Source organism: Magnolia sinica, chromosome 3 (genome assembly GCF_029962835.1).
Source record: "Magnolia sinica isolate HGM2019 chromosome 3, MsV1, whole genome shotgun sequence".
Classification (NCBI taxonomy): Eukaryota; Viridiplantae; Streptophyta; class Magnoliopsida; order Magnoliales; family Magnoliaceae; genus Magnolia; species Magnolia sinica.
The window spans coordinates 105,917,723-105,979,952 of NC_080575.1; the positions used below are offsets into that span (position 1 = coordinate 105,917,723).

The 62,230-nt window shown below is 39.6% G+C and overlaps 1 protein-coding gene, 1 long non-coding RNA gene and 1 pseudogene across 2 annotated transcripts; all 3 read left to right on the forward strand.

Annotated features, from left to right (window-relative positions):
• Positions 1 to 7,121: 7,121 nt before the first annotated feature.
• On the forward strand, positions 7,122 to 10,706 carry LOC131240563 (MDIS1-interacting receptor like kinase 2-like). Its single transcript, XM_058238852.1, has 2 exons — positions 7,122 to 8,575; positions 10,085 to 10,706. The coding sequence occupies exons 1-2, from the start codon at positions 7,174 to 7,176 to the stop codon at positions 10,438 to 10,440; spliced, it is 1,758 nt and encodes a 585-aa protein (XP_058094835.1). The 5' UTR covers positions 7,122 to 7,173; the 3' UTR covers positions 10,441 to 10,706.
• Positions 10,707 to 25,766: 15,060 nt separating this feature from the next.
• LOC131240568 (uncharacterized) lies at positions 25,767 to 26,559 on the forward strand. The gene is made up of 3 exons (XR_009168811.1): positions 25,767 to 25,867; positions 26,181 to 26,252; positions 26,379 to 26,559. It is a non-coding gene; the product is annotated as an uncharacterized LOC131240568 (long non-coding RNA).
• A 24,279-nt stretch (positions 26,560 to 50,838) lies between these two features.
• Positions 50,839 to 60,637, forward strand: LOC131239033 (MDIS1-interacting receptor like kinase 2-like; annotated as a pseudogene).
• The last annotated feature ends 1,593 nt before the right edge of the window (positions 60,638 to 62,230 follow it).

Genomic DNA, 62,230 nt, shown 5'->3' on the forward strand with positions numbered 1-62,230 from the left:
AAATATCTCCATATGAAACATGGAGAGGTAGAAAACCTAACCTAGGATATCTTAAAGTGTGGGGGTGTCTTGCATATTGCAGAACCCTTGATCCAAAAAGAACTAAGTTAGGACCAAGAGCTATTAAGTGCGCCTTCGTAGGGTATGCACAAAATAGTAAAGCTTATAGACTTCTAGATATATAGTCTAATACAATAATAGAATTAAGAGACGTTGAGTTCTTTAAGAACTCACTATCCTTGGAGTTAAAGGATAATGATGTCCAAACTCTTAATAGAGAACTAGATAGCAAAGCTTCACAGATAGTGGGAACTCCAGTTGAACCTTGTAGGATTCAAAAGACAATAATAGAGAAGAGTCTAGGAGATGACTACATAGACTTACAACACATCATTTTCCATCTTGTAAAAGGAGATAAAGAAAATGTTATAAGAAAAATACCTATAGTGATGACTATAGAAGATGATCCTAAAACATATAAAGAAGTTGTATCCTCTAAAGACTCAACTTTCTGGAAAAAAGTTCTAAATGATGAAATGGAATCTATAATGTCAAATCAAACATGGGAACTAGTTAACTTACCTCCAGGTTTTAGACCTATAATTTATAAATGGGTATTTAGGAAGAAATATCACACTGATGGGACTATCCAAACCTTTAAAGCTCGATTAGTAGCTAAGGGTTTTATAGAAAAAGAAGTGATAAATTACTTTGACACATACTCTCTTGTAGCTAGGATAACATCCATTAGGATATTATTTGCGCTAGCTTCCATACATCATCGTCACATCCACCAAATGGATGTAAAGACTGCATTCCTGAATGGTGACCTCAATAAGGAGGTATATATGGAACAACGTGAAGGATTTGTTCTACCAGGAAATGAAAACAAAGTATGTTGATGACATGTTAATAATAAGTAATAAAATGGAAGGTGTGACTGAAATAAAGAGATTTCTATCTTCCGTATTCAAAATGAAGGATCTTGGATAAGTTGATACCATTCTAGGTATCAAAGTTAAAAAATATTGTGGGGGTGATGGTTTGTGTCAATCTCATTATATTGAGAAGATGCTACACAAGTTTAACCATCTAAATATAAAAGAAGCAAAAACCTCATTTGATCCAAGTATCAAGCTAAAAGAGAATAACGGAAGAACAGTTGCACAATTAGAATATGCGAGTGCTATATGGAGTCTTATGTATGCTATGCAATGTACTGGACCTGATATCGCATATGCTGTAAGTAAACTTAGTAGGTTTACTAGTAACCCCAGTACTGAACACTGTAATGCAATCAGTAGAGTCCTTGGTTACTTAAAAGCAACCAAAGACTTAAGACTATTTTATTCAGAGTTTTCTGCCGTATTGGAAAGATATACTGATGCGAGCTGGATATCAAGTGCAGGGGACAACAAGTCTATTACAAGGTGGGTATTCACCCTATAAGGTGCAGCTGTATCTTGAGGATCTAAGAAACAGACTTTCATAACACACTCGACTACGGAGTCTGAATTCATAGCCTTTGCTGCAACAGGCAAAGAGGCTGAGTGGCTAAGGGACATTCTATTAGAAATCCCTTTCTGTGTAAAGCCTATATCAGCTGTGTCACTACATTATGATAGTGAAGGCATATTGGCTAGAGCCTATAGCGGTACTTATAATGGTAAGTCTAAACATATCAGTCTTCAACATGATTATGTCAAATAATTGATTCGAGATGGAATCATTGTTATTTTCTATGTGAAATTAAGCAATAACCTAGCAGACCCTTTTACTAAACCTCTACCGAGAGAGATAGTAAATGCTACATTTAGAAGGATGGGGTTGAAACTCTTCAACCAAAGTTTCACTAGTAACGGTAACCCAACATAAAGTCAAAAAATCTCTAATTTTGGGTTTAATGAGTAAGAACAAATCATTGATATGTGGAAAGTTTTTCAGCACTAAAATATATAACCTCATCCATAATAGATAAGTGCTGAGCGTTATGATAGAGGGTTGAGTCTTAGAACTCTTAATGAAATCCACTCTAAAGGACAAGTATCTTATACTAACGGAGACACTGGAAGGATTTCACCTATATAAACGTAGAGATGGTGCCGTATCTCATGAGAGTTAGGAGTTTTATTTCGGAATCGTTCACAAATTAGGATAAGCACATCGCTATTAAATGTGTTGAGCAAGATTGTGGGAATTCTAATAAACACATAGTGAATATGTGTGTGGTTTCTCCGACTCTGTTATCTAGGAATAACTGGTTCAAAGCTATAGCCACCAGTCATTTCGACAGAGTTTTGAGATACGTACACTAAGGAAAGATTCAAATCGAAAGATATCTTTCTTTATGCATATAAGCTGATTATTCTGGCAGAAATGTTAAATCGAGAAAATATATTTAAAAAAAATCAAGTGAGGGATTGTTGCAAAATAAAATATAATAGAAAATATATTAAAAGTTTTGTAAAAAAACTTTTTGGGGAGTTTTTAAGAATAGTCCCACATGGGAAAGGAAAAAGAAGATTTTGTGGTTTAAATGAAAACAGTGGAGTATTATAATATTTACTTACCTAGTTCAAGGACTATGGACCTTACGTGTTCTAGTTCGTAGCACTGGAACACCCCCACACACGCGCTCGTGCTCGGGCTCGAGCACAGGCACGGTCTCAGTCTCAGTCTTGGTTTCAGTCTCAAGCTTGGTGCGAGAGCAGGGGCATGTGAGGCAATGTGGCTATAGAGGCGCTAGTGGCAAACACAGACCCACACCAGGCTCATCGTATCCTAGAAGCGGTTTGCCTGTAACCTATCAGCATACTCAATTCACTTGAGTAGGGGCAAATAACGCTTTAAGGACAGCATTTCAGACGTGCTTCAACCTGTCCTTATTCAAGCTAATTTTAATTTTCGGTCTCTATATTATACAGAAATTATATTAATATGTATAATTTCCAACATCTAATACTCATGTTGGCCAAACCATGTAAATTTAAAATTTTTAGGAAAGATCTAACACTCTTTCCTGTGGTGAAAAACCCTCTTCCCTATGGTGTGACTGATGTAAGTTTTGGATTTCTTTATAGTGTGGATCCGATGCATGTTTGTCCCGTAATGATTAGTTAGCTGGCACATGTCATCCTTTCCATGTGCCTATGCAATTTGGGTCATTGCAGTCCCAATTTCTCTCTTCATGTCATTGCACGCCACATCTTCTAACCTACTTAATAGTTTCAGGCTAAAAACGAAGCGCAACACAATATGCATGACCTGAGGCCAAGTACTGGCCATCCCTCCATGGGCTGACAGAGTCAAAGAATATTGCCAGCTCTAATTCAATGGTCTCTTTCAATGTGGGCCATGTAAAATAAAACCTTGTAATAGACTAGGCTTGATAAGCCCAAACAAACCAGCTTAAAATCTAGACTAAATACATCCATTGATGGGCCTACTACTTGAAAATTTGCAAAACCCAACAAAATGGAGACTTGACTCTGAGTCTCTGGAGTTGATTGTCATAACCATCTAGTCATGGATTGGAAAAAGGAGAGGTGCATTGATTACAATTGAGGAGATCCAATCACTGGTTTGGACTGCACATGGTGTGGGGTCCACTGGGGAGAGAATGAGACAGAAGGGAGATGAGAGAAATGTGCGAGAGGGAGAGAATGTATGAAATGACTTAAGCTTACAATTCTAGGTTTCTAAAAATTAAGAAAACAAGTCATCAAGCATGTATAATACCTTTAGAATATTATCCTAATTAGTGTTCCAAACGCCTTTTATTAATATAATGTATTATGTTATAATACTTTGTTTTTATTATTTGTAATTAACTACATTATGAGCTATCGAAACGTGCCTTAGAAGTCTTGAGATATGGGAGGTCCAGTCCAATCTGCTTTGGAAGTTTACACAACTCAAGGGAGAAATAAAAGTGGTCTTTACCTCTTTCCATCAAAGCTCATCTTAATTATTTCCATTGCATGACTTCACTAGAGCAATTTGAGTACCTCGCGCGTAGAAGCAAGCCATACTCATGCCACACCAGAGCTACTCCTCAGGTTGTCCTAAGAATACCTAGTTTCCATGTCGTAAAAACATGGCCTATTGATCATCAGGTGGGCCACACTTATTGAAATGAAATGAATAGTTATTAGAAAGTGTCCAATGGTTAAAATCATGTGTTCTCCTCTGATGATCATATTTGCATGATTTTAGATACATGGAACTCACACAATGATTATCCTGTGATAAGTGGAGGGCTTTTTTTTTTTTTCCTTCCGCTATGCCAGAGCCCTAATCTGATCATCAGGATCCTTCAGTTTTTTTAACCATTAGGTTGAGCCCCCCAAAAAATGGGCCTCACCTATCATGTAGATCTCTGAGCAGCATGAACAAAATTACAAAAAAGAAAGTAGCACCTAAAAAAGCTTTCGACAAAACTTGGCCGCAAAACATTAAAGAGACAACAAAGAGGCTCCTGAAGCACTCACAACAACCACACCCTCAGGACTCAATTAAAGGTTTTGGCTTTCAAGCCAAAGGATCCATGGATCAACCATGTGGGTCCCACCTTAAGAAGATCCAAATCTCAGGTGGACCATATCATTAGAAATAGTGATGAATGATCACAAAAAAGCTTTTTGTGGGCCAAAAAGGTTTTGGATCAAGCTGATCTCTATACTTCCCTTCATCCAGATCTTCATGACATTATTAACAAGTTAGATTTCAAATAAACATTATGAAAACTTTAACGGTGAGGCACTCAATCACCGCTGTTTTTGAGTGGTTCACCTGAGATTTGGATCTTGATAATTTTTGTAATCCCATCCTAAAATGGTATGAAGAAACAGATGGATTGCGTGGATATACAAAAAATCATCAACGTTGGTTGGGTACGCTGCTTGTAGCAAGCAGGCAACTTGTCCACCCTTTGACGCCCCATCATGATGTATGTGTTTTATCCATGCCGTTTATCCATTTTTTCAAGATTATTTTAGAGCTTGATTCAAAAAATGAGGCAGATCTAAATCTCAGGTGGACCACATTACAGGAAAACAGTAGTGATTTAATGTCCACCATTAAAAACCTTCTAAGGCCCGCTGTATTGTTTATTTGACATCCGACCTATTGATTAGGTCATACAGACCTGGATGAATGGAAAAAACAAATATCAGCTGGATCCAAAACTTTTGTGGCTCAAGAAGTTTTTAATGGTGGGCATTCAATCAACATTGTTTCCTGTGAAGCGGTCAACTTAATATTTGGATCTACCTCATTTGTAGGCTCATGCCGTAAAATGATCTGAAAAAAAAAAATGAATGGACAGCATGGATGAAACACATACATCATGGTGGGGCCCACAGAGCACCGACCAGTGGCCAGAAGCAGCATCAGTAGCCAATCCGCGTCCTTGGCACGCAGTCCGCGTCCATACAGAGGTCTGAAATATGGGCCCTGCGTATCTAATTTCAGCTATTATTCCTCATCTAAGTTAGGGTCCACAAATTGGGGGCGTTTAGATCGTGTGCACATGCATTTCTACAATCAGCGCCTGTATCAATTAACTCTCTCTTTTTCTTCTGTTTTTTTTTTTTTTGTTTGTAAGAGTAAGACAAGCTGTTCTTGTCCAGAGTAGGATCAACCTCCTTCTATAAATACCCATCCTCGTAAGTTCGTAACAGACCATAAGCAACAACAGCCATGGCCATACAGAAATCTCTCTCTCTTGCTTTTCTTCTTTTATTTTTAGAATTTCTTTCTTCCAATGCCTTTACAACAGCACCAGCATCCACACTTGGAGAAGCAGAGGCTCTCATGGAATGGAAAGCCAGCATCTTCTCACCACAAGCTCTCCATTCATGGTCACTTCCATCTGCTAATGCTAGTACCAACACAATCTCTCCATGCAAATGGTATGGGATCTCCTGCAACGGCCTTGGAAGCATAATAGAGATAAGCTTACCGAGTGCAGGCTTGCAAGGTAAGCTTGATAACTTGAGCTTCTCGTCATTTCCAAACCTCCTCCGTCTCAATCTCAGTGACAACACACTCACTGGAACCATCCCGGCTGATATTGGAATTCTTTCCAAACTCGTCTCCCTCGATATCTCCATGAATAATCTCTCTGGAGTTCTGCCTCCTTCAATGGCTAACCTTTCTCACCTTTCAGAGCTTGACATCTGGTCTAATGAAATAACTGGGCCTATTCCTCCATCTTTAAGTAACTTAACCAGGCTGACAATCGTCTACCTCTATAACAATCAAATTTCTGATTCAATTCCTGTACAATTAGGAAATCTCAAGAACTTGGTCGAGTTGGCATTGTCAAATAACAATCTAACAGGTCCAATCCCTCCTGCTTTAGGTAATTTGAGAAACCTTACACTTTTGTACCTCCACATCAATCAAATTTCTGGTTCAATTCCTACACAATTAGGAAATCTCAAGAATTTGGTCAAGTTGGCTTTGTCACAAAACAATCTAACAGGTCCAATCCCTCCTGCTTTAGGTAATTTGAGAAACCTTACACTTTTGTACCTCCACAGCAATCAAATTTCTGGTTCAATTCCTGCACAATTAGGAAATCTCAAGAATTTGGTTAAGTTGGACTTGTCTGATATGAATCTGACAGGTCCAATTCCTCCCACTTTAGGTAATTTGAGAAACCTTACACATTTGTACCTGTTCAGCAATCAAATTTCTGGTTCAATTCCTGCACAATTAGGGAATCTCAAGAATTTGGATGGGTTGGCATTGTACAATAACAATCTGACAGGTCAAATCCCTCCTGCTTTAGGTAATTTGAGAAACCTTACACTTTTGTACCTCTACAGCAATCAAATTTCTGGTTCAATTCCACCGGAAGTTGGGAATTTAATGAATCTAAACATTCTTGACCTGGCAGACAACCTTCTAACAGGTTCTATTCCTTCCACTTTTGGAAACTTGACCAAGCTTGAACACTTCATTGCATTAAACAACCATTTAAATGGCAAGATCCCAAAAAGCTTCAGAAATTGCTCTAGGTTAACTAGAGTTAGACTTGAAGGAAATCATCTCATTGCAAATGTATCAAAAGCCTTTGGTGTATACCCACATCTCGATTTCATGGACGTCAGCAACAACAGGTTGTTTGGTGAACTCTCACCGAACTGGGGAGAATGCAGAAACTTGATGATGCTACAATTCTACGGGAACATGATCACTGGTAGAATTCCTCGCGAGATTGGGCGGTTGGCGCGGCTACGAGTGCTTGGTCTTTCTTCAAATCGTCTGGTAGGAGAGATTCCAAAGGAATTGGGGAGGTTGACTTCATTGTTCAACTTGAATTTAAGTGATAACCAGCTTTCGAATAGGGTTCCTCAGGAAATTGGGAGACTGTCCAATTTGGAGAGTCTGGACCTATCAATGAACAACCTAGCTGGTCCAATACCACCTCAGTTGGGGAACTGCTTCAAACTACGATATCTGAAATTGAGTGAAAATTATTTGAATGGAAGCATTCCATTTCAGATAGGCAACCTGATACACCTACAGGGTGCACTAGACCTTAGTCATAATTCACTCAATGGAGAGATATCATCACAAATTGGGAACTTGCATATGCTGGAAATGTTAAACCTCTCCCACAACATGTTTTCTGGCTCAATTCCAAAATCTTTTGAAGGGATGCTCAGCTTACAATCCGTAGATTTTTCATACAATGATTTGGAAGGCCCTATTCCCAACAGCAAAGCCTTTCAGAAGGCTCTTGTAGAGGCATTCATAAAAAACAAAGGCTTATGTGGTGAAGTGCAAGGTTTGAGACCTTGCAATGCTCCTTCAACAAGCCATGGTGATGCAAGAAAAGGTCACCAAGTTGTAATCTTCATTGTTCTTCCTCTCTTGGCGGCCTTGTTACTTTTATATATAGTCGTCGGCGTTTCTTCCATTTATTACCAAAGACGAAGAAATAAAGAGAAAGAGGTTCTCGAAAGGAGCAACAGAAATCCATTTTCAATATGGAATTATGATGGGATTGATGCATTTGAACAGATCGTGGAAGCGACAGAGAGTTTCGACGACAAATATTGCATCGGAATTGGAGGGTATGGAAAAGTTTATAAAGCAAATCTACCATCAGGCCAAGTAGTAGCTGTGAAGAAACTTCACCCACTCGAAGGTGGGGATCAATCTGATCAAAGAAGTTTTAGAAATGAGATTCGAGCATTAACAGAAATCCGTCATCGCAACATTGTGAAGCTTTATGGTTTTTGTTCTCATGCTCAATTCTCATTTCTAGTCTATGAGTACATGGAAAGGGGAAGCTTGGCTAGCATCCTACGCAATGACAGAGGAGCTGCAGAGTTGGATTGGACTCTAAGGGTGAATATTATTAAAGGTGTGGCCCATGCATTATCTTACATGCACCGTGATTGCACCCAGCCAATTGTCCATCGAGACCTATCAAGCAAAAACGTTCTGCTGAATTCGGAATTTGAGGCCTGTGTCTCTGACTTCGGCACTGCAAGATTGTTGATACCTGATTCATCCAATTGGACTACGCTCGCAGGCACTTACGGATACATCGCTCCAGGTTAGCTGTTAATTCATTCTCCACGCTTTAAAAGTTTTATTAGAAATTGATCTTTATTTTTCTTAACCTTTCCTGTTTTCTTCTTTTTTTTTCTTTTTTTTCTTTTTTTTTCTTTTTCTTTTTTTTTTCTCTCTGTTGGCAATTACATACTAAGGTTTGTGTACAAGTTATCGTACTGTTGTCAAATATTGCAATCTAGGGAAACTAATCCAACAGCTGCAAGAGGCCTTGTAAAGAAACATACATGGGTTTGTATTTTTACAATCCTCAACCCCAAAACTAATATAACAATGCAAATGAAGATTAAAGTAAGAATAATGTTTTCTCTTAGTTGCACTTGTAGTCCATCGTTTTTACATTATGCATGCTGGAGATAATCTGGCTGCATGGTAAGTCTAACCATGATTTAAGTTACCCAACTAACTTAACCATATGTTATTAGCTATTAAATTTGTGGTGCTGACTATCTATTTTTCTTAACTGTACATTTGTTGGCCACTAGTTGGATGGATAAAATCCTCCGATAAGTGTAATTTTTGGGATCTGCCCCCATCTACAATATGGGCCATGTTTTCAGATGGTCTGGATTGATTTACATGGATACCAAGTGTAGATGGATGAGTTATCACTATTTAAGAAATTATTGAGAAAGCTCATTGCTTTTATCCCATACGAGTAGATGTGAAAATGATGTATATGGAAAGATGGCATCCTCTGCAATGTTCAGCCAAGAGATCCCTGAGAATGGTTGGCTTTCCTTTATTGTACAAGGGTTCAACAGCTCTATGATCGAAACCGTTGATATAATGTCCCGCACAGTGAATGCCACATGCAACAAAAGAAGTTCTAAGATTGGAAGAATCCTTGAAACAATGCCCATATCACCCAATCATTGCAGGTTGTACAACAGCTCTATGATCGAAACCGTTGATATAATGTCCCGCACAGTGAATGCCACATGCAACAAAAGAAGTTCTAAGATTGGAAGAATCCTTGAAACAATGCCCATATCACCCAATCCTTGCAGAAGAAATGTGTAGCTACAACAATACTTATAGACACATCAATGCACTCTGGTTTACACGTGCCAACTTCTCATGAACTTCGGACACCTGAGGCACACGTAAAGGTAGGCCCAACAATGCAAATCACCCAATACAATGATTAATCTGGTTCTTTATTGGGTGGGCCACTACCATGTGAAAACAATGGATAGTTTTCGGAGAAACAATGTATACATGTAGGATGACTGGTGAGTGGACAATCATAACTTTTTAGCAAGATCATCCAAAAGTTTGGCCCATCTTCAATACCTCATAGATATGCTACATACTTCTCAGTTGGCATATGCACAGTTGATCATAAAGATGTCTTGGGCTTAATAAGCACAAGAAATTAAAAGATATGAAACCTTGATTAAGAAACCCAGGTGACTTTGATATATGATTAAGAGTTTAGCTATTAATCATATATGAAAAGATCATGACTGAAGTATCTTCTTTCTTGCAGAGCTTGCATTTACAATGAGGGTGACTGAAAAATGCGACGTATATAGCTTTGGTGTTGTGGCACTTGAAGTGATGATGGGAAGGCATCCTGGGGAGCTCATCTCTTTGTCATCACCAAGTGGACATGATACACTGCTAAAGGATTTGTTGGACCAACGTCTCTCGGATCCAACGACTGAGATTGTGCAGGAAGTCTTATTTGTGGTGTCCATGGCACTTTCATGCATTCGGCCAGATCCAAACTCTCGGCCAACCATGCACTACGTGGCTCAAGAGATATCTATTGGTCGGCCTTCCTTCTCTCTTGGACCATTCCATGGACTTACATTACGTCAACTGATGGATCTCAAGGTATAGTAGGGTGGATGAAAATCATTGAGGTTGGGGGTGTGGTGTGTAGTGGCAAGGACATTATTATTATGTGTGTTTATTGTATGAAAATCATCCAATGTAGAGAAGGTGTTTTTCTTATTATGATATGCATGTAATTCAATGTGTGGAATCCATGTTTACGGAAAATTTAGATTTCCAGGTGAGGTCTATATCTTTCTTTGTGGTTACCACCCTGAATGTTTGTATATAATTTTTATTATATCAATAAAGTTATAGATGGTGTTCTCCAACCTTTCTCCAAAAAAAAAAAAGCAAAAAAAAAAAAAAGAGGTGCATGCATTTCTATAATTAGTGATCAAAACCCAAATGTAATATAAGTATGTTGAAAAATAAAAAATGTTTTCATGTGTGACGGTTATTTTCTAATTGAAAATCTTCTAAGCCAAAGAATTTATATTTTAGTAGTTATAATACTTTTTTGAAATACCAATTTTGTACCAACATATTATTAGGAAAAGAAGAATGATACATTTATCAATGAGAGAAGGTATCAATTGTGGTTTCTTTAATTGGAAGGGAAAAGAAGGAAAAAAAAAATAGAGAAATAAAGAATGACGACTTCACACTTTGGTAATGTGAGTTAAGATGATTATACTAACCTCAATGGAAAGTGTATACCAAATCTATGTTGGGGATTTGTACTGCGGAATCACACAGATCTAGATCTAGAATAACAATCTAGTAACGTCAAGTAATCACAAGAGAACACAAAGTTTTAGCATGGAAAACCTTTATGGGAAAAACCACAGCACAAAGCGATAGAAATCCACTATGAAAAATAAATTACAAGAGAGAGAACTTATCCGATTCGAACAATCTCGAATCTCACCCTTGCTACACCCTTTGATAACCCTAGAACCCTTTAAGAACCCTTGGAAAACTTTTAGAAAGCTTTAGAATACCCTATAATAGCCTTAGGGACCCCTATTTATAGTTTTGGAAACTCCACTTACGCACTTATTCTGGAAAAGTCCGGAAACCACCTCAAATTTACGCAGTACACGCATCTGTGTAACCTCGACTAGTTGAAGGAAGGCCTCGACTGGTCGAGCCATCCCCTCGACTGGTCGAGAATCCCTGACACCCAAAACATGTGCTCGCTGGACTTTGAGTCGAGCAATGCTCGACTAGTCGAGTGACTCACTCGACCGGTTGAGCCAGACTTTCGACCGGTCGAGCAGCGCCAAATTAAAGGCATCTGACAACAATCTCCACCATGTCTTCAATCTTCAACCGTGTATCTTACTGTCCTCTTTTCTTATCTCTGCATCATATTATAGCTTCAATCAACGCTTCTCGTGCATACTCCATCATTCTTTTACTACATCGCCAAGCCCAGAGAAGTTGCACAGAACTTGAACTTCCCTTTAAGAACAACCTTGGTGAGCATGTCTGCTAAATTCACATTAGTATGAATCTTCTCCAGTGTTACGCCTCCTTCCTCAAGCACCTGTTGGATAAAGTGGTGACAAACATCAATGTGTTTAGTACGTGAGTGATAAATAGAATTTTTAGCTGAATTGATAGCGCTCTTGCTATCACAGCTAACCAGCATGGTCTCCTGCTGAAGTCTCAACTAATTTATCATACCTCTGAGCCAAACACCTTTAAATGCTTCCGTCACTACCATATATTCTGCTTTGGTCCTGGAAAGAGCCACCATGGACTGAAGCTTTGACATCCAACTAATTGCTCCACCTGCTAGTACAAAAGAGTATCCTAAAGTAGACTTATAACGCCTTGACTTTTCAGGACCCGAGTATATGACCCGTGTCCCAAAAACCCGAGTGTTAACCTTAATTAAAGGATGGTCAACTTCAAGTGTACTTTTTTCCCTTATTAAAGTAAGCAAATGAGCGTAGAATGGACAAATCGATATAAAGGAAAATTTCATTACCATTCAAATATACAAGAAGTTACCCATAATGACTTATACAAATCGATGCCCTTATTCTTACAATTACAAAATGAAATAATATTACATGTGAAATAAAGTAAATTACAACAAATTTGGGGTATGAAATCCTATAGCAACCCTTAGCAATTACAATCATGCATCCCTGTCAAATATAGCTGCTCCTCGTCAATATAAACATGAATTTCACCTGTGCCACCTGTGCTACTTGTATAGTTATATATTTGATGAATGAGTGGCCAACATAGTGTGAATTTTCCTCAAGATTACACACCGTCGCATTAGGTAAGAGATAGTATAAAACATCCATACAACTAAAATAGAGTAAATGCAGTCTTATTAAATGCATGGATGCATGAATGCAATCATCAGCCCGGGGAAAACGTCCAGACGGCCTATGTCTCGGGTAAAACATCCAGACGGACATTGGGGTCATCACCCAGGGATAAGACTGGTCATCAGCGCAATATTCAGCGTAATCGCAGGGCATGATAATCCGAGTCATTATCGCAATCAAATGACTGGTTATAAGTGCAACGTTCAGCGTAATCGCAGGGCAAAATAAGCCAAGCCATCGTAATATATCATGCATGCATGATTTGCAAGCTTATTATTAGTCCAATTGCAATAAGCCAATTTAAATAAGCTCACGGTCACTACGGGTAGAGCATGGCCTAGCGTAGGCCGACGACTCGGGCATAGTATCCCATGACTACCATCATCGGCCCATGAGGCTACTATCTTAGGATATTTAATGGAAACCCCTGACTTGTGGCCAATCATATTATAGTATATGGGGTTTACCATTGTATGGTTGCACAGAATAAAACATCGAACCCATATAGAAAAAATATCAAACAAAACCACATAGGGCGAGTATCAAAATATGTCACATAGGGCCGATATCAAAACTATACGATAAAGACCATCCTTAAAAACCATTGGGCACAACAACCTTGGATGGTAGGCCCACATCAATAATCCATCTAGACCACCACTCAATAACCACCAAGTTGAAAGTCCATTACGATCACCACTAGTTAAGTTACATCTCAAGTATGGGTGTACATTCATATGTGGGAATTTCCTACTAATGTACCAGTTTAAGTTCCATAAGCAATCCATAAAAAGAAATCCACAAGCATGAACAATTACACAGGATAATCATAAAGCATGTAATATAGCAATTCAATTTCCACCAGCTAGCACAGGTGATTATAAAGGGAAATATCAATTATGAATTTAAATAAAAACTATAACTTAAACTAATGAGAAGATGGAAAGCTCAAGGGGAAGAATCATCACCTTATGCCTTGAACTGCCTTCGCCATCATTAGGAGGTACATGCACCCTTAGAGTCGAACCCTACAACAAATCAAGAATCTTATACAATTAGATTCAAGTTCTACACACTACCTAGGGTTCAAGATCATCACCTAGGGTTTGAATTATTTATCTTAGGGTTTTAATGTAGAATTTAAGGTTTTCATCCCAAGGTTTATTTCTAGGAGTAGGATTATGATGTATGTGCAACTTAAGTACAATATAATAATAATAATATGGTTAGTTACAATTTGGTGTAAATGATATAACTAATATTTGTGACCATGGTAATAATTAACATTTCAAGACAATGTTTTCAAGCGATGGATACCATGCTAATATCATTAATGGTAGTTTTATTCATAATAACTAATATTAACGTAACATGTTCATGGTAATCATTATGATGATAATTAATATTATGATCTACCATCATGATAATATTTAGGAACGGTAATTAAAATATAACTATTTACTAATTGTAATTTCTTTTACAATAACTAGTTCTTGGCATAAGTTATTCGTAAGTGGCTAACCATATGTAATGTTAGCAATCATAATGATAAGAGTGTGACAATGATAAATAATAATAAAAATGAGGCATACCTAATCTAGAAGGGAAAAAAAATGACTCATTGAGTCGACTCAATCAATTTGGATTCGGTTGAGAAAGGTTACTTGATGGCAATGCATGGCACTAGGATCGGGACTAGGAGCTCCAACATCATCGATCTGCTGGCTGAGTACGGTCCCCGAATAGCATGGGATTCAGGTAAGCCCTGACTCAGTGAGTTGACTTGGTTTGAACCCGAGTTGACTCGTTCGAGCACAACTTCCCCATATATCTCTCTCTCTCTCTCTCTCTCTCTCTCTCTCTCTCTCTCTCTCTCTCTCTCTCTCTCTCTCTCTCTCTCTCTCTCTCTCTCCCCTTCATTTCTCCTCCTTGCGTCTCCCTTTTTTTCTTTCTTCTCCTCTTCTTGCTGCTGGAGGCATCTAGCAATGGCCAGCAACCTGGCCTGACTCAACCCTGGTCGAGCAGAGTCGACTCAGCGACTGCACGAAAGCAAGCAACCAGTCAGACTTGACTTGGTTCAAGTTGGTGCCACACACACCAACTAACTCCTCCTCTTTTTCCTTTCGCCAACACATATGGTAGACCTGGAGAAGGTCCAACTCGATTGACTCGGCTCGGACTCGACCCACATCCCATTCCCGACCTGGTAGCGAGTCGGAACCTCACCCCGACTCGAAAGTGTGGAGCTGCAAGAGGCGATCAGCAACTCCACTTCTTACTTCTCTTCTTTGTTTTCTCTCTTCTCCCCCTCTGGATCTCTCTCTTCTATCTTTCTTTTCCAAAGCCCAGGGGTGCTGGTTGCGCTCCGACTTAGCCCAAGTCGAATTGTCCAGTCGACCTGACGTGGTGCGGTCCCAAACCCAGCGCCGGATTTCACTCCTTCTCCCTCATTCTCTCTTCTTCCTAACCTCTCTTTTTTTTTCCTTTCTTTCCATCCCAGAGCAGGCTACTAGCCACCCCAACGCGCCCCGAGTTCGAGCCTAACTCGGACGGTCAGATGGTGCGGCACTAGCGGCCCGACTTCTCCTTCATTCCTCTCCTATTTTCCCTCCTCTTTTCTCTCTCCTTTCCTAAATTTTTGGTGCCGTTCCCAAGGAAAACTCCTAGCTTTTATAGCCAAGGAGTCTGCTCGAACCCTACATCCAACGGGCGAGATAACAGACCATGTACACACCTCCACTTCCTTTCCTCGATTACAAGGGGGAAATCCGATTCGAGGGATGGGTTTTACACACCGAGGCCCACTGGAAAAACAACTTAGATCTTAAAGTGGGGCCCATGCCATGATGGTGGGTTACCCAGCTTAACGGAGAAGATGACATGGCCAAAAATGGCCGATTCTTATCTACGGAGTATTCGGACGATCTGGTCCGTTTGAATGGCTCAGATGAGGCCATTGATCACTTTGAGGCTCACTTCCCAAGCCTTTCATCCGCGTTTCACCACACCGTACGAGATCTCCCGCCTCAAGTGGTTTTCTCGCGAGAAGAACGCTCCCAGCGTGTTAGCTGTTGTCACCCTTAAGGGAACGGTGGGGATTTCTCCGCGTAGACTGCTGTGAGGCACGGATCACGCCAGATGGGGTTTCCCAAGGAGGAAATGTCTCCCCACACCTTTACTTCCCATGGTCGTATGTCTGCCCTTCTTTGGCAGTGGAGGAAGGGTGCGGATCAAGGCCTGGAAGAACGGCTGGGATGGAGAGGGATAGTTTGACACGGATCGCCTACGTGGAAACCTGCCAGCTGCCGATTTACTGAAACACTATTGGCCGTCCGAGACTGCCCATATCCCATGCACATGCAAGTCTGCATGGGTCGGATGGATTTTAAGGTTTTGGTCACCCGAGCCCCATGAGTCTGATGGACGGTCCGGATCGTCCAGATAGAGGCCGAGGTGGGCCACCTAGAGAGCTAACATTCATCAGTTTTGAAATACAAACAGGCGGGAGGAGTTTTCCGCTTTTTCAAGTGGAACTCGGGTCAGTGCCGGTCAACCAGCAAATGGCGTCTCGTGCACAAAGCACTTGCATTCCACGTAGGGGTCCACCATGATTTTTGTGACCAATCCACACCGTCCATTCATCTCGGAAGCCTTAATCGGTGCCTCTGTTTGAAGATCAGGCATATTTAAAGCCTAGGTGGACCATACTCAATGAATTTCGTCTCGTTTATGATCTTTACTGATCCAGTGATTAGATTGATTCTGTTTTGAATATTAACGGTCAAAAAGACTCTAAGGATCATTTTTGTGTGTTCAGGCCTACTTTCTTTGTGTTAATGATTCTATTTTTGTTATTAATATCCCTTCACTAATATTATTCATATCCAAGTGTTATTATCACTTATTTTATATACTGTTATTATGTGTAATACATATATACTTATTTATTTATTTGTAGGACTTATCTTTGGTAAGAGTGATAGTGTCATATTGAGCCATGTGCACACGCTACTCCAAAGGTTTATGGTTGATTTTATAATCCGATGGTTGCTTTTAGGAAAGTCAATCATTACACTACGCCAAAATGGTCAATTTGCGACGTAGTCCATTGCAAAAATCTCTTGGTTTAACGACGGATTTAATTCGTCGCTAAATGAAAAAGTCTGTCGCTAAACTCGTCCTTCTCGAATATCCGGTCCAAACGTCGCGGAATTTACTGACGGACCTAAATTCGTCGTTAAACTCTGATTTACAACGTATTGACGACGGATTTTTGTCCGTCGTAACTAGGCGACGGTTGAAATCCGTCGCAAAATTTGATTGGCCAACTGAATATGAACCGTTACAAATTCCTGCCCAAAATACCAAACATGGCTCTGTTCAATTGCTTTTGCGACGGATCATGGTCCGTCGTAAAAGGACTTTTGCATTGACATTTTCGTTTTCATTTTTTTAAGAATATGGTGAAAAAATAAGTTTTTTTGTAGTCTAATAATTGTTTTTTTAAAAGAATTTCAGTGGTTTAATTGTATCTAAGATTATTTTTTAACAATTGATTGAATGCAAAAAGAAATTTTATTTTGTTTTTATATCTAATGAGTGGAATTTTTATTTTATTTTTTAATTTAAAACTAATATTTAAATGATTTGTAATATCACATGAAAAAGAATATTGAGAAGTTTAAAAAATTCAACAATGTTTGAGAAAAAAAATTAGATTTTGAAAAAATAAAAATCGTGATTTAATAAAAATCAAATCTATTTTGTGGGAGCAAAAAAGAATATTTAATTAAGTTGATAAATTTGAAAAAAAAAAAAAAAGCATTTGATTTTGAGAAAAAATAATATCTTGAAAAAGAAAATTAAAAATATTTTAAAAAATGTGAAAATTTTCAGAATGTTGAAAAATGAAAATATTTTTAAAAAGAAAATGAGAGTTTGAAATTTGAAAAATAAAAAATTGTAAAGTTCAATAAAAATTGACAAGTTCGAAAAAAATGGTTTTAAAAAAATGGAGAAGTGAAAAAGAATTGAAAATTTTAAAATAAAACAATATTAAAAAATTGATACTTTATCAAAAAAACAAACATTTTGAAACGAAAAATAAATAAGTTGAAAATTTTTGTGATTTTGAAAAATAATTGAAAATGTTCAAAATTCGAAATTAAAAGAAAAAGTTATTTATAAAAACACTAAGATTTTGAAAATATATATATAATTTTTTTAAAAAAATTGAAAAGTTGAAAATAACATGATGCTTTGGAAGAAAAAAATCGGCATTTTGGAATTTTTGGGAATAAAAATTAAAAATTGTGAAAATTTAAGATATTTTGAAAATAAAAATTCAGAATTTGTATTTTAATTTATTTTTTGAAATATTTTATAATAAAAATGATATTTTGTTAAAAGTTTTCAAAGAAAAATTAAGAGTAAAAAAATATACATTTTGAAAAAAAAATGTTAAATGGAAATTGAAATTTATCTGTGAAAAAAATATTTTTTAATAAATTATTAGGCACATCCACTAATCGAACATTTAACCATTTTTGGACAATCGAATTAGTCCAGATTGAAGAGTAAATAACTTCATATGTTTAAATCAAATTTCACTAAAATTGTTGATCAATCTTGTATTCCCAATACCTTTCTCACATGTAGCTAGCCTGGTTGGGGCGAGTAACTGGTCAAATTGAGGGTATTGATCAATAAAATAAAGTGAATGGACTATACATATAAAATAGGCTAAATATTATTGTCAAAATTGTGACCCAACTTATTGATCTCGCGGGAACCTACAAATTGATGTTAATAAGTTTTGTGGGCCCTATCATGATGTGTGTCAAACATCAACACTGTGCATTTAATGTGTTCCCTTTAGGTTATGAGATATCTCAAAAATCATCCGTAAACGAAACTCAGGTGGGCCATACCATCTAAAACCATGTCAAGACATCTTAAAATATATAAAAGCACTTGGTGGGGCCCACATGAGTTTTGGATGCGGCTAAAACTTGGTCTAACCCCTCATCCAAGTGGGACACACATAATGAGTGGGTTTAATATATGACTCACATTAAGGCAAGCCCAATATATGATTATGAATGTTTTAAGGAAACCCCTTTACATTTAGGTGAGTTAGTCATTACCCTTACTAGAGTAAACTCTGTGGGGTCCACCGTCATTTATTTATTTTATCCACTCCGTTTATCCATATAAACAAATAATTTGAGGTCTAAAGAACAAAAATGAAGCATATCCAAAGCTCAAGTGGACCACACCACAAGAAATAGTGTGATTGAACCTCTACCATTGAAAAATTCTTGGAGGCCATAGAAGTTTTAGATCAAGCTGATGTTTGTGTTTTCTCTTCATTCATGTATATTTGATACTATGAATAGGTTGGATGGCAAATAAACGTTACTGTGGGCCCATTAAAATCCATGTTAAGGCCCATTGTACTGTTTATTTGACATCCAATCTGTTGATTAGGTCATACAGGACTAGATGAACGGAAAAACCAAAGATTAGCTTGATCCAAAACTTTTACGGCCCCCAAAAGGTTTTTAATGGTCCACGCTCATTCAACACTGTTTCTGTAATGTGGTTCATTTGAGATTGGGATATACCTCATTTTTGGTCTTTTACCGTAAAATTATCTGGAAAAATAGATGGACGGCGTGGATGAAACACGTACATCATGTTGGGGTCCACAGAGCACCGACCACCAGCCATTGGCTGGTCGCCACTTTGAATGACGGACGCGAAAGGAGCCCTTGGCATGAATTTCCTGCGTAAGGATGCTGGGTGAGGCCCAACACCATGTGTTTGGAAAATCTACTCCGTTAATCCGTTTTTAGATATCATTTTAAGACAAGAAACCAAAAATGACTTGGATCCAAAAAACAAGTGGGTCACATGATAGGAAACAGTGGGGAAACAAATACCTATGGTTGAAAACTTCTTGGGCTGCACCTTGATGTTTATATGCCATCCAAACCGTTGATAAGGTCATTAACACTGGGATGAAGTGAAAATACAAAAGAAATAAGAAAAAAAAAAGGCCTGAAACAAAGCTTTTTATGGCCATAAGAATGTTTCAACGGTTCTCACTGAATCCCCACTGTTTCATCTTGTGTGGCCCACTTGAGTTTTGGATCCACTTAATTTTTGGTATGTTTTTCTAAAATGAGCTCTATAAACGGATTAACGTAGTAGATTTCCCATAAACATGGTGGTGGGCCCCACCCAGCATCCTTTCACAGGAACTTATCTGCGAAAGGCTTTAGCACACGTAACGCTCACCTGCGAACCAGTTCACACTGACTACGTACGAATTTTTTTGAGAACTCATCACACATGATGAGTCTCTAAAATCTGAATGGTACACATGAAGCAGAACCTCATAAAACCCTCTGGTATCAATTTTTACTTTGAACCAAGACTTCAGTGGGCCATGAAAAATGCAAACAGTTTCTTCCCTTGATTTGCATTTCTCTTTTCTATGGCCCAGAAGAATTTTAGATCAGGGTGAAAATTCACCCCCTAGGATTTCATGGGATTCTACATCGTATGGACCGTTCGGATTCAACACTCATGACAGGTGTGCAAAGGTGCGTACATGCGTAGGTGCATACGTGAGCATGCCTCCTTTAGCATGAAATCGACGTTTGAGCTTTGAGGACTGGTTAGGGCGCCGGCCCTAACCAGTCTCTGTTTCAATCCCTCTCTCACACGCCCTCCTCTCTCCCTTCCTACAGATCTCTCCTTCCTCTCTCTCTTCCTGTCGATCTCTCTCCCTCCTCTCTCTCTTCCTGTCGATCTCTCTCTCTCTCTTCATGGTGAAAATCTGGTGACTCGCTTAATGGAAAAGGTGGATTTGAAGCTCGGTTTAAATCAGATTCACACAGGTGAAAGTATTTCTCTCTCTCTCTCTCTCTCTCTCTCTCTCTCTCTCAATATTAATGCCGATTTAGGAATTTGGGAGTTAGTAGTTTGTAGAATCCCGATTTGAATGTGGACCCTTATTTCAGGATCTGGAGATTTTTGGGTTTACAGATTTGAATGTGGACCCCAAATTGGGGATTTGCGGACTTTTAAAATTGGGGATTTTCTGATTTTACAAATTGGGATTTTCTGTTTTACAGTTTTTTTTTTTTAACATTCTGTTGCTGTTCTCTTTCTAATTTTCACGATGGATCCTAAAAATCAAGGCCAAGCCACAAGGAATAGTGTCAAATCATGCTAAATTTACTATATATGGCCAAGATGAGTCTTGAAATATCCTGATTTTCGGGGAATCCATTCATTCTAGTGTGGCAAATCATATAAGTAGATTGGAAGGCATATAAATATCAGGGTGGAACCTGTATGTACTTTGGACGATTTTGGTGGTGGGAATTACTATTTCAACTGTACCCCGATATTACAGCTGATTAAAAAAATTCACCTTCATTGCTCCATATAAGAATCACATGTAGTTGCCTTTTTATGTTTTGTCCTGGAACACTACTGATGTTATGCTGTTTCATGTGTCATATATTTTGGCAGGGAGATGTTGTAGAGTCTGCATTGCTATACACGCATGTTTTTTGCTAATTAATTTCATGGCCCTTCCTATGTCACAGAATCTTATTGTGATGGTTCTTGTGAATTTTATGCAGTTGTTTTCTATTAAATTTTTTTTATATTATTATTAGATGTGTGTGTGTGTGTATGCATGCATGGCATTGTGTTGTGATGATTCTTGCAGATTTTATCTAGCTGCTTTCTCAAAAAAGAAAAAGATATGCTCGTTCACATGCACATGTGCAGATACTTTTTAGATATTTTGTTTCCTTTTTGCATTCTACATTTAGATGAATACATGTAAACGTGCAATGGGTTGATTGTTTTGAACTTGACACAATGACAGATTTATTAACTTACAACTATACCCTACACAATTATTCAATTGATAATACCATGATTAGTACTACTTTTCTTGGTGCATATTCACAAAAAGTGGATGATTGATGATTTTCTTTTTTATTTATTTATAAATTTTTAAAACTTTTTTTCCAATTTTTTATAAAGAAAATTGGAGTAAAAAAATCTTATGATTAGACTGATTATAATTTGCAATATGATAACAACAATAACAATTATGACAACATTGGGAACAATGGTTTCCATGAATTAAATCAGCTGGATTCGACCATAAGCCATTAGCTATTGTGCTAGAAAATGGTAAGAGAAACTCAAGCTTTTGCGACTTCAAACAATCACTCCCTTTGGTTGAACATGTAATCAAGGGCTTATAGAATGAAGTACAATCCTTGCTTCTCATCCTAGTCATATATCCTAACACCAATGGACTATCTACAAATCACAAACTACCTAGTAACTAAAATACCCATGGTAATGGAGATTGCAACTAAAAACACATCCAACTCAAGAAAACAGCAGAAGCAGAAAGAAGGAAAGAGGTGTAGGTTGGCTGGACTTTAGAAGATGGCTTGGGTCGAGGAGAAGTCTCATGTAGCACCTTCCACATCATCTCCAACAGGCCCAGTACTCTGCAATGCGTCCATCCTAAACTGAGACAATAATCCACATGTTCAGTTTGGGTCTGTCCTTTGGACCCCAGTGATCCAGATTGCACAATAATCCTGGTCATCTGATCTTCTTGGGCTGATGCAAATGGTCCGTGTAGTGTTCTGCATCATCATGGTTGTATTTTGTCTAATGAATTTTGAAAGGGCGAACTCTCTCCCAAACCACTGATCCTTTTTGGCTGCAATTCAGTTTTTGTGCATGAAGCAGTTCAGAGTGGATTAGATGATCCTGGAATCGATTTATCTGCCAATGGGGACAAAGGAGGATCTTATATATGGTCTCTCTCATTCTTAAAGAAGATTTGGTCAATATATGATTAAAGAAATCACAAAACAATCATGAATGTACCTCCCAGTGTCAATCAAGTTACTGATAGAGTGAAAAGTAGTGTAATCTCATGGACTAGGTCTTTAAAAAGAGTTCAACATCAGTGAAGAAATTGTATTGTTTACTTGTTGTATCACTTTGGTTGTCATTTCTTCTTGCTGCGTTTTGAATAAAATCCCATTCATATAGCTGAGACAAGGCTATGATTCTTTCTTTCTTCTTGATTGACAAAACAGGTTCTGTAAACTGAACCCAAAATAGCTGAGACAAGGCTATGACGATGATGGTGTTTCTTATTCTTCTTTTTCAATATGTACACTGCTATGTACACTTATAATATTTCATCTCTATATCAAGGTTGTGTGCTTTTTTTCTTGTTATATTGATCTCTATGTTTGTGTTGCCTTAGATGGGAACTGCAGATGCTATTATTGATATTGTAAGTACTGGAACAACATTTGTGAAAATAATTTAAAGCAAATTGAAGGTGGAGTTGTCTTAGAAAGCCAGGTAATTCCTTAGTCCTACACCATACTGTGGGATTCTCTAACCATGCATTAGCCTAAGCAAGGTACTAGATTTCAGTACCAAATAGGGCAGCTGCTTCATCTCTTTCTGAGTTCACCGAACCAACCGGTGCTCTATTTTTCCACAGGCTGTACTTGTTGCAAGAAAGAAATCCATCATCCAGCAGAATGGTGCCCTTGATACTACCTGTGAGATTCTTGAAAGACTTGAAGCGCATCTTAGGGCACTTGATCAATCCATGGTATTGTTATAGTTTAAGGGTGTGTTTGGGGTGTCTTCTTGTTCCTGTTTCTTTTTGTTCCAAAAAGCAAGTGGACGTCTGCTGATGACAACTCAGCAGTACTTGTGTAGTGGTAGTACCCTCTTGTTCCTAGAATGTGGGCATTCCTACCTGTTTAGAAATCCACCTTCTTGAAATGAGAGGTGGCTCCTGCTACATGACAGCCTACTGCTGAGTTTGTTGTTTGGTGGGTCCCACATGCTTCTAGAACCAAAAGATGGAGGAAACGTATGTATACTTAGAGAAAACAGTTAATTGTGTCTCCTGTATAATATAATCGAATTTTTTTCCAATGGTTTAAACATTGCATTATCTCGTTTGGCATCTCTACTGTAATGGAATAAGAACTTTTAAAATAAGAGCTACTCTAATAACCTCTTTTTGTTCTAGCAGTTGTTTTAAATAAGCTCATTTGGTAAAATTACTTTTTCAAATATGAAAACAGCTCTTATTTAAAATAAGCATGTTTCGTAACATGTTGAAATAAGGGCATTTCTTAAGGGCAGTAGAGATCATTTAAAATAAAAAATAAAAAATTACAACATGGCTGTGTGTTGATTCATTTAAGAACCTCCTGTTTATTTTTATTTTTTGCAGGGTTTGAAGATAAAAAAAAAAAAGTTTGAATCATTAACCTTGATCATCAATCATTTAGGCCACGTATGATTGATAATAACTCTTGGGAACTACTTTGATTGGATGAATCCAACCATTTGATCAGTGGTCATTGATCAAATGGCTTGCATTTTTGTTGTCAATTATGTGGGTGGAGAAAAACATGAGAATCACACCCACTTTTCAATGATCTAACAGTTACGCTTTAGAAGTGGACAATGTTCTCCTCTCTAAGTAACTGATATGCTACTCTCAGCTTATCCTTTTGTAACTGATATGCTTGAGAACACACAAAGCTGAACTACACTTTGCGGGGAACAAAGTATAAGGGAATGTTCAAAAGAGCTACCTTGATAAGCTTTGTGGGCCAGATTGTGCATTCTTATTTGCCAAACATCTTTCAGGAAGTTTTACATCTGTGATTTATCACAATCTTATGGTTGGATGCAAAGTATGAGCTTCAGAAGTTTCAGTCCAATAACCAAGAAAATTCAGGCATTTTGATTTCCTGTTAGATATCCATCTGTAGTGTCAGCTTTATTTGGACTAGTATTCATATTTAGATTAATTAACACAAAATTCTGTTACTAGTTAAAGATTACTGCTCCCAATTCCCAAGACAGAAACTATGATACTGCCAAACTGTGATACACAAAATTCTGCCTTTGTGAGCTAACTCCAAGAATGATTTCGATAATGCTGAAAGGAGTATGTGCTCTCTTTGTTGCAAGGTGAATAGATATAAATGAGCTATTTAGGTGCATTTTTTTTTTAAATCTTTCCACAAAACCAGTGAATAAGACTTCCCTTCCCTTTTTCAACCAATAATTAGGACTTGGCTTAGGCAATTTACATAACTCTGCTTTATGGGCTCCCATCCCATGTGAAATATTGAATATCAAGACACTATTATATAGGCTTTAACCATGTAGAGCGTCATGATTGATTTATATTTTATAATGAGGCATGTTGGAAATGTTTTCCATGATATCTGATTCGGGAGTTGGTTTTCCATGTTGACTATTTTATTTTATTTTTGCACCTTATACTAGTCTTCTTGATGTGATTCTTCGACCCATAACTCGGATTGTGTGTTTATTTCTTGTCCTAATAAGTTGCAGTCTCCTTTGATAGGCAATAGCCTACATACTTTTGAAATATTCTGACACAACAATGTTACCTAAATTGCCAACACCACTACATTTTCCAGTTTGAATTGCCCCCGATTATGGACCATTTACAATTACGCATCAACTATTTTGTCTCTCCATTATCGCTTACTTTCATTTATTTTCCAAATGTATTGTTTCTCATTCGTCTTTCCATTGTCTTTCTATCTGGCCTTTAATTATCTATCTTGGGATCTTCCATTGTAGAAATTTTCTTCTAAAAAGTTGTATGTACATTTCAGATCTGTTGCAATTAGTTAGATTTCAATCCTAGTTGCTTCATCTATCTTGGGATCTTCCCTCGTGGAATTTTCAACATGCATGCGCGCAATTTTCTCATATATATGCAGCCCCTCTCAGCAATTTTGGGTTGGCTTTTATATAAAAGTTGTGCTGCCATGTTTGGATATGAATTTGTTGCTCAAATTTACTAAAACTTTTCCTTTGTGGCTATCATGAATGTTTTGATGGGTGGCTTCCAGTGTTACTATGACACTTCCAAGGCAACATATGAGCTCATTCAAAAGATACTTACAGGACTGGAGCCTGGAGCAGTTGATGTGTTTCTTGATTTCATTTACTACTCAGGTGATCCTCTACCTGACGAACTGCTCACCCAAGTTAAGGTTAGGCATCACCCCACATGATGTCAAATTCTATTTCTTTTAGCCTTTCGGTTCCTCCAATTCATGAAGCTGGTTCTGCATTTCTATGTATTGTTTTCTTCTTTCTTTGAAGTCAAGGTTTATGTGTTATTTTGTTGATATAATTTAGAAAATTTTCTGCATCAGTATGCAATCGTTCTTCAAAGCATTTTCTTTTATAAGATGTTATCAGTTGTTCTTTATCTTTATTCAATTTCCTTGGTGCTATTCAATTTTTGCTCATGCCTCATCTTGAAATAAGGTTTTTCTAATGGAGTTATTTTGTTATAACCAGGGAATTCATGTTTCAGAGGACTTTGTTGCCAAGCAATTGAGGTCCATGATTTCTGATATGTAGGTTGATGTGGTGAGTGACAAGTACTCAAAAGCAAGTTATGATAATGATGGTGGAAAAGGATTCATGTAGCTGACCCCAATTAGTTGGGATAAGGCTTAAATGATGATAATGATGGTCTTCCTTATTTTGCTTTAGGTCACTCAGGTTGGCAGCTGGTATACAAGAAGTCAAAGTTGAAATGGTAAATGGTTTCCTTTATTCGCTCCATTTTTATACATGCAAATTGATTTTCACATTCTGTCCTTCATTTGATATGATTGTGTGCCAGAAAATGATGCCCATCCCAAGCATTACAACAAATATGATGTTGAATTGTGGTGCCAATTATTTCTGTTGTTAGTTATTATGTTGGAGGTAACTTCGATTTTTTTCAGCTAGCTGTATTGAGGGATTCATTGAGCTAACTGGATTGTATACAGGAACTAGGGTCCATTCAGCTACAAGTCTACTTGCACTTCTAAGTTGTGAAACTATAGATGAGCCTGAGTCTCTTCTTTGTTGATTTGTCCTAGGTTCCATTGTCTTTCATTGAGCTAACTGGATTGTATACAGGAACTAGGGTCCATTCAGCTACAAGTCTACTTATACTTCTAAGATGTGAAACTATAGATGAGCCTGAGTCTCTTCTTTGTTGATTTGTCCTAGGTTCCATTGTCTTTCATAAGGTTGATAATCGAGATATTTATTTTCTTAAAAAAATTAATGCTTAATCTTTTGGAGCGCAGTTTTCTTGTTGTTGTTCTTTGTTTCTAAAATGTATTGCTTTCTTGCAGGTATGGGCAAACAAAGCCAGTTTATGCATATCGTTTGATGGCACATGGAACTATGGAAGAAAAAATATATAAACGGCAGGTACAGACAAAGCATAACTACTAATAAATGATGTGTATGAGGCTTTACCATCACATTGTGAAACTCTAGATCTCATTTTATTTTCAAATCTTTCTTCTACAATCAAAGTTTGGAAGAAAATGTTTTTTTTTTTTTTGTGTGTGATTTTTTGTTACTGCAACAGGTGACAAAAGAGGGACATGCTGCAAAGGGTGGTTGATAGGCAACAAATACATTGGACCATTTTTAAGTAAGGTCCTGCATCTCTTGGATTTGTATTTTAATTGATGGGACATAATTATGATGATCATTTGTTTAAGTTTTCAGGGAAAATGATATTCTTTACATTATCTTATTTCAGCAATAGCTGACCTAATTTTGGCTATTTACTATATATTTAGATCAGTTTCTACTTCAGGCCTTTTGAGCATCCAAACACATTGATATTTAGTCTAGTTTCATATTCATTCTTATCTTGTGAATGTTAAACAATCTTGTGAATTATTTTTTGAATGACTATCAGGTGTAAGATATAAAAAAATCTTATATATATTGTAAATTAGAGATATTTTAGTGACGGACCAAATCCGTCGTTAATTTCTGAACGTTGAAGTAAACGACGGATTTGAGGTCCGTCCCTCTGCTCATATTAGCGACGGACCTTATCCGTCGCTAATATTTTAATGATGACGTATTTTTCCAATTTTAGTGACGTATTTTATTTTCTGCGACGGATCTTATCCGTCCGTTGAAAATAAAAAACGACCCAGTAAACAGCGACGGATGAAATCAGTCGTTTATTTGGTTTTACGATGGATTTGGTTCGTCGTAAATTCACGATTTTGGCGTAGTGTTAGATCGATCATTGAAATGTTGCGGACTTAATGATGGTGAAAGATCTCTAGGGAGCCCTATTAGTGTGACCAAGCCACATGTCAAGGGACAATATATCGTGGCCCCATTGACTCATGCTTTAAGGCCTATGACGCATGATTAAAGCCTAATGAAGGTGAATGTTCAATGAACTAGGTTTACGCTACTAAATTAGATATCCACGGTAACACCTGAGTACAGTAAAGTACGGGGCGTTACAATCTACCCCCCTTAACAGAAATCTCGTCTCGAGATTTATTATGTGTATCCTTAAGTGTTAACATTACAAGCAGTAATTTTCTTTTAGTAGTGCATTCTATTTCTCACTTGTGCAGTCACGTCCCGCCTTGTTTAATGTTCACTCCCCAAGTATAGGGTTGTGATGTAGTAATAAACTCAGTGAGACCGAGTTCGAATCCCAAGGGACTGATACCTGTACGTAATCTGAAACTAAGTAAAACTAGAATTAGACTAAGATGTAATCTAAATCAAATAGAATTTAATGAATAATTGTGAAATAATTATCTAAAACTTAAGGAATTCATGGAAAGGAACTAGGGATTCAGAGGATCCACTTGTAGAGATCAAGGAGATCTTATGCCTGCTTCAAGAACTCAACTGGACTTAAGAGTCCCATTTTCATCCGGTTGAAGAGTGTAACCATGGAAATCAAATTGAACTTCCTTTGATATAGTTTTCAAAAGATGAAAGGTATATGAATTAGAATGGATTCTATCACCAAACCATGTCCAGGAGAAAGTAAACAACAGAATTAAACTAATTACCAACCAATCAATAATGCATGAAGGTTAGGAAGGGTACCGTCCTCCGACCATGCCCAGGAGACGATGGTGAACAACAGGGCTTCCTGACGTCATACACATAAAAGGAAAGGAATATGCTCAAAGCTATCACAGACCCATTGTAATTTGAGTCACAACAGACCATTTAAAAAAACTAAAAACATTCTCTTAATTAAACCAAAATCAACATCAGTTCAATCTAAATAAAAGACACAAGCAAATAGTTCTCCCATTACACTATAAGCTTCACCTTTTAGCCTTAGCTAACAGGTTTAGCCTATCAACATAATTAGGCTACCCTTAAAAAAAAGAAAAAAAATAAAACAGGAAAATAAAAGAGACTACTTGATGTTGATGATGCCTCCACGGCTGCCTGTCATGCCCCAAACTTGGAAACCGGGCTCACAAAATTTTCGATCACCAAATCCGGTGCTGACAGCCTCCGTAATACCCCATTCTCGGCTCCCAGCATATATACGGCAGATTCTGATCTTGGGATCCTACAAGGAGGATTTTCCAATGTACATTTGTCTCGTAATGAGTATAACCACAAGATTACCTAAATCACAAAGGCAACATCATAATCACATATCCACTAATATAATCGTTTGAGTACAATACTGAAAGGGAAATTCATATATAAAATAAATCAAAGCTCCAGGAGACCGCTGCACGCTCCAGGCTCAATGCTGCTGCAACCTAACATCACCTGCACGTATCTATCGTGCATAAGCTTATATAAAGCTTAGCGGGTGGTGAGAGTGTGTGCACAAGGTAAGTGCCAAGTAAGCAATATCAGAGTAATCAGAGTAAGCGGAAATACTGATAAACGCATAATCATACAATATCAGAAACACTAGCAAGATCATAAATCATACGAAATCAGAGTAATACGAAAACATACTGATAGGCCCATAAATACCATCAGTCTGGAAAATAATATTATATACTGATGAAGTAATGTAGATCAACTATGCAATGCGGAGACAACAAGCCAAATATCAGATGCCGCTGATGCAATGCAATATACAAATCCTGATGAGTCCACGAATATCATTAGTCATATCTAGGCCGTATAATGCAGAAACATAGCAACCTAAAATGCTACGTACTGCGGATGCAATGTGGTATGCGGTGCGAATGAAATGACCATGCTAGAGTGTGAAGTCGGGATGATAGTACGTAGTATCGCAGGCTATGGGGTCCACCACAAGGGACTTCTATCCAAACCAGTCTCATACCTAAATTTGTATAGTCAGACTCAATGTGGTAAACTCCTGATCTCAGGTTAGTCGCGCGCCCAACCGAAATCCTTGCCATGCGAAGGTACATGTAACAAATAGTTGCGCACCACCAGCCCGAGTGGATAGTGAATGAATGAATATGCAATTCTTGCTCAATAAGTCCACATATCAGTACGGTTACTCTCTGGAAAATCACCGGGGTCTATTACACTCCAAACCAGGTTGCCGCCCCATCACGCGCAACAAGGTGAGTGAAAGAGACCTCACTATCCGCCTGCCAATATCGGGCTCAGCTCGTCGATAGCGGACCCATTCCTCGAGCTGGTCAGACTCAGCCTAGCATTGCCCCCTCCTCTCGGGCAGGTAAGGCCATACCCCCTTCCAACCGACCACGACACAGTGGGAGACGCAGCCTAACGGTATACGGCCCTCATATGCTCGTGCATCCACTCGATCTAGACGTTGGAGCAACTTCTGTAACGAAGAGAGTTTAGGGACTTTCACCCAGGGATATCTATAGCACCCCATGTAGAACAGATTTCCGGTATCCCATCTGGCCATCCACGATAAGCCTGTGGAGGCTACGGCCCTGATGTTGCTAGGGCGTACAGTAATCATAATGCAAGATGCATGAGTCATATAATCCAGTCATGCATCAATCCTGCGCATACCGTGTGCTCATGTGAGATTACCTCCGCCTATCAGGGAGTCTCATAACAACATGCTCAATGACATATTTAATAATCAACCTCATCTCATAACAAACATACAGATGCTGCATATGAGCATGTATCATGATGCTATGCTGTCACATACTCGTTATCGGCATCAACAATCAATCTCGACAATGTGGACATTTAACCAGCATTGCCCTCGAGGAATGACCCGCATAAAGCCTAATATATAGTAGACTCATGGCCTCATACAAGGACCTAATATACAACACCATGGGCCTTACTCAAGGGCCACATATACACAACAGGTGGGCCCTCCTCATGGGCTTTAAATACATGACATGTGGGCCCTACACGTAGGTCATGAATACATCAAACGGGTCATACATCACGGGCCTAATACATATCACAATGGCCTTGCCCATAGGCCACGAATACATAATAATGGGCCTTGCCCATGGGCCATGAATACATCACAGTGGGCCTGAACTATGGTTCGCATATACATCATATAGGTCTCGACAATCGGGATTGATCGATAATCAGAATCGGTAAATCGGTCACAGCAATCGGAGTCGGCAATCGGTCTCGCAATTGGGATCGATCGATAATCAGAATCGGCAAATCGGTCACGGCAATCGGAGTCGGCAATCGGTCTCGACAATTGGGATCGATCGATAATCAGAATCGGTAAATCGGTCACGACAATCGGATCGATCGATAATCAGAATCGGTAAATCGGTCATAGCAATTGGAGTCGGCAATCGGTCTCGACAATCGGGATCAATCGATAATCAGAATCGGTAAATCTGTCACAGCAATCGGTCACCATAATCGGCCTCGATCGCTAATCGGTCAATTGGCCACGACAATCAAAATCGATCAATACTCAAAATCGGCAAATCGGTCACAATATCCAGCCTCGATCGCTAATCGGTCAATCGGCCACTACAATCAAAATCGATCGATACACAGAATCGGCAAATCGACATCGACGAGAATGACCTAACAAGGCCTAAGGGAAGGTCACAATGAGGACATCTGACCGTCATTGCATATCAAGGTGGACATTCAGCCAACATTACTCCCAAGGAGTGGCCCATACAAAGGATCCACACACAACGCAACAGCCATACATACCTCGCATTGGGCCTCAACCATGGGCCTCGAATACATCACAATGGGCCTTGCCCATAGGCCATGAATACGTCACAATGGGCCCCGCCTATGGGCCTCAAATCCACAATAGGTGAGCCCTACACATGGGCCTTACATACATCAAGTGGGCTTCATCAATGGGCCTTACTAATGGGCCTTATACACATCAAGTAGGCTACATCATAACAGGTACGTAGCTGGTGTGAGGGTACTCCAGCCAATCCGTTTCCCACATGTGCATCAAGGTAACTCCCAGCGTCCAAGGACCAGACGGTGGAGATACATACATCACGTGGGTCTCACGTCCCATGTGGACCAATGAAAGAGTGGATATAGAATAAATACATCAAGGTGGGCCATGTTGGATGGGATAGATAAGACACAAAAATCCAGGTGGGGCCTCATCAGCACCGTCCAGATATGGACAGTGGGGATACAAAATACATACGGCAAGGTGGGCCCCCACCATAATGTCTATTTTCCATCCAATCTGTCCATACGGTCAAACAAATATCATTGATCCAAAACTTTGGTACTCCCACGAAGTTTCAATGGTGGATGATCAATCCCCACCGACTTCTGCAATGTGGTCCACCTGATGGATGGCTGGATCTATCACACATTTCATGGTGGGTCCCATCCAGATAGACGACCAGGATGAAGCAAATATCCCAAGCGGGACCCACAGAATTTGCTGACGCAAGTACAGCAGCTATTTGCTACGGGTACCAGCCCACCGTCCATCAAATGGACGGTTTGGATGAAGAACAAATGGACGGAGAGTTGGATTTAAATACATGGACGGTGGGGATTTGAGCCACTAGCTGACGTAAACACATCAGCTATGTGCTGGTATGGTGGCAGACCAGCCAATCATCTCTCACGGTGGGTGGGTCCCACGGGCCTGCTGATGTCAAAACATCAGCCATACAGCTGGTGTGAGTTACAGCAGCCGGTCTGCTTTCATATGAGGTGGGTCCCACGTACATTAGGGCTCACCGTAATATTATATTAAAAAAAAAATATATATATATATATAATAAAATATTGCATAAGCCCAGCGTCAGGAGCACTGACGGACGGCCTGGATATTATACAAACGTCAAGGTGGGGTCCACACGCCCCATCACATGCATCACGTGGTTTCCACGTGTGTAGGGCCTCCGCTGTTAGACAGCATAGATAAAACACTTACATCACGTGTGAGGCTCTACAATTGGACGGTGCGCATCAGCACACATCACGGTGGGGTTTCCATTACACCGTCAAGAGCCACTGCACCGTCCAGACATCTCTGGACGGTGGGGATTTTAAAATACATGCATCAAGGTGGGTCCCACCCACACGTGTGGGGTGGGCCACACCCTAACAGATGGACGGGGTGCATACCATGTAAACTAAATTGAACTTCTTTTAATATAGTTTTAAAGAGATGAAAGGTATATGAATTAGAATGAATTCCATCATCAAACCATGCCCAGGAGGCAAAGCAAACAACAGAATTAAACTAATTACCAACCACTCAACAATGCATGAAGGTTAGGAAGGATACCGTCATCCAACCATGCCCATGAGACGATGGTGAACAATAGGACTTCCTGACGTCATAAACATCAAAGGGAGGGAGAAATACTCAAAGCCATCGCAGACCCGTTGTAATTTTAGTCACAACAGACCATAAAAAAAACTAAAAACAATTCCTCAATTAAACTAAAAACAATATCAATTCAGTTTAAACAAAAAGGCATAAGTAAAAAGCTCCCATCAGACTACAAGCTTCCCTTCTTAGCCCCAGCTAAGAGGTTTAACCCGTCATGATACGGCTAACCCTTAAACAAAAAGAAAAAAAAAACCTTTTCCTCTCTATCTCTCTCCCTGCTCCACGTCCAGCCAAAATCGAGCTAACCTCCTGCTGCCACCGAATCTCTCCCTGTCTCCCCCTTCCAACCCAAGCCCTCCTCCCTTTTCTGCCTTTTATCCCTGTAAAAGACGGTGTGCACTCCCTGCGCAAATAGGAAACAATATGCGAGACGGAGCCTTGCGGAAGCCGGGCGCATTTTTTTTAGAAACTACTTTCGCACGCAGTCAGCGGCGTTGGGAGCAGGTTTTCGGAGTGCTGATTGTTTCGGCTCCACGTCTGCCCTTTTGGTGGTGTTCGTCCCGAGCCTGGTCTTCATCTGGACGGATCAGATCAACCGTCCGATCAATAGGGGTGGACCACAGCCTCCCGGATCTTCCGGACCGCGGGAATAGAGGCAGCGCAAGACAGACGATGTGCTGATGGTGGGGCCCACTTCACTGTTGTTTTGAGAAATCCACGCCGTCCACTGCATTCTGTTCGAAAAACCAGTAAGAAATATCTGGTTTCAGATTGGATTCTGTGTGGCCCACAGAATATTGTATTCCGCCGTCCATCTTGAGTTTGATCGAGTCTTTCCCGTATGTGCGCGCATGGGAGCAGATAGTCAACATGGCGTCGACCTTTCCGAGCTCCTTTACAAGATGGATGGCTTGGATCGACCCTTTGGGCCATGATGGTGGCCCACCAGCTTCCACAGTCTGCTCGTCTGAGTAACAGAGGGGACGGCACTTGCCGTTTTTGAAGAAGCTCGAGTCCAGGACGGTTTGACCGTCCTGGAGTTTCTGTGCACGCCTGGTGCATATGTGCATAGTGCACACCCAACTCAGGTGGGGTCCACGATGATGTATATATAAAATCTTCTCCGTCCATCTTCTTCCCCTTTTAATTTAAGACGTTGAGTCCAAAACTGAAGCGTATCCAGAGATCAGGTGGGCCCCATATCACTGTTTTAGAGGCTGATCTGTTCGTTGGGCCACTTCCACAGGGATATAACAGATGAAATTTGACATGTATGGTTAATTTATGGTCCCAATCCCATGTATGAAGTTTCGAGCCAATCGGATGGTGAGAACCCTGTGATCTTGCATTTTGTGCCAGTTTCGGGCCTCTTTAACGTGAACGGCTTTATTTCCTCGGATCCCTAGTGTGTAAATCCTTCAGTCTTAGTCCCCTAGGGTTTGTCTCATGCTTTGGTGAATTCAGAGCATCAATCCATACATTTAGCATCATTTTTCAGTCCAGGTTCTTAAACACACCCTGCATTACAAACACGATTAATTCAGGCCATTAAGCAATATCATAATCGTAAATCCATGCAATCAATGGGGTCTAATATGTAATATTTGACCCTCAACAGGTGTGCTCCCACCTTTCTCTAAAAAAAATATATATAAAAAAAAAAATGTACATTTATATGATTGGTGATCAAAACTCAAATGTACTAAAAGTATGTTACAAGAATAAAAATGTTTTATCGTGTGATGGTTATCTTCTAACTAAAGGTCTTCTAAGCTAGCTAATGAATTTAGCTTTTAGGAGATGTAATACATTTCTGAAATTCTTGTTTTCTACTAATGTATTATTAGGAGAAGAATGGGTATATTTATCAATGAGAGAAGGTATCAATTGTGGTTTCGTTAATTGAAAAGGAAAATGAGAAGAAAAAATAGAGAAAAAAGAACGGTGACTTCACGCTCCGACAATCTGACTCGAGATAAATATATTATACATTAAGCCAAAGTGTCTACCAAATATACTCCAATCTAAAGGGCATAAAGAGTTGCTTGACTGTTTCTCTACATTCAAACCTGATGTTAAGAGGTATGAAATTATCATTAAGAGGGCCTAATGTTTCATTGATATAAAAAAGTTCACATAAATTGAATAAGCCTCCTCATTTTGTTATGGAGGTTTTTCTTCTTTTTTTTTTCTAAAAGACCACATGCTCTAAAGAACTTCAATGTGTATTTTTCCTCGTTTAGATGTGTATTTTTTGTTGGGATAACACAAAAGCAAACCCGAATTTGAATCAAAAAATAGGAAATCAAAGCAATCAAAGCACATAGATAACATACGAATTTACATGGAAAAACCCTCGCAGGAAAAATCAAGGGCACAAAGTGACAAGCAATCCACTATAAAATTAATATTATGAGAGATGGAAGCACTTAGACCAATGTGAATCCCTTCGAATCCCTCTAAAACCCTTGTTTTTTTCTCTCTAAAACCCTTAGTAATGCCATAGAATCCCCATTAGAATATCCTAATATCGATTACACCCAATATATAGCATAACGTCCAAAATAAGAAACAGATCGCGTACTTATGAAGAATCGCGCACGTCGTCGACCGATCGTTCGACATCGGTCAAGCAATCCTCAATCGATCGAACAAGCCATGTTTAATCAACCGAACATGCCAAAAACAGTCAAAAGATTTAATTGGGATTTTTCAAATTCTGTCGATCGATCGACCCAACAATATGATCGATCAAGATTGTCCAAAACTTATCCAAAGACCAGTATGTATAATTTGAGGTTCACTCGATGGATCGACCAAGGTGGTTGATCGATTGATCAAACCCATGTTTGTTTACTCGATTGGTCGACTAAGGTGGTCGATTGATCGAACTCTTGTTTCATATACAGGTTAAAGATATTTGACAACATTTTCAAAACTTGTTAAGGAGCTTTGAAAATATTTGAGATGATTATTTTTTCAAGAGAATGATTGATTTCCTTTTTGCTGTTAAGCTTCCTTTTTCTGCAGGTTTGCCATATATGAGATAATATTAATATTTGATGGTAAAAAAAAAATTCACTTTTTTGTATAAAGTAAAATATGATTCTATTTGGGAGCTTGAAAAGTTGAGAGAAAGTGACATTTCTTTGAAAGTTGTGTACCAAGAAAGTATTTGGAGAGTAGGAAAAAAAAGGAAAGGGTACCTAGGGGGATTTTTTTAAAAAGAAATCTTCTATGAATTTTTATTCAAAAAGGCCATGTTTAGGAGCTAAGAAAGTATTTTGGGTGGAAAAATATTTTTCAAGAAAATGACATTTTCCTTTATTGTAAGTTCACATTTCGGTGCAAAACATTTTCTAAGAAATTCTTTTCATAGAAGAAGTCCTAAAAAATATTTCCAAGAATCCGGTAATTTTTATTTTATTTTATTTTTTTTGCACATTCCCAAATGCTTACTTGGTAAATAGCTTTTCAAGAAATGTCACTCTTTTTTTTTTCTTTCATTTTCCAAGCTCCCACCCAAGGGGCCCATAAGGGGGATTAGAAAATGAAAGGAGACATGCATTTTCTTTGGAAGTTATTTTTTGAGAAAGCTTCTAGAGAGAAAATCTAAAAGGAAAAAAAAAAAAAACAAAACAAAACAAAAAAAGAGAGAAAATTTAGGGAAACATTTAATATCAATAGGTAAAAATATGAGAGAGTAGACTCAGAAGGTTTGGTTTTTGTTATATGCAACGGACACTGAGAATTGCACGTGTTAGACGTGAATTGGCACATGTTAAAGGATGTAAAAGGGTAAGGGAAAGGATTAAAAGGATGTGCATGAAAGTAGCTAGGAAAAGATTTGATGACTTACGATCTATTTGAAGATTTGTTATTGGATAGAGTGGAATGATAGAATAAGATTCATCCACCGAGGCCAATTAATTTGGACAAGGCTTAGATGATGTTATGTAACACATCCATGAGCCCCATTCATAAAATTGAAAACCACATCATAGAAATTCTCAGGTGGAGCATTTTGGTAGACTATTTCCTAATTTGCTTCCCATTCTATAATATTTCCGACAAATGCACCATAACACTTTAAATTTGAGTACCCTCCCCAAAGGAAGTCATATTTGCATTGTTAATGACACTGGCTTACATTTCGCCTGATCTATAGTCTCAGTCAACCATGCCACGTGTAGCACAAGAGCTAGTCAATTGCCTTTCTCTCCATAGCCTTTCCATGCAATTATAATGCCTTAACTGAAGAATCTCATAGTATAATTGGATGGATGAAACTCATCAAGTTAATTTGTTGGTAGTGTTGCAGCGATAACATGATTAGAGAAGGAACTTTCTTGGATTCGAGAGCTGATGCGGCCTGATTTCTTCACCCAATCAATCCGGACAGAGCTTATTCCTACAGATAATTGCTATTATTTAGGATTTTATTATCATTAGGTTTAGTACAAAGTTTCTATTGGTTTGAATTTGGACCGTAGTCCCTGCTGAAATAATAAGGGGACGGGGATTGGCTACTGAAGTTGTCAGTCGCCAGTAGCTACTCTACTGTGCTCTGTGGACCCCACCATGAGGTACTGTGTTTTATCAATGCTGTCCACCCATTTTTCCTGATCATTTTAGGGCATGAGACAAAATATGAGGCAAATCTAAATCTCATGTAGACCATACCACAGGAAACAATTGTTATTGAACACCCACCATTGAAAACATTTTGGAGACCACAAAAGTTTTGGATGAACCTGATATTTGTGTTCTCCCTTTGTCTAGGTCTTTGTGACATAATCAAAAGGTTGGATGGAAAATAAACATTACTATAGGCCCTAGAAAGTTTTTAATGGTGGATGTTCAATCACCATTGTTTTCTTGTGGTGTGGTCCACTTGTGATTTGGAACTGCATTATTTTTTGGGATGATGCCCTCAAATGATCTGGGAAAATAGATGGACAAGGTGGATAAACCACATACATCATGGAAGTGCCCATGGAGCACCATCCAATAGACACCTCATTACTAGCAGAAAAGGTATGGCTGGTGATCCCAACACCAGCCAGCTAGCTGGTGTGAATGCTTCATGGGCTTCACCATAATGTATGTGTTTTATCCATACCATCCATCCATTTTTTTTTCAGCTCATTTTCCTTGTGAGCCCAAAAATGAGGTTGCAACTCGAAAGCCCAAATGGACCCAACTATGGGAAACACTAAGGATTGAAAGCTTAGTGTTAGAAACCATTTAGGGGCCTCAAAAGTTTTGGAGGGAGTTGGTATTTGTGTTTTCCCTTCCTCTAGGTCTTTATACCTTTATAAATAGGTTGATGAGAAATAAACATTATTGTGGGCCCTAGGAAGGTTTCAATGGTAGACATTACTCTTCCCATTGTTTCCTACGGTGTGGTTCACTTGAGCTTTGGATCTATTCTCATATCTTCAAATCAGCCGGAAATGGATGTATGGCATGGATAAAACACATAAATGGGTGGTGTATCTTTATAAATAGGTTGATGACAAATAAACATTACTGTGGGCCTCAAGAAGGTTTCAATGGTAGACATAGCTCTCCCCATTGTTTCTTATGTGTGGTCCACTTGAGCTTTGGATTTGCCTCATGTTTATGGATGGATGGTATGGATAATACACATACATCATGGTGTTTTATGTGAGCTGTGTACTTTTATGAACAGGTTGATGACAAAGAAACATGACTGTGGGCCTCGAGGAGATTTCAATGGTAGACATAGCTCTCTCCATTGTTTCCTATGGTGTGGTCTACTCGAGCTTTGAATTTGCCTCATTTTTTGGCTTATGCCTGAAAATGAGTTGGAAAAATGGATGGATGGCATGGATAAAACACATAAATCATGGTATTTTATCATGGGTTTTGTACCTTTTTGAAGAGGTTGATGACAAAATAACATTATCGTGGGCCTCAGGGAGGTTTCAGTGATAGACATAGCTCTCCACGATGTTCCCTATGGTGTGGTTCACTTGAGCTTTGAATCAGCCCTAAAATGAGCTGGAAAAATGTATGAATGGCATGGATAAAATACATAGATTATGGTGGGGCCCACAGAGCTTTGACAATAGATAGCTGGGAACCGGATTGCATCCTACCCTGCCTAGATGATCCTAGATGATAATTTTGTTCCAGCAGGGCTCTGTGGGGCCCACCATAATGTAGGGCTTTTATCCATGCCATCTATCAATTTTGCAAGATCAGTTTAGGGTATGTACCAAAAAATTAGGCAGATTCAAAGCTCAAGTGAACCGCACAGTGAGGATTGAACTCTAACAGTTAAAGAATTCTTGGGAGTTGCAGAAGTTATGGATCAAGCTGATATTTGTGTTTTCCCTCCATCCATATCTATATGACCTTATGAATAGGTTGGATGGCCAAAAAAAACAAAAAAAAACATCCCTGTGGCCCAATAGAAGGTTTCAAGCTGTCAGTATCACCACTGCTTCCTGTTATGTGGTCCACTCGAGCTTTGGATCGGCCTCTTTTTATGCTAATACACTGCAATGATTTATAATAATAATAATAAAAAAAAAAAAAAAAAAAATAGTGTGAGTAAAATCCACACATCATGATAGACCACACGGAGCCCCTACCTGGTGGGATTATTTTCCAGGTTGGGGAGGAGGCCAATCCACTTCCAGCTTTTGATGATTTTTAAGTTTTTTATTTTTCATCTGAAAAGTGACTTTGAAGGACGCGGATTGACTCATGACGCAGGACATGAGTATGTGGGGCCTACCATAATGTGTTTTATCCATACAGCTATTTGTTTTGCTAGGTCATTTTAGGGCATGAGCCCTATAATGAGGCAGATCCATACCTCAAATGGACCACATCACTGGAAATAATGAGGATTAAATACCTATCATTGAAAGTTTCGTAGGGGTGACAGATGTTTGGGATGAAAATGATATTTGTGTTCTCCTTTCATCAAGTGTGTGTGACCATATGAACAGGGGTGGCAAGTAAACATCAAAGTAGGCTTTAAGAAGGTCTCATCAATGGACATCATTGTTTCTTATGAAGTGGTTCACTTAATCTTTGATCAGGCAAAACAGACGAAACACACGGATAAAACACATACATCATGTTGGGCCCCATAAAGTTGGGTCATCAGGCAAATTTAGAAAGACCACGTGGCCTTATTAGTGCTCTCAATGCTCTAGCATAGCATTTCAATGAAGAGAAAACTTTTTTAATGTACTCTAATATTACATTTTAATATAGAGCTCACTTTTTCAATATACTTTTAAACTAATTAAATTTATATATGATTTTGAGAATATACATCAAAATAGTGCGACCTTATTAAAAATTTTGCTAGGTATGTGTAAACTAGTAAGGACACATGAGTCAATCAGGAATGACATAATTTCACAACAAAGCTGGACCACATGCCTAATATTTAAATTAAGGCTAGCAATGGACTGGGTGATCTGCATAAGTTCCATGAGCCCATTTCTACTTTGAATTCAGCTTGAAAATACTAACTTGGCCCGTGGGCAAAGCTTTGGCCTTTAAGATTTTGGTTTGGGCCTGGCCTCAAGTCATTTTAGACTCAATTTCATTTGCTCCTATAAGTATCCCATTCTAGTCATCCGTTAGATAGCAACCCATTCTCCGTGAACGCATACCACTGGTTTCACTTCTCTGGACATCTATCTCATTGTGTATGTGTGCCCCACTTGATTAAAGGATATATTAACAACATTAAAGTGGAAAATAGTGATTTTACCAAATTTGGGCTGGGCAGGATCGAGTTCGGGCCTAACTAGTTTTTCAAACTCAGGTTTGAGTTACTCTGCTGGGGCTGGTGCGGACCACGGGTCATAAGTGTAGGCTCGGCCCAAACACTGCCAAGCACAAACCAAATTTGAGTCTAAAGTGGGCCTGGCCCAGAGCTCAACAGAGCTTTGGACACCAAAATATAAACAGCTAAGGAAAGCATCGGAGTGCTTGGATTGGAGAAAGGTTGCAGGTTTCTCTTCTCCCACTCCAATCACCTCCAAGATCCCCTAATTCAATAGTTGTAAGATGCCTTGTTCAGTGACTAGTACACATTTCATTGCATTGAATTATTCCCCTCCCTTTATCTGCTCAAATAATTGCAAAACATCATCATTAGGGGTGGCAATAGGCAGGGTTGGGTACACTGCTTAGAGAGATGGTATCATGCCATGCTCGGTTTAAAGAGTTTTTGGTCAGGCTATCAATAAGCCCGGGTGGCCTGCTTCAGGCCTGGCTTGGGGTGGTCCACTAGGCACAAGGTTCAGGCTTAGGCTTTGAAAGTTAACCTGTTTAATAATTGAGTTGGGCTAAGGCTCTGTTCAAGGGCCCATCAGCTGGGCCCAGCTCTTTCAGGATATCAAGGGAATTTATGTCATATATCATGCATGATGGGTGCATTATATGAATAACTTAATCTTGTACAAAAGGGGTAGTTTGGATCGGGCTCGGGCTGAGGTCATGCATAATTAACATCGCCAGGCTGGTATACTGCATATTGGAACAATCCAAAATGGACTTTAGTATGGCCCACATGAATCATGAGTTAGCTTGATTTTATAGTTCTGTGCATAACTTAGGATTACATATCTAATTGTTGGAGTAGATTTCATGCACATATCACTGCCCTAAAAAATCAAGAGTAGCGTAGCATAAAATGTTGAAATGTACCTTTTAATAGTTGAAAGAGTACACACCTTTGATTTTCGACAGGCCCTTGGTGATTTGTATTTGCAATCCACTCTAATCATTAGATGTGTATTCCCCTATTAGGCTGGGGGCTAAAAAATCAGACTAACTTATAATTCCATCAAAAGAAATAATTAAAAAATAGATCTCTATACATAGTTTTTACATGGACCATGTGATGATTATATAAATCTACGCCAACTAAAATTTAGGTATATGGTTCAAAACCAAGCTTATGAGCAATTCACGTAATGGAGAGTAAGTATTGTGCTTTACTTTGATTTTTAGCGCGCGGTGTATTTGTGTAAGGATAGGGCTGATATTTGAGAGTTAGGCCTAACATGAGGTGTAGCAGCTCACGATCAACATGAATTTCACGCAAACATTATAGTAAGGCTGACATGAGTAAGCGGTCACTCATCTTTCGCAAGTCTTCTGGAAATCATTGTAGTTTTTGTAAATTCACCTGCCAATGCAACCGTAATGAGCTAGGTGAGCGAAATTTGGGCCAACTCGTGATTTTTTCTTTATGGCCCAAGCCCGGCCGATTGAAAACCAGCTTAATTTTTAAGCCAAGCCCATCCGATTGGAAAGCAGTTTAATTTTAACGCCCAAGCCCAACCCAGCCATTTGACCTAATACTCCACCCAAGTCTAGCCCAAGGCCAGTTAGTATTGAAAGCCCAATGAAGCGAACCCGCTGCATTTATAGCACTGGATGGGAGCCGTTGTGGGAGAGAGATGTGAAAGGAGTGAGTTGTTCAGGGTGGGGAGAGAGAAGGGGCCGTAGGCTCAAGTTGGCCCCACCATGGTATTTATATGAAATCCACCCTCACCATTAGGTATGTCGTCCTATGTTAGGCCCAACGACCAAAGATAAGCTCCATTGGTGATTCGGTGAACCAAACAATTAGAAACAATATATAAGATAATGCTCACCCTCCAAATTGTTTCCCTTGGTGTAGCCCACTCAAATCACGTGTGGGTTTGATTTTTTTTGGGTCCAAAGTCAAGTTTTGTTATATCATATGCTGGTTGGAGCGGAATTCATATAATTATGATGGTGGACCTTGTAAAAATCAAGGGTGGACGTCTCTCTCCTAACAGTTTTCTTTGTTGTGGGCCACCTTAATAGCTGATTTGGGCTAGGTTGTAGACGGTCCAAAGCCTGGGCCAATTGAAAAAGGGCCTGAATTTTAAGCCCAAACCTAACCCTCAGGATTATACCCCAGCCTAAGTCTGACCCAAGGCAGACCATGCCCAACAGCCCTGCAGGCCATCTTGGCTACTTGCAGGCACGTTTCTTGCTACGGGGTCATCCCTTTTACACGGAGCCATGTAACCCAAAGCATGGGCCCAATGAGATTTGTGTGACACCCCTTCATTCATTAGTTTCTCCCTCTCATGTTATTAGGTGGCCCAAAAAAATGAGACAAATCCAAACCTTAATTGGTCCACCAAAAAGATGGATTGAATGCCTACCATCTAAACCTTCTCCAGGCCTACAATAAGTTGTCTGAGGCTAATATGTGTCTTCCTTTCATCATCTTTCTGGGAGTCGTGTAATGAATGGATTAGATTGAATATAACCATCACATTGATCGGGCCATCAATTATATATATATATATATATATATATATAATTCCATTCCAAACAGTTCAAAATTCAGGCCGAAGCCAACCCCAAGCCTGACCGGTTGATAGCATTGATAGTAGGCCCAATGATAGCCTTTTTGTCCCTACTTTTCATGTGGTGTGACCCATTTAGAGTTTTGGATCTAAATCCCTACGGTTCAAAATCCCATTTTTTGTTAGGCATGCCAAGTATTCTTGGAAATTCATACCCGACTTTGACTTTCCAAAATCCTACTCTGTATACTTCTTTAAGGTTTCTTAGTTATCTATCTGTTATGTTAGGAAGGATCCGAATGAATATACAGCACCCAAGAACATTAGAAGGAAACTACGAAATTCAAAAAAGGACTTATTACCAGATAATGATCAAATTGCGATGAACACTAGATCTGATTTTCTTAGATCATCTATTCTAATTATATTATGATAGGTTTTGGACTATAAGCCCAGAATGGAAGTCTAGATCATGGCACATGCAGTCTATATGTATGCGTGTAGCTGAAGTGTGCATGTTACCCATTTTCATAATCTCAATTATGATCTGATTTCCAGACCCGTTCTCATTAAATCATTGGTTGTATTTCAATGTTATCTGAAACTTGCAGGCTTAGATTTTGATGGTTACATTCTTCGATGCCAGAGATCTTTGCGGTTCCACCCAATAAGTGGGTCCCAAGATTCCCAACGGATGAACTGTCTAGATCATCGAAAGATTATACCCTTTTCTTATATGTGGTGCTACTCCAAATGGACACTGCCAAGACAATTCACGCCAGATATGTTAAGGGGATTGACAGGGCATGCGTTTACGGGTCATGCATGCAGGTTCTATTTTTAACAATCCATTTTTCTGATGTCAATGGCTGCCAGTCCTATTAATGGGCAAATGGATCTTCTTATTGGACCTGCTTGATACCAGAGTCACAGATCCATTTCTAGCCCCAATTTAGTGGTCCTCTTAAGCATTTGCCATGCAAAATTTATTTTTTTTTAAAAAAAAAATTTACACTTGGCCTGCCCAAACAAACCAGCTAAGAATCTGGGCCCAAAGCCATTCAGTCACAGTTCCTTATTGGAATTTTGCAAAACGCAACAAAAAATGAAATTGACTGTGAAAATCCTGGAATGATTACTAGGTGTACGTGCAATCAATCTGCCTCAAGCAGCCTGATCTGGAAGTTGAGGCCCCAAATGCTCGTAGAAATGAGCTTATTATGATTCACCTGTGTTTAAAAACTTATTCACATGCTTGTACACTGTTGCATGTGTGGGTCAAATATATTGCGTAATGCCATCCAACCCATGTATTAAATGAAAACCAACATGATGATGGAATGCCCCTGAAAACAGGCCTATCCAACCATTTGGCTGGCCACACCATGGAAAACAATGTCAACCACCTAAAGGCCTTCAAATTTAAGTTGGGGCCCATGTGACAGTTGATAGGCTTTTTTTGGGGGCATCCAATGGAATGGCTCTGTAGTAGAGGTTGGACGCCATACACATATGTCAGTTAATGTCATGCGCAACTTTTATAGACTATGTTTGCGGGAAAGGACACCCTTATCCATGGTGGTATCGATCCCTAGTGGGGGTGGCTAACAGTGAAGCGTCAACCGACAGTGGGGTGTACTAACAAGCTAACAAAAAAAAGAAGCTGGAAAGGACTTGCAGAAGAACCACGATCAACTTCCATTACTCAATCCTCAACTATTTATTAATCTTAGAATTTAAGCTCACTTCCCCACCAAATAAATTATTACGTCCAAGCCGCTCTTTGATCCATTTACTTAGGTGATGCATTAATGATTTTTTCTCAAGGTTTGGGAACTGAACCAATCATGGAAGTGGCTTTTGACGGATGGGTAAAAGCCATAGCTTGGTTAATATATATATATATACACACACACACACACGGAAATGCTCACCTGGGAACCAGTTCATACATATTACGTACGAACTTTTTTGAGAACCCATCATATGTGATGTGGATCCAAAATCTGAACCGTTCATGTGAAGTAGCACCTCCTGAAATCCCCTGGGCCTAAGTTTTACTTTGATCTAAATCTTTGATGGGCCATGAAAAATGAAAACAGTTTTCTCCCTTGATTTGCATTTCTCTTTGCTATGGCCCACCAGAATAGTAGATCAGGGTGAAAATTTGTCACATGGGTTTTTATGGGATTCTGCATCACATGGACCGTTCAGATTAGACACCCATGACACGTGTGCAAAGGTGCGCACGTCCGTAGGTGCGCAGGGGAGCATGACTCTCTCTCTCTCTCTATATATATATACGGGAAAAGGTTCTACGCCGTCGTGCTCATGAGAACTTCTCATGAAATCGAGCTGTGTGGTCCCACCGTGATGTATTTGCTGTTATTCCTATGTTTTCCATCTCATTTTAGTACTCATCCCAAACCTTAAGGGGTCGTTTGGCACCGTGGATTGGAGGGGATTACAGGGGATTGGAGGGGATTAGCAATCCCCATGCCGTTTGGCACCATAAAGTAACAGGGGGTTGGCAATCCAGGGGGTTTGCAATCCCCTCGATCAGGGGGTTTGTAATCCACGCTCGGACCTTGGATTACCTTTTTGAAGCAGCTCAACGGTCAGAAATCCGACCGTTTGAAATTTTCTTTAAAAGCTCATTCAGACGCACCCATTTACCGCAACTCTCGATCTTCTTCAAAAAAGTTCATTCATCCTCTTAAAAAACGCTGTGACCATTACCTGTCCGGTACCGGCGAAGGTTGCTGCATACGCCGCCGCTAGAGTCCGCCGGAAGGTTGCCGCGGATCGCTGTTACAGAGTCGTAGAAGGAGACGGACCGTTTTATTTGAAAGTTACGGAAAGGAAAAAGGTTGGTTTACAGCGATTTCTTTTAATGAATTATAATTTATTAGTTGCATGGCCCATTAAAATGGTTATGCAAAATCTGTTCCGATTATGTGATGACTTGTCAAAATTTATTCGTACGACCAAAATATTGTAATTTTTTAGGTTTAAAAAGGGCCACACCAAATGAGATAGTGAATGGAGGGATAAGAACACTTTATTCGTATGTCCCACCATCATGGTTATATGGATGGTGTAATCCAACCATTATATAGCCCATTAAAAATTAATACTTAAGAAAAAAAATTTAGGGGTAAATATCATTCAAGTGGGCCATATGAATGAAAACAAATTCAACCATTATAATTACTTTTATATACTATTTTTAACTGTGTGATCAACTGAAACTACCAATAGCTCTTAAATTTATGTTCTACGCCTAAAATAAGATAACTCATATTATAGACGGAATGGATTTCCAACTTTCATTAACGAACCTAAAGAACATTGATTTTTGCAATAAAAATCAAGTTGGCAACGTGCATGCTGTGAAGCCACCACATTTTTATAATTTACTTTATTAATGCTCTGTGTATTCTTTAAAATACACTTCAGGGCCACCATCCATATTATCCCCTCCGTTCATCTATTTTATTAGATATTTTTATTAGGTTAGCTTAAAAATAAAGCATATAAAAATACTAAGTGGACCACACTATTGAAAAAAATATTAATTAAACATCTACTGTTGAAAAGTTACAGGGGCCACAGAAGTTTTAAATCAAGTTAATAATTATGTTTTCACTTTATACATGTCAGTGTGATCTCTAAGAACAGGTTGGATGACAAATAAACATTGGATCTGTTGAGATGACATTTTTTTTCCTATGAATTTGAACCACTCAATGTAGCCATTAATTGATGTTAGGATTAGTTGGTCCATGTTATTTCATAGATATGACCACTTGCTAGTTTGCTTTAACCATTCATTTCATAGCACCATTAATTGAATGGTTAGGATTAGTTATTGTGATTTTATAACTACGACCACTCGCTAGTTTTCCCTAACTTTCATAGCCAATGGTTAGGATTGGTTGGTTGATCTGATTTTATAAATATAATGGCTCAGCTAATTTGTGTCAACCATTCATTTCAAAGTCGTTAATTGGACGGTTAGGATTGATTGGTCAATGTGATGTTATGGATATCCTCCATCCATATTAGGACCCACAATTTGGACGGTTTATCTATACATCTGTGCTACATGTGATGAGGACAAGGCATCATCTTATCTTCTATTAATTAAGGTTGTATAAGATACTTTTCTGCTGGCCCACCCTATCAAAGGTCATACCTGGGTCATTCACATCCATCCCATCTTTTCCACAAACATGTCATGCCAGTGGAGAAATCTCAACCGTTGAAAAGATGGGCTGCAAATCAGGCTCATCTTCGTGTCAGATGATCAGCTCTCCATCACTCTCAAATGGGTGGCCCATATTACATGTGGACTAGATACAATTGGTTATTAGGATGTGTGACACCATCCTGTCAACGATCTTGACCGTCCATTCATCATAACCCTCTATTGGTGGGCCACCATGCAAAGATCACACCGGTCAGATCCAATGATTAAGATCCAGTTTCTTATAAACACTATTTGAGATTAGTATGCTTTTATTTAGCTTTGTTAGTTTGGCAATTTGGGTTTGTATAACTTTAAAAATATTTTATATTTGACAGTCTTTATCCTTTTATTTATTAATATGGGTGCACGTATGTTTTGTAATTTCTATGGTGTGTTTTTAGACCACCTGAAATTAGAGTAGATATATTTATCTTAACATGACAATGGTAAAATTTAGTAGGCCCACTTTTCTGGCCCACCTGAAGTTCGGAATTACATCTTTTTTTTTCCAATGTGTATATTTTGATGGGCTTGTTATAACTATTATTTATGTTGTAGTATATTTTAATCAATTTGAGTATTTTAAATAATTTATTTGGTCTCCTTAAATATTTATGCAAATATATCACAAAATTTGAGGGGGTTTCAAATCCACACTCCCAAACACAAATTTTACAATCCAGGGCGTTCCAAATCCAAGGTGCCAAACAAAAACAAGGGGTTCCGAATCCAGGGGGTTCTGAATCCAGGGGGTTTCAAATCTTCGCTCCCAAACAGGCCCTTAATGATATCCAAATCTCAGGTGGACTGTATCACTAGAAACAGCGATGAATGACCATTAAAATCTTTTTGCGGGCCACAAAATTAATTTTTGGATCAAGCTGACCTCTATATTTTCCCTTCATCTAGATCTTACTGACATTATTAATATGTTAAATTTCAAATAAACATCATGAAAACCTTACGATGGGCCCTTTGGTAATTTTAATGGTGAGGCACTCGATCACCGCTGTTTCCTATGAGTGGCCCACCTGAGATTTGGATCTTGGTAATTTTTATAATACCATCCTAAAATGCTATGGAGAAATGGATGGATAGTTTGGATATACAAAAAATCATCAATGTGAGCCCACAGTATGCGTAATACCCTGTTACCCGGGTAGCACGTAAAGGCTTTTAGCAGGCGGTTGGCTGCTGGTCGGTTCTCTGAGTCCCCACTACGATGTATGTGCTTTATCATGTTGTTCGTTCATTTTTATAAGATTAGTTTAGGGCTTGATTTCAAAAAATGAGGCAGATTTAAATCTCAGGTGGATCACATCACAAGAAAATAGTAGTAATTGAATGTCTACCATTAAAAACTTTCTAAAGCCTACTGTATTATTTATTTGACATCCAACCTATTGATTAGGTCATACAAACCTGGATGAATGAAAAAAATATATATATTAACTAGACCCAAAATTTTTGGGATTCAATCAACCCTATTTTTCCTGTGATGTGGTCAATCAACTTAAGATTTAGATCTACTCATTTGTAGGCTCATACAATAAAAAAATAGACAGCATGGATGAAACATATACATCATGGTGGGACCAAGAGAGCACCGACTAGTAGCCAGTAGCAGCGTCAGTAGCTAATCCGCGTCCTTGGTATGCAATACGCATCCATACAGAGGCGAGATAGGTCCAACTATGGCTGTCAATGGGCCGCGAAAACCTGATTGGCCTTTGGGCTTGGGCCATTTGGGCTGGGTTTGGGGTAGTGTATCAGGCCGGACGGTGAGGTTGGGCTTAAATTAAGAGCCCAATTATAAATCACACCGGTCTCGGGCTTAGCTCTCCAAATTCCATAAACCCAGCGCAGCCCAACAACTTTTCTCCTTTTCTTTCATTCTCTCCCTCTCTCTCACACATGAGGCACACCAAATATCATTTATCTGGAGAGATATTGAGGGCTTGGGCTCTGGCGGACTCAGGACGGGCTTTGTGAAATTGTCCTGGGCCGGACTCGAGCTGGACTATTTCATCCCGTCATGGGCCCGAGCTAGATTTGGGCTTGGTTCATAATTAGAGGCCGGGCTTGGACAGAGCTCGGCCCGGATGGATGGATGGACGGACCTAATCCGGCCCATTGACAAGCCTAGGTCCAACGGATCTAATTTCAGATATTATTCCTTATCTAAGTTAGGGTCCACAAATTGGAGCGTTTAGATCGTGTACGTACGCATTTCTACGGGAATTCATATTTTTCAACGCCTGTATCAATTAACTCTTTTTTCTTTTCTTTTCCTTTTTCGAAAGAGTAAGACAAGCTGTTCTTGTCCAGAGTAGCATCAACCTCCTTCTATAAATACCCATCCATCGTAAGTTCGTAACAGAACATAAGCAACAACAGCCATGGCCATACAGAAATCTCTCTCTTGCTTTTCTTCTTTTATTATTAGAATTTCTTTCTTCCAATGCCTTTACAACAGCACCAGCATCCACACTCGGAGAAGCAGAGGCTCTCTTGGAATGGAAAGCCAGCATCTCCTCACCACAAGCTCTCCATTCATGGTCACTTCCATCTGCTAATGCTAGTGCCAACACAATCTCTCCATGCAAATGGTATGGGATCTCCTGCAACGGCCTTGGAAGCGTAATAGAGATAAGCTTACCCAGTGCAGGCTTGCAAGGTAAGCTTGATAACTTGAGCTTCTCCTCATTTCCAAACCTCTTCCGTCTCAATCTCAGTGACAACACACTAACTGGAACCATCCCAGCTGATATTGGCACTCTTTCTAGACTCGTCTCCCTCAATATCTCCATGAATTATCTCTCTGGAGTTCTACCTCTTTCAATGGCTAACCTTTCTCACCTTTCAGAGCTCGACATCTCATCTAATGAAATAACTGGGCCTATTCCTCCATCTTTAGGTAACTTGACCAGGCTGACAATCCTCTACCTCTTTGACAATCAAATTTCTGGTTCAATTCCTGCACAATTAGGAAATCTCAAGAATTTGGTTGAGTTGTCATTGCAGAATAATAGTCTGACAGGTCCAATCCCACCTGCTTTAGGTAATTTAAGAAACCTTACACTTTTGTACCTCTACAGAAATCAAATTTATGGTTCAATTCCTGCACAATTAGGAAATCTCAAGAATTTGGTTTAGTTATCGTTGCACAATAACAATCTGACAGGTCCAATCCCTCCTGCTTTAGGTAATTTGAGAAACCTTACACTTTTGTACCTCTACGGCAATCAAATTTCTGGTTCAATTCCTCTAGAAATTGGGAATTTGGTAAATCTCAATAAGCTTGAGCTTGAGAGTAACCTTCTAACAGGTTCTATCCCTTCCACTATAGGAAACTTGACCAAGCTTGAACTCTTCAATGCATTTGACAACCATTTAACTGGTGAGATCCCAAAAAGCTTCAGAAATTGCACTAGTTTAACTAGAGTTCGACTCGAAGGAAATCAGCTTGTTGCAAATGTATCAGAAGCCTTTGGTGTCTACCCACATCTCTATTTCATGGATGTCAGCAACAACATGTTGTTTGGTGAACTCTCACCGAACTGGGGAGAATGCAAAAACTTGACGAGGCTACAATTATCTGGGATCACTGGTAGAATTCCTCGCGAGATTGGGCAGTTGAAGCAGCTACAAGTACTTGGTCTTTCTTTGAACCATCTAGAAGGAGAGATTCCAAAGGAATTTGAGAGGCTAACTTCTTTGTTCAGCTTGAGTTTAAATGGTAACGAACTTTCTAGTCAGGTACCAAAAGAGATTGGAAAACTCTCCAACTTGGAGGTTCTTGACTTGTCAAGGAATCACCTAAGTGGTCCAATACCACCTCAATTAGGGGATTGCTCCAAACTCCAATATCTGAAATTGAGCGAAAATGATTTGAATGGAAGCATTCCATTTCAAATTGGTAACCTGGTATACTTAGAGGATTTACTAGATCTCAGTCATAACTTGCTCAATGGAGAGATATCACCACAACTTGGGAAATTGCATGTGCTGGAAAAGTTAAACCTCTCCCACAACATGTTGTCGGGCTCCATTCCACCTTCTTTTGAAGCAATGTTCAGCTTGCAATCTATTGATTTTTCATACAATGCTTTGGAAGGTCCTCTTCCCAACAGCAAAAACTTTCAGAAGACTCCTGCAATGGCATTCATAAAAAACAAAGGTTTATGTGGTGAAGTGCAAGGTTTGAGACCCTGCAACGCTCCTTCAATAAGGCATGGTGATGCAAGGAAAGGCCGCCAAGTTGTTATCTTCATTGTTCTTCCTCTCTTGGCAGCCTTGTTTCTTTTATTTCTAGTCGTCAGCCTTTCTTCCATTTATTCCCAAAGACGAAGAAATAAAGAGAAGGTGGTTCTTGAAAAGAGCAGCAGAAATCCATTTTCAATATGGAATTATGATGGGATTGATGCATTTGAACAGATCGTGGAAGCGACAGAGGGTTTCGACGACAAATACTGCATCGGAACTGGAGGGTATGGAAAAGTTTACAAAGCAAATCTACCATCAGGCCAAGTAGTAGCTGTGAAGAAACTTCACACACTTGAAGGTGGGGATCAATCCGACCAAAGAAGTTTTAGAAATGAGATTCGAGCATTAACAGAAATCCGCCATCACAACATTGTGAAGTTTTATGGTTTTTGTTCCCATACTCAATTCTCATTTCTAGTCTATGAGTACATGTAAAGGGGAAGTTTGGCTAGTATCCTAAGCAACGACAGAGGAGCTGCAGAGTTGGATTGGACTCTAAGGGTGAAAGTTATTAAAGGTGTGGCCCATGCATTATCTTACATGCACCATGATTGCACCCAACCAATTGTCCATTGAGACCTATCAAGCAACAACTTTCTGTTGAATTCGGAACTTGAGGCCTGTGTCTCTGACTTTGGCATTGCAAGATTGTTGATACCTGATTCGTCCAATTGGACTACGCTCGCCGGCACTTACGGATACATTGCTCCAGGTTAGCTGTTAATTCATTCTCCATACTTTAAAAGTTTTATTAGCAATTGGTCTTTATTTTTTCTTAAGCTTTCCTTTTTATTTTATTTTATTTTTTGTTGGCAATTACATACTAAGGATTGTGCATATGTTAACATACTGTTGTCAAATATTGCAATCTAGGGCAACTGGAAGATTCCTTGATCCAACAGCTGTAAGAGACCTTGTAAAGAAACATACATGGGTTTGTATTTTTACAATCGCCAAAGTCAAAACTAATATAATAATGCAAATGAAGATAAAAGTAAGAATGCATTTTCTTTGCTACACTTGTGGTCCATCATTTTACATTATGCATGGTAGAGATAATGTGGTTGCATGGTAAGACTAACCATAGTTCCAAGTTACCCAACTAACTTATGCATATTTTATCAGCTATTAAATTTGTGATGCTGACTATTTTTCTTAACTGTACATTTGTTGGCCACCAATTAGATGGACAGAGTCCTCCAATAACTATAATTTTTGGAACCTATTCCATCTACAATATGGACCATGCTTTTAGATGGTCTGGATATATTTACATGGATATTCCAAGTGTATAGATGGATGTGTAATCACTGTTTAAGAAATGATTGAAAAAACTCGTACTTCTGGCCCATACGAGTAAATGTGAAAATGATGTGCAAGGAAATAAATGTGGAAGTGATGAATACGGAAATAAGGCATCCTTCAATGCTCAGCCAAGAGATCCCAGAGGATGGTTGGGTTTCCTCCATTGCACAAGGGTTTCGACAGCTCTATGGTCCAAACCGTTGATGTGATGTCCCACATAGTGAATGCCCCACACCAAAAAAATAAAAAAATAGTTCCAAGATCGAAAATCCTTGAAACAATGCCCATAGTACCCAATCATAGCCGATGAAATGTGCAATTACAATGATACCTATATACACATCAATGACTTAGTTTACACGTGCCAACTTCTCATGCGTTTGGGATTCCCGAGGCACACATAAAGGTAATCCCAAACATGTAGATGACCCAACACAATGATTAATCTGGTTCTTTTATTGAGCGGGCCACTACCATGTGAAAACAATGGATAGTTTTAGAAAAAATTGGCAACATACACAATATATATGAAACAATGGACCATCCGGACTTTTTCTGATGTAGAGCGGGTCGCAGACGGTTGCATGGCCAAGATGGATCAGAAAAGGCCTGGTCGACGACAGAAGTGATCCAGACCATCGAACCTTAAATCGGGCGTATCTTGCAATCCGGAATGAGTTATCTGATGTAAAATATATGATTTTCGGGTAGAACGAGCTACTGAAGCCAACTAATCTGCTACGCCGGGTTGCACAGTCTGGAATTGCGAAAAATCCCTGGATCGACGGTCGTTTCCCTGTTTTAATTTCGTTTTTACTATAAATAGTAAGTTCTAGTTTGATTATAACTCTTCATCCGTCGGGCTTTAGGAGTTGCGCCCAACGTGAAAAGAGCTTAGAATAATTAGGAGAACAGTTTGGTGAAGCCAAATAGGACACTTCCTATTTTTGGCCGAAAACCTTGCGCACTAGTAGACATCACGACCGTCTATAAATAGTAAGTTTACTATTTATAGTAAGTCGTGGATTCTAGGAGTTTGAGTTGTAGTTTGATTCTAATTTCTTTCCCATTGCTTGGTACCCCTATTTAAAGGGCTGTGAACTCATTTTTAGTCATCAATTAATCAATTTCGAATTTATTAGAATTTATTTCTATTTTCTACTTTCTTTCCTCGTGGATTCGAGAAGTCTCTGTGAGGAGTCTTTCTTTCCTCGTGGATTCGGAGTAGTTATCCTCATCACGTTCATCCCTGCGTCAATTGGTATCAAAGCGAGGTTTCTCCTTGGGCCGATGGCAAACAACGAAGGTATGAATCAAAATCCTGTGGATGGTAATCCACAGATTCGTTATTTTTCAGAAAGAATGGAAGCTTTCCACCGGAAGAGTTAGTTGACCATGCAAGGGTTGCAGGCAACTCTCGACCGTCTTGCGTATGCGCTACTTCCGCCCCGAGCCCTAGGCGGTGCTCCACCACCCATAGTTGCTGTACGACACAATCCCGATTTTCGTAGAGCACTACCAGTGGCAAACCGTAGGGCTACACCAGATGACTCAAGTTCTAGCGACGAGGACCTTAATGAGGATTTTGCTCGACGACCAATCCATGGAGGTGATCATCTAGATCGTGCTGAAAGAGACTATCGAGGTAAGGCTGAACTTCCTAATTTTAACGGTTTATTAGGTATAGAAGATTTTCTCGATTGGCTAGCCGAAGTAGAAAGATATTTTGATTACATGGACGTGCCAGATCATAAAAGGGTAAAATTGGAAGCGTTTAAATTAAAATCTGGTACTTCTGCATGGTGGGAACAATTACAACTCTCACGAGCCCGCCAGAATAAGGTGCCCATCTCATCATGGCCACGGATGAGACGTCTTCTTCGATCACGATTTCTCTCTAGTGATTATGAGTAAATATTATTCCAACAATATCATTACTGACAAGGAAATCGAACTGTCACAGATTACACCAAAGAATTCCAACGGTTGCTTACACGAAACGATCTGTCAGAATGAGTCACAGAAGGTGGTAAGATTTATAGGTGGGTTGCGGCCGACAATTCAGGACCGAATTCAGGTGCACTCGGGACCGTGGATGAAGCATTCAATTGGCGGGTAGGGCGAAACACAACTTGCAAGAGCTCCCGCTCGTCCATATCCTTCAAATCGACCCCCATGACGAGTCCCACGCGAGATCCGGTCTTGCCACGAAGAAAAGATCCGATGCCTCAACTTCCTACAATCGCAAACCGTGATACGGGAGCGACTCATCCAGACCTCAACAGCAGCACCCACAACAACGGGCTCCAGTAGGATTCCAAATCCTTATACTCGGCCAAGGTCGAACAATTGTTACCGTTGTGGCCAACCAGGCCACTTATCGAACACTTGTCCTCAACATCCCACAGCGCATGCACTTGACTATAAACGAAGGGGGCACTGAAGATGAGGCCGCAGAAGAAGACCATCGCTTTGATGAACATGAACAAACCACTGAAGAAATAGCAGGTGGCGATGAAGTGACGGGCGAGGATCGTGGCGAATTTCTAGTTGTGAGACGATTACTGTATGCCCCACGAAAGGAATTACATCCACAGTGACACAATATATTTTGTACTCGGTGCACCGTCAACGGAAAGGTCTGTGATGTGATCATAGACAGTGGTAGTAGCGAAAACATCGTCTCGAGAGTAATGGTGGACAAGTTGCGGTTACCAACGATGAAACATCCTTTCCCATACTTAATTGGCTGGATAAAAAAGGTGAATGAGACCAAGGTAACTGAACAATGTACTATCTCGTTTTCAATTGGCAAAAATTATAAGGATCAAATTCTTTGTGATGTAGTCGATATGGAAGCTTGTCATATATTACTTGGTCGACCCTGGTAGTCGGACCATGATGCGACCCATCGGGGATGAGATAATGTCTACGTATTCGTCAAGGATAGTCTAAAAATAATCCTTGCCCCTATGGCACCAGAGAACCACCCTGAAGCCTCTAAAGTGGAGGAGAGTTCCCTCTTGACCATTCGGGATTTCATGGAGGAATCCAAGGAAACTGGCGAGGTATACGCCGTAGTAGTGAAGGGCGAGGAAGAGGAACCCTCCAAGTTTAAGACTGTTGCTAAACAAATTCAAAGAAGTTTGGCCTGAGAATTTACCTGATGGATTGCCCCCCATGAGGGACATCCAACATCACATAGACCTCGTCCCTGGGGCTAGCCTGCCCAATAGCCCTCATTATCGGATGAGTCCGAAGGAGTGTGAGATACTTCAGGGGCAAGTGGAGGAATTGATCCGTAAGGGTCTCTTAAGAGAGAGCATGAGCCCATGTGCCGTACCAGCATTATTAACGTCAAAAAAAGATGGAAGCTGGCGCATGTGTGTCGACAGCTGAGCAATCAACAAAATTACCATCAAATATCGGTTTCCAATACCACGGTTGGACGACATGTTCGATATGTTAGAAGGGACTAAGGTGTTCTCTAAACTAGATCTAAGGAGCGGGTACCATCAGATTCGTATTCGACCCGGTGATTAGTGGAAAATGGCATTTAAGACCAAGGAAGGGTTGTATGAGTGGCTGGTCATGCCCTTCGGCCTATCGAACGCACCAAGTACTTTTATGCGTTTGATGAATCAAGTTCTAAAACCGTTCACTGGCCGATTTGTGGTAGTATATTTTGATGACATACTGATATATAGCTAAGATGAGGCGGAGCACAGGAAACATCTCAGGCAGGTACTACAGGTCCTACAAATTAACAAGTTGTACCTCAACTTGAAGAAGTGTAGTTTTTTAACTGACAGCTTATTGTTTCTAGGATTTGTTGTAACGTCCACAGGCATTCGTGTGGACGATGAAAATGTGCGAGCTATTAGGGAATGACCGATCCCGATAAACATTCATGAGGTGAGGAGTTTTCACGGGTTGATGACTTTCTATCGTCGATTTGTGCAAGATTTTAGCACCATAGTCGCTCCTATAACAGATTGTATGAAAAAAGGACCGTTCCAGTGGACCGATAAAGCTGATAAGAGCTTTCATGAGATCAAGCATCGTTTGTTTACAACACCGGTCTTGGTGCTTCCTAATTTTGACAAATTGTTTGAGGTTGAGTGTGACGCTTCATACGTCGGAATTAGAGGAGTATTATCATAGGAAGGCAGGCCGGTAGCCTTCTACAGCGAGAAGCTCAGCGAAACCCGAAAGAAGTGGTCGACTTATGAGCTTGAGTTGTACGCAGTTGTTCAGGTGCTGTGACATTGGCGGCATTATCTGAGTCAAAGAGAGTTTGTTTTATACACTGACCATCAAGCATTAAAGTTTATTAATAGTCAGACTAACGTGAATCGTGTGCATGCTAGATGGGTTACGTTTTTACAGGATTCACGTTCGTTCGGAAGCACAAGTCAGGGCAGTAGAACAAGGTGGTTGATGCACTTAGCCGTCGTGCATCACTACTAGTTACAATGAGCAACGAGGTAGTCGGCTTTGACTGTCTCAAGGAGCTGTATGCCGAGGATGAGGACTTCAAAGATTCTTGGATGAAGTGTCAAGAAGGTCACCCCAGTAACCTTCATATACAGGACGATTTTCTCTTGAAAGGAAATCGATTGTGCATCCCTCAAAATTCTCTGAGGGAGCAGATTATTCAGGAGCTACATGGAGGTGGCCTTGGTGGACACTTGGGACGAGACAAGACGCGGGCTCTTGTGGAAGAACGGTATTACTGGCCGCAGGTAGTACGCGATGTGGGAAAAACTGTACAACGTTGTCATGTTTATCAGACCTCCAAGGGACAATCTCAGAATACGGGCATCTACACCCCGTTACCTGTGCCTAACGGTCCTTGGGAGGATTTATCAATGGACTTCGTGCTTGGTCTCCCATGAACACAACGCGGCATGGATTCGGTGTTCGCGGTGGTAGATCGTTTCTCAAAGATGACACACTTTATCCCATGCAAAAAGACCCTCGATGCAACACATGTGGCGAATTTATTTTTCGGGAGGTCGTTCGGCTACACGGGGTCCCCAAGACCGTTACTTCTGTTCGTGACACGAAGTTCATTAGCCACTTTTGGCGGACTTTATGGAATCGATTCGATACACTACTTCAGTGCTTATCACCCACAGACTGATGGGCAGACTGAAGTTGTGAATCGCATATTGGGAAACCTCCTTCGCTGTATTTCAGGAGAAAAACCGAAGTAGTGGGATTTGTCCTTGTCCTAAGCAGAGTTTGCATTCAACAACATGGTGAACCGCTCGACAGAGAGATCACCGTTCCAGATTATCTACGGACGAGTGCCTCGCCACACACTTGACTTGGTCCCTCTACCGAAGCACCTAGGCACGAGCATTGCAGCAGAACATATGGCAGACAAAATCATGGGCATCCATGCAGAAGTACAGACCAAGCTACATGCCTCGAACGAGAAGTATAAGGAACAAGCGGACAAGCATCAGCGACAAAAAGTGTTCGAGGTGGGCGACTGCATTATGGTCCATCTGTGCAAAGAGAGATTTCCGACCGGGATGTACAACAAGTTGAAAAATAAGAAGATTGGACCCGTCCCAATCATCCAAAAGATCAATGACAACGCTTATATTGTTGATCTTCCAGATGACATGCAATCTCACAGACTTTCAATGTCGCGGACCTGACCGAGTATCATGAACCAGAGCATGACGAGAACTCGAAGACGAGTTCATTTGAAGTGGAGGAGATTGATGTAGAGCAGGTCGCGGACAGTTACATGGCCAAGATGGATCAGAAAAGGCCCGGTCGATGACAAAAATGATCCAGACCATCGAACCTTAAATCGGGCGTATCTTGCAATCCGGAATGAGTTATCTGACGTAAAATATATGATTTTGGGGTAGAACGAGCTACTGAAGCCAACCAACCCCGCTACGCCAAGTTATGCAGCCCAAAATTGCGAAAAACCCTTGGGTCAATGGTCGTTTCCTGTTTTAATTTCGTTTTTACTATAAATAGTAAGTTTTAGTTTGATTATAACTCTTCATCCGTCGGGCTTTAGGAGTTGCGCCCAACGTGAAAAGAGCATAGAATAATTAGGAGAACGGTTTGGAGAAGCCAAATAGGACACTTCCTATTTTTGGCCGAAAACCTTGCGCACTAGATGACATCATGACCGTCTATATATAGTAAGTTTACTATTTATAGTAAGTCGCGGATTCTAGGAGTTTGAGTTGTAGTTTGATTCTAATTTCTTTCCCATTGCTTGGTACCCCTATTTAAAGGGTTATGAACTCGTTTTTAGTCATCAATTAATCAATTTCGAATTTATTAGAATTTATTTCTATTTTCTGCTTTCTTTCCTCGTGGATTCGAGAAGTCTCTGTGAGGAGTCCAGAGAAGCTCCGTGGATTCGGAGTAGTTATCCTCATCACGTTCATCCCTGCATCATTTTCGCAAGATCATCCAAAACTTTGGCCAATTCTCTGCACCTCTCAGATGTGCTGAGTATGTCTTATTTGGCATTTGCGCAGTTTATAGAGATGTCTTGAAGTTAACAAGGACAAAAACTTCGAAGATATGAAATCTAGATTAAGAAATTGAGGTAAGTTCGATATATGATTAAGAGTTTAGCTATTAACGATTAAGAATGAGAAATGATCATGACTGAACCATCTTCCTTCTTGCAGAGCTTGCATATACAATGAGGGTAACTGAAAAATGTGACGTATATAGCTTTGGCATTGTGGCACTTGAAGCGATGATGGGAAGGCATCCTGGGGAGCTCATCTCCTCTCTGACACCACCAAGTAGACAAGATACACTGCTAAAGGATATGTTGGATCAACGTCTCCTGGACCTGACGGCTGCGGTTGCACACGAAGTCATATTTGTGGTGTCCGTGGCACTTTCATGCATTCGGCCGGATCCAAACTCTCGGCCAACCATGCACCACGTGGCTCAAGAGTTGTCTATTGGTGGGTCTTCCTTTTCTCTAGGGCCATTCCATGCACTTGCATTACATCAACTCATGGATCTTAAAGTATAGTTGGGTGGATGAAAATCATCGCGGTTGAAGGTGTGTAGTGGCAAGAACATTAATAATGTGTGTTTATTGTATGAAAATCATCCTATATGGAGAAGGTATTTTTCTTGCTATGATATGTATGTAATTTTAGTGTGTGGAATTGGTGTTTATCTAAAATGTAGATTTTCAAGTGAAGCTTCTCCTTCTTTGTGGCTCCCACTTGAATGTTTGTATATCGTTTTTATTCAAAACCAAATGTTATAAAGGTATGTTGAAAGAATAAAAATGTTTCATTGTATGTGTGATGGTTATCTTCTAACTGAATGTCTTCTAAACCAAAGAATTTACCTTTTAGGAGATATTATACTTTTTTGAAATAATAGTTTTCTACTAACATATTATTAGGAGAAGAATGGGTATATTTATTAGTGAGAAAAGGTACCAAATGTGGTTTTGTTAATTGAAAAGGAAAAGAAGAAAAGAGAGAAAAAAGAGCAACAACTTCACACACCGGCAATGTGACTCAAGATAATTATACTATACCTCAAGTCAAAGTGTCCTCTAAATCTACTCCATGAATAATTGGTAGGATTCGAGAGCTGATGCGACCTGCTTTCTTCACCCATTAAATTAAGGTGACTTGCATAAGCTCCATGAGCCCATTTCTACTTTGAATCCAGCTTGGCCCATGGGCAAAGCTTGGGCCTTTCGTTTTGGTTTGGGCCAGGGCTCAAGTCATTTCAGACACGCAATTTCATTTCCTATAAGTATCCCATTCTAGTCATCCCCTAGACAACAACCCATTCTCCATGAATGCATACAGCTGGTTTCGTTTCTTTGGACATCTATTTCATTGTGTATGTGTGCCCCACTTGATCAACAGATAGATTAACAACATTTAAATGCAAAATAGTGATTTTATCAAATTTGGGCTGGGTAGCATCGAGTTCGGGCCTAACCATTTTTCGGGCTCAGATTTTGGTTACTCTGCTTGGTTGGTACGGGCCATGGGTCATAAGTATAGATCCGGCCCAAACCCGGCAAAGACAAACCAAATTTGAATCGAAAGTGGCCTGTCCCGAAGCCCAACAGAGCTTTAGACACCATAAACGGCTAAAGAGAGCATCGGAGTCGTTGGGTTGGAGAAAGGTTGCAGGTTTCTCTTCTCCCACTCCAAAGGGGCGACCGAGAAGAACACAGTCTCATCGAAGCCTAATATGGTAATTTCACTAATCTCTAACTCTAATCTCATCCTCTTCCATTTCCTCATGTAAGGAAAAAGAAAAGAAAATAAATAATGAATTTCCATTTTAATTTATGAGGGAAAGGGACGGGAAGCTTTGGGAAGAGAGGGAACAAGACACACACTCTTTGCGTACGCCAAAGCTTTCATCTTCAGAAGGGCCGATGCGCTTCTTGCGCTTATCCCGCTAGCCGTATCCGCAAGTGTACGTAATCTACCGACCCCCGCTTTTTTAATATTTCTGCAATTTTGGAAGCTCAATTCGGTTTTTATGCATTAGTTGGGTTTGGGTACTCTGCTTAATCATTCTTTGATTATTATTTTTCATGCGTTTTCGTGCAATCTCTACATTCGATGTGGATTAGATATTT

Coding starts and splice junctions, on each gene's coding strand:
- LOC131240563 (XM_058238852.1), top strand. CDS start 7,174: ATGATGCTACAATTCTACGGGAACATGATCACTGGTAGAATTCCTCGC. Junction 8,576..10,084: donor TTACGGATACATCGCTCCAG/GTTAGCTGTTAA, acceptor TCTTTCTTGCAG/AGCTTGCATTTACAATGAGG.